The sequence below is a fragment of the Melospiza georgiana genome, chromosome 4, assembly GCF_028018845.1.
Source record: "Melospiza georgiana isolate bMelGeo1 chromosome 4, bMelGeo1.pri, whole genome shotgun sequence".
In the NCBI taxonomy this organism is placed as follows: domain Eukaryota; kingdom Metazoa; phylum Chordata; class Aves; order Passeriformes; family Passerellidae; genus Melospiza; species Melospiza georgiana.
The window spans coordinates 45,695,926-45,763,660 of NC_080433.1; the positions used below are offsets into that span (position 1 = coordinate 45,695,926).

The following is a 67,735-nucleotide window of genomic DNA, read 5'->3' on the forward strand; positions in this document are numbered from 1 at the left end:
TAAACATCCATTTGAGGTCTGAATTTGAGATCTAACAATCAGACATGCAGTAGCTGGGCTGCTTTGTAAGAACAGGACACCTTTCAAGAATAGCACTGATATGACATTGCTTAGGCTCTTCTGCAAAAATCTAACTAGTTGAGATTTTCAACCAGAACAAGATCAACTCTACTTAAACTGGTGGCTGAACAAGCAGCTGCTTGTTCTGGTACAATGAACTCCCATGAATGTACTCATTCAAATACATCCTTAATAAGTTGTTTAATTTATTGCTTACTTTTTGTTTTCTAAACTGTAACAGACTGATACTGGAATTTCTGGTGGAGAAACAAACATTCCTGCAGGAATCCTAGAGCCCTGGCTGTTATGTGTGGTTCTGTAAAACTGTGGGATTGTGATTAATGGTAACACACAGGCTGGTGTGAAGAGGGGGCAGGTTTGAGGAGCTCTAAAGGACTCCTCAGCTTCCTTCATAGATCCCATCCCCATGTGAAGTAGCACTTGGCACTGATTTAGGGACATACCAGACTATTGCACTGGTTTATCTACAGACCTTGTTTCTTGGCTTAGAGCCAAAGGTGCTGCTGCTGCTGCTGGAGTTTACCTGAGCAAGAACAGCAAAAGGGACCACAGCTCTCCACTCCTGGTGTGAGAGAGGTGGTTCTGCTCAGGAAATGTCTAACAACCAGTGCATGAATAATGTTGGCTTTGACTCCTTTTTCAGCTCTGAGTCTTTTGTTAAATGTGGCTTCAAACATCTTTCTTCTGGTGTTTCTGATTGCCAACAAATTTTCCTGCAGTAGCTTGGTACACATTAAATGTTGCAAATAGATTAGAAAACAAGGAAGAAAGGCACACAAAATTAGAATTCTTTCTACATTTGGAAGCTGAAAGAAGTAGCTACAGTTTTGAAAGTAATTTCTACAACAGCTCTGTAATTGCCCCATATATTGTGTTTAAACTATTCTTTTCTAGATGTTGCTCTTTTTTCACTAGGTCCTGTAATAATGGTAATAATAACAACAACACCAACACCAACACCACTTTTAATTAGTAAAAGCTGGGTTTTTAAAAAATTTAAATTGCCATCTAGATGCTTACAACATTGTGAATACAGAATGAATGTATTTAAAAAGCCATCCTGAAACAGTCAGAAAATATTTAATATTTTCTGTATTATATTTAATACATGCAATACATTAATTTCATAGTCAGTTTTTACTTATAACCCTCCCCCCATTCCTTATTCACACCTAATAGTAGTGATAAGCTTGACAATTAAAAAAAACCCAAGAAACAGTTGTTTACAACAAATAGATCTGAAAGCTTTTCCTCACACTTTCCCATCCAAATTCATATGTAGAATAAGAAAAACTTGAAAAGTTTGAATTTAAAAAATTGGAATTATAAGCTACCCAATATTTAGAAGAAGAGTTTCTTCTTACCTTTTACCTAAATGTATAGGATGCAAAGCACTGCCAGTGCAGTCTCTAGGAGAAAAAAAAAAAAAGAGAAAACTAAGATTTAATAAGAGGCAGGAATGTGAGATTATTAAAAGCAGTGCAACAGAAAGATAAGAAGATGTTACTGTACACAGCATGCTAATAATTCTTTTACACTCATTCTTTTCCTAGGAATTTAGTAGATTTGCCATAATACAGCATAACATTTCTAAACTTTTATGGCGATTTTAGAAGTAGATTTTGGACTTATTTTTTTGTATCTCGGAGATAGAACTTTCCAGTTGTCTTCACTGCTTAAAACATTATTCACACTTATGCTTGATAGAGTGCATTATGAATAATATAGCTTGAAAGTTAAATACTAATTTAAACATCTTTTATTCTCCTTTGTTAATCTTGTTTTCTTAATAGAACAACAACAAATAATCTTGTTTTCTCAATTGTTTCTTCTTTGATTGAAGACAAAATACTGTTCAATACATGAAATTAAAAATCTGTAAAAACTGTTAACATTGTATTAAGTATAGCTGTTCACAAGGGCCTTGAATAATATTCCCACTCTTAGAAAAGACAACATAGTAAGATTGTAAAATTTTATGCTGATAGTGTATTTAGATAGTTACAGAAAACAGAAGGGGAAAAGTTATACTGCAGATAAATATTCATCTTAAGTAGAGCATTCATAATTAGTAGCTACCTGTGAAAATACCAACCAAATTGCAAACAGTCATTTTCACACTGAAGCAGTTGCTGTACAGATGAATTCCTAACATTTTTGAGGCAGTTAAAAATGTCAGGGTTTAAGACTATAGCAAAACTATTCATACCAGGATTTGGACTGTGGACTACAAAGCGGCAAATGAAGAATAAATATCCAAATCGCTTACCAAAAAAGAACAGAACCTAAAATGAAGCTTTAAGTATTAAATTTATTAAATATGTGTGGATAGGCTTTTGCATTGCGTTAAATGAATCCAAGGACAATGACACCAATTAAAATTATTCCTAGTAGCCTAACTGTCCTTTTTCCGGTCATTTATTACAAATGACCCAGCTTTTTACTATGTGTTTATGCTGTGTTTTTCTACTTTATCGAGTAGATAAAGGAAAGAACCAACGTATTGAAAGTAGCATATTTTCAAGATTGTGATATCTCTAGTATATTTGCATTCTACAGAGAATGAAGTTAAAGAATTAAACTAGAGTGCAAAAATATGTTAATGGAAAAAAAAAGGGTTCAGCAGTGGGTAATTCAGTAATGGGGAAGGGTAACAGTAAGCAAAGCATGTAAAGATCTAAAAGAACTGTGCACAAGGAATGTCCGTCTTCAGTCATAGACTTGCCAAGATGGTAAAGAGGCTTTAAAGTTGCCAGGGGAGGAGAACCTCCTTTCATCCCAGTCCCATCACTGGTTTGATGCCAGTGCCCCCACAAGAGATGTCCAGACCCTAGAGGAGGATTATAGTGATGCCTAAAGATTTTTAGCTTCTTTATATATTTGTAGCTTTGTAGATTTTAATATGTAGCTGTATACTTTCTAGCACTTTCTTACACTTTAGAACAGTAGTTACCCTTTCTCACACATTATGTCACCTTCTGGAAATGCAGTTTGGTCTTATTTTCAAGGAAAAGGATTTCCAACAAGGACATAACAAGATGCAGGGCTAAGAACCCCTTGGAGTGACTCCAGTGGGGCAGGTCCAAGGGTGGGTTACCAGGACAACCAGTCTCCCATTGGATGTACTAGCTAGATATACTAATTAGTTAGACTTCTAAAAACCGTCTAAAAAAATTTGATGCTGCATGTGCACATAACCTTTCATTGAAAGACTGCTCTTTATGCTATCCATTCTAACATTGTTTGGAAAGTTTTTCTTCTGATTTTAGGCAGCAATAGGTAGCGGGAGAGCACCTGAAGAGCAGCACAAAGGAATTCCAGCCACTTCAGCCAGAGCTGGTTTCATTGGGGGTCCCAACTTAAATGGCTCTGTGAAAACACACACAGCATGGGGAATAAACAGCAAGGAGTTAGAGATGCACATGGCTGCAGGGCCACACTCTTACTGGAACCATGGAGACATGGTGGGATGGTGTTAGAATGAAGTCATACCAGAAGGATGCATCTCTTCAGCAACAGATAGGAGCACCCTCATATTCACAAGCCCTCACCTTCCCAAGGGACTTGGGAACCATATCAACCATAACCATATCTATTAGAAGGACAACACAGCAGGCCATAAGCAATACAGGAAGTTCCTGAAGTGTGTTGATGATAACTTCCTTCTCCAAGTGACACAGAAGCCAACAAGGAGAGGTTCTTTCTCTGTTCTCGGCCTGTTGTCTCTGCCCGGTTAGGCGTAGAATGGCCTTGGGACAGCCCGCGCTCCAAAGGACAAGTGCACTCTTCAGATTTTTTGGTGTTCAATATTGTTTATTAATTCTTATCTACAAAGTTGTCTCCCAGCCTGACAGAGGTCTGCCCAGCAAGACAGCCATGGGCACACTGACCTCCCACTGGGCGGTCATCTATTTTTATACTAAAAACTACGTATAAGATATTTACCTTTACCTTCCAATATCTTTTACCCTTATTAACAAGTGCAGATTTAATGTGAACCAATCCCAAAGTGCCAACATCACCACTAAAGATGGATGACAAGAAGAAGAGGAGAAGGACAAGACACGCCCTAATTCCTCCATCTTGTCTCCTAAAAACCCCCCTGTACCAAAATCCCAAAACCTGTGTTTTCACCCTGTGAATAATCAATTCCTTCACCACTTATCCCCAAGTGATCCTCTTGTCCTCATACAGGTGGCACATCCTGTGCAGGGTTAAAATCCAACCACCAAGCACTTCTGGCAACATTCCAGGATTTCCGAGCACCCCCCAGGGGATATCTTGGCAACTCTGGACTATTACTGTGCCTGAGTGGGCGCTGGTGGTGAGAGAGAGACGGTGAATCTTGTTTCTTGAATCAGAAGGCTGATTTATTAAGATATTATATATAATACATAACTATACTAAATAGAATATAGAGAGAGGTTTGCAGAGCAGCTAGGCTAGGCTAAGAATCGATAGAAATCTATAACAAAGTTGTGTCCAAGGACTGAGTCCCTGGCTTACACTTTGTGATTGGCCCTTAATTATAAACAAAGAAAATGAGCCAATCAAGGTGCGTCCCATTACATTCCACAGCAGCTGATAATAATTGTTTACCTTGTCTTCCGAGGCCTCTGGCCTCCAGAAGACACAGAAATCCGAAAGAAAGGATTTCTGTGAAGAAATGTCTGTGACACTGGACATCAGGAGTGATGTGCTGAGTTCCCACAGTTCTTTGCTGGGCCTCGTCTCGCCAACAAGGAGGGGCTGCTGCAGCACGTGATGCTCAAGGGCAGCTTTGGCTGTGAGTGACCGTGGAATGGTGGCTTTCAAGATACTTAGGGCCGTGATGAAGGTGCAGAACAAGCTCACTGCCCTGGTCTTCAAGAGAGCAAGCTGGTCTCCAAGGGTTGGCTTGGTAGAGTACCACTGACTGGCATCAGAGGTGCATCTCTGCTGTATGGTGTTAGTCATGTTACTGTCTGTGCAGAATTATGGCTATGCAGAGAACAGGACTGGCTGGATTTCAGATTGAGATAACTTCTTAATTATTCAGAATCATTATGTTATATACATTTTTATCCTGTGAAAACTCATGTCTTCCACATCTGTCACAGCAAGTAGGTGTAACTTGTCATACATAATGATTCAAATCAGCAGTTTAACTTGTTTAGGCAGACTGAGAAGCAGTGATGGAACTATGCACATATATATTTTTCCTACTCTGGTCATAGTTAGATTTTAGGGTCTTGTTGGGGTTTAAACCCAGTTGGCAACTAAGAACCCGACAGTCACTCACTTACCTCCTCCCCACCCTGGTGGAATGGGGAGGAGAGTCAAAAGCAAAACTTGTAAATTGAGATAAGAACAGTTGAATAATTGAAATAAAAGGAAAAAAAAAAAGAATAATAATGACAGTAAAAAAGAAAACCAAGTGATGAACAAAGCAATTGCTCACCATCTGCTGACTGATGCCAGACACCATCCCTGAACCCCTGTTAGCCCCTCTTACAGGTAACTCCATCAGTTTATGTAACAGGGCAGGATGGTCTGCAGTGTGGAATATCCCTTTTGCCAGTTCAGATGAGCTGCTCAAGCTATGCTCCCTCACAGTTGTTTTGGGTTTTCTTGTTGTCATAGATTTTTTTTTTGGGGGTTTTGTTTTTGTTTGGGTGGAGGTTTTTAGTTGTGTTTTTTGGGGTTTTTTTGTTTTGTTTTTTTTGGTCTGTTTATGGTTTTTTGTTTTGGTTTTGGGTTATTTTTTTGTTTGTGGTTTTTTTAGGCTTGTGTACCACCTCACTGTCAGAGCAAGAGACCAAGAAAGTCCTTGGATAAACACAGCTTAGCAACAACCAAAACACCAGGGTGTTATCAACATTATTCTCATACCGAATCCAAAACACAGCAATGCACCACTACCAAGAAGAAATTAACTCTATCCCAGCCTAAACCAGGACAGATCTTTGGCTCAAGAAGTCTGTCATATGTACGTTTAGGTTCTTTAGCAGACGATTCTAGTAAATACTGCTAAAGATTTAAGATTACTAACTTTCATTGTGCTTAAAATAATTTTTAAGAGATACTGGGAGGTGAGGGGGTCAACCAAAGCTACATCTACACATGGAATAAAATCTTAATAAAAAAATATTACCTCCAGATTGTTAGTAACCAGGCCTGGATTCTGACAAGCTTGCCAAATATTAAAAAAAAAAATTTGTGTCTTCTTGTTATCAAGATTGAATGTAATGAGCTCAAAAAGAGATGTCTGAATGCAGACATGATAGTTTTATCAATGACTTGGAAATCACTGAGCGTGTAGATGACCAATGCCTACTAGTCTTTGTTTGCCAGAACTAAGCAGAACAAAGATGGAAATTTGATTTACTATTTTTAACTGACTATTCCAACCAGCAGACTGATGGATTTCCTAGGGGATGTCTGTATTACAAGAGTTTTGTTTGTATTCTGTGCTGACTTTAGAAGCTCTCCAACAAAAAAACCCAAACAAACAAAAACACATAACAAACAAAAATAAGCAAACAAACAAAACAAAGCAAAAAAATCAGGTACAACTGGCATGTTTTGATACTAGCTCAGCAGCACTTAGCAAAAGGAAAAAAGTAATTGCAATATTCCTAAACATTTCCTAATAAAGAAACCACATGAACATGCTATCAAGTCCAACTATTTGTGAATTTATATTTCATTGCAGAGGTTCAAAGCGTAGACCACACTGAGCCGCTGGAAAGGAAGAGCAATGGAAATGTGTTGCTCATTTCAAAAATAATCTCCTTAATGGGATGATAAATTACCCTTTCTTTGATCAAGTACCCAGATGCTGTGTCTATGTGAATAGTTTCTGACTGAGACTTTCCAAGCAGTTGCTCAAAATATCTTTATCTGCATCTGAAATAAAAGGGCACTAAACCACACAATGGCTTCTGAAGGGCAAACTCTGGCAGTGTAATCAATAGTTGATAGTGTTTCATCTGTTGGGTCTCCAGTCAGGACATACTTTCTATCTTCCTCACTGCCTTTTCCTAGCATTGTTTTCAGTTGCTCTAGGCCATAGTGAGTCTAGCTCTCTGCCTTTTCCATGTGAAGAGAGTGGGATGCTTTTGTAACAAAACAGACTTCATGCATTCTGGAGTGGTTGTACGATGCTGCAATGCCATGCAAGTCAGGGAAGATGTGGTGATACAATGAGAAGACTGACCCAAAAACTCAAGGGAGATTATATCAACGCCATCAAATGGATGAAACCATGTAATGAATACTGATGGGAGAAATACAGTAACATCACTTCATCCACAATTGAATGTAGTCCTCATTTATATCTATTTCAGTTGATTAATACTAGAGGCGCAGCAGAGGTTACTGCGTATGTACTTAATTCAGTTCTGACTAGGGAAGTATAGAAAAATATTTGCTATACCTCTTTTCTGCAGTTATATTTCTTAGTTTACATTTATAATCCATTATATGCAATCTACTAAGGCATGTAAAATGCCTCTTAAATCACTTTCAACTTTATTTAATCTTTTTATGTTACTAAAAGCATGGAATAGTTGAAAGTGAAGTATCAAAATTAATATGAATACTAAAACTGAATAAAGGCACTATTAGTGTCTTTATTATTATAGGGTGTTATATACAGATGAGAGGCACAAGCATCAGCTATGAAGACACAGCTTAAATACTGAGGATATTGTGTCTCTCTGAATCAGCAACAAGTACTTTAAGTTTCTATAGCAGTTAATCATAAGAAGTTAAAAATCCTCACAAATGGGCAAAGTTTAAGGAAGGGAAGTAATATCAGTCAATGCCTTGTTCCAGATCACATGAAAAACTTAACAACAACATAAAACCAGATGATCTGCCATTTTTTTTATACATAGTGAAACATTTTATTGAAGATTTTATTAAAGGTTTGTAAAAATTGCCTTCAGTCCTAAGCAGAGTCTCTGGATCCTATAATAAGCTAAATTATAAAATCATTTTTCTCTTGTTACCCATTTAACAACTATAAGGAAAATTCATGAGGGAAATATTCAGCTGTGGGTTGAATGCAAATTCAAATCCACAGCATAATGGGACCTTCCTCGTTTATTACAATGTAGAAATCTTATACTGATTTGGTCTTGTGCCACAGAAGACCCTACACTTTAGTAGTAGCCTATTAAAAACTACTGTGGACAGCAGGGGTGTCTTATGTTTTTGAAGAGAATTATTTTTCTTATTTACACTGCAGCAATTATGATGAAGTTTTATATTACAGATTAAAACTCATAATTCTTATATTTACTGCAGATTGTAAATTTGTATTTGTAAGGTTGTATCTGAAAAATTATGTATTGTGTCTTACCTGGTCAATTGTTCAGTTTTTTGTAAAACCAGATAATTATTACTTCCTCAGAGAGACAAATATTGGAGGATAATGCACTTGCCAAGTGCGCTACAGATTTAGCTGTATTTTGCAGATAGACAAAAGCAGCAAGTACTCTGTGATCAATAAACTGGATTTTGGGAAATCTACTTTGTAATAAAGAATGAGCTTTTTATCATTGAATATTTATTAAAAAAATAAGTCATGTAAATAAAATATTTTGACTTTGGCAGTAGAGAATTTTGGTTCTGGTTCACGCAGGGCAAATACCCACACATCCAACTTCAAACACTGCTATGGAACTGAAGACTTTTTCAGTTTAGAAACTGGATAATTTAGTATGAAATATGAAAATATCCTGGAAAACTAAAACTACAGAATAAGGAAGGAAAGTTTTACTGAGAAGAGGTGGCTATAACAACACATGTTCAAAAGTTAAGCAGAAATATCCCTTACCGTATACTCTTCAGTCCAGATTCAGCAGACTGGTGCAGAAAAAGTATTTCAAAGCCAAGATGAGTTTAAGTCCTATGACAAAGAGTTGCAGATTCCCAATGTTTTCAGCAACTGAAGTTTCTCATCAGAAAGACTATTGCACTGCTTATTCTGCCTCTTTGCTGTGATAATTTATTCTGATTCTTTGAGTCAACAACAGTAAAGTGATGCCACAGGAAATCATTCTGTCCTGAAGCAGATTAAAAATGGAGAAGTCAAGACACTGACAAGCAGGGCGGAGCCCCATCCACTCTTCTCATGCCAAAACAGTGTCAATTAAAGATTTATTTTCTTGTTCTCCTGACTTCAGAGATCCACCCAGTGTCAGAAATTGGTATTGAAGTCCCAGAACATCCTGTCATTGTACACAACACTCAAAGGTAGCACTGGTTTTAATCTCTGAAAAAAAAGTTTTGACAAGCTGGGGGTGGGTGGGGGGGGTTTGTGGGAGGGTGTGTGCGGAAGTATCTTCTTCATCTGTGAAAGGAATCTGCATTTATGCCTTATTTATGCCTTTCTCATAACAAACATAACACTTGGTGCTCTGCTTTTCAAGATACTACATTCTTCAGTTCTGTGAACTCTAGAACATCCCTATAACAACAGTGATGTTCTAGAGTTCACAGAACTTAAGAATGTAGTATCTCCCAGCTGCCAAGTCTTGCAAGTCATTTATTTTTTCTTGATGACATGGACATTTGATAATATAGATGCAGAAATGAGAATAACTAGGATTCAAACAAAATCTTCTCAGAAGAAATCTCAATAAATAAATAAAAAGTGAACATTTTAAACATTCATTATTATTTTAGTAGAATGGCTCATGACTTTTTTAAAATATATTTTGCAGACTTTTGGCTTGAGACTTTACCAGCCTGCTTTTATGTTAATTATTTGAGACTTCCACCTGTAAATATGTCCAACTATCTGGAATTCATCTTATATGTTTAATTTCTCTTATATCAGACACTGATTTAGGTATCAGCCTTAGGTACACTGGAGCTGTTTTTTTTTCCCTTCCCCTAAAGATTCAAACCCAAAAGAACATTTGTCAAAGACTGTGAAAACAAGAAACTCGAGAACTCTTCCAGAGTCAGAACAGAGAGATTCTGAATTTGTTATTCTTTTTTCCTGAAAACTGATCTTACAGTTTTACTAGAAAAGGCTCACATGCAAATATAGCTAGTAATGAAAAATTTTCTGTACAATAATCAGGCCACTAGTAGCTGCTGGCTGACAGAAGGTTCTGAAACTTTTACAGAAATGGCTCATGACATGATGTTCAATAATCGCCTTAGGACATTTGCATATATACAGTCAATTTGAACCTATGGATGTCACTCTCCTCCTACTAATTAACAGAAGGAGATTCCTGTAATGTATCACCCCTCTGAAGTCTGTTACCTCAGGGGAACTGAAACAAACAGCAAAGAAACTTTTCTTTCTGTATTAACTAAGAGAGAAGACTTTGATTATATATTTATACTGCTAAATGAAAAATAAAAAAAAAAGTAGCTGTGTGCAGTTGAAACACTGACCTCTCAGTAATTGACACTGCTTAACTGTACAGCTACTCTCCAGATGTATTTGGACTGCTCTGAGGAGATGATTCCAGGAAGTCCCTAGAGAGTGGGCTAGTCCTAAGCACCAGCTGCTCTTGAAGGATTGAATCTGTGTTCATCTATTTAGCAAAACAGGCAAAGTCAAATATCAGCCCTCTGTGCCTTTGTGGCTACCGTCCCTTTCAACTTGTTTCCTTGCCAAGTTAAGGTTCCTGAGTTTTCCTGAAAATAGCGTAAAGAAAAGTTGTTTGGAGCTGGACAAAGCATTTAAAATTCTTTAATTTTCTTACATATTCATAGTTCAGATTACATTTAAAAATAACAGTGAAGTGCTTCAAGAAAAGCTGAGAAATTGTCCTGGTATTGAGGGTCACGTCACACCTCTTCATTTATCAGTTTAATTCTCTGGGCCTGCAGTCCCAACACTTCACAGCTACCAACTGAGAAGTAATATGCATACTCCTTTTTTGTAATATCACTTTTATTAGCCATTCATTTTTTAAAGTCTGGCTCCCTTGTTGGAATGTTTAATAGTATAAATAATCAGGCAACCTGGTGGCACAGTCCAATGGGATGTCTTTTTCAGCTGGTATGAAAAGACATCGAATGGAAAAAGCTAAATAAAATCTAAACAAAAGAAATTATGAAAAGTCATTGCAGCTGTTTTTTTAATTAAAAAAAACCCTCCCACCCTGATACTCTAGTTCTAGGATATCCCCTAACTGTTGCTGTTCCCCATCCTGTTGCAGCCCTTTTATAAAGGGAGAACTCTGCATATTTCTGACTAGTACAGACATATTTTCCAACAAAAACTTCCAACAGCAAAGACTCTTGCTGTTCTGTCCTTAACCCTGTAGCATTACATCATGGCCCTGCCTGTGGAGATTGCCATGACTGCCCTGCTGCCATAGAACTCCCTTAGCACCCTTCCATGAAATCAGAGATTTTCTCCTATAGAAGCCAGACATAATCCCTCTTATAGATGGCTCCCTGTGACTCCACAGGCCATCCATGGAGTCAATGAATGGTCTGTGTTGGAAGCGACCTTAAAGACCATCTACTTCCAACCAACCTACCATGGGCAGAGACACTTTCCACTAGATCAGGTTGCCCAGAGCCCCCTCCAACCTGGCCTTAAACACTTCTAGGGATAGGGCATCCATGAATTCCCTGGGCAACCTATTCCAGTGCCTCTCCACCCTCACACTAAAGAATCTCTTCCTAGTATTGCTTCTAAACTGACCCTCTTTTAGTTTGAAAGCCATCTCCCCCTTTCCTATCATTACACACCCTTGTAAAAAGTCCCTCTCCAGCTCTCTTGTCAGCTCCTTTAGGTACTGGAAGGTGCTAAAAGGTTTCCCTGTACCTTCTCTTCTCCAGGCTGAACTGACACAACTCTCTCAGCCTTTCTTCATAGGAGAGGTGTTCCAGCCCTCTGATGCAGCTCCAGGATGTGATGTCTGTACTTCCACCAAAGGAGTGGAAGCTTATTATTGCTCTCCTGTATAAACTGCAGGACTTGCTGTCCTGATTAGCACTTCTGTACTTGCACAAGAGCCATGGGCTTTCCTTAGCCATGTGTTACACCAATTCCTGATATACCTTTGGGGCTATGCACAGTTGTGGATAACTTTGAAAGCAACTCAGCTTCTCAACATCCCTTTGCACTCCAATGCAAGTGCCTGGCTGCTATGTTGAAGCTCTTCTGCAAGCATTAGTGCTGCCTGCTCTTAGCAATAGTAAAATACTACACTCATGTTTTTCCTTATGACGATATCAAATAAGAAATGGCCTTAATTAATCAATCAGCAAGGACAGTGGGTCCTTCTGGCTGGCACACTCCTGTAAATGCTCTCATCAGCCTTCCCACACAGCAGTCACCATCTGCTTCTCTTTCAGAACTGTTTTGCAGGACTCAGCCCTAGAAGATGAAAACATTGCCTGACTGTGCCAGGTGTGCCAGTTACACCTTGAGTCCTCATGGCTGTCCCCAGATGACCACCTTGTTGCACCTCAGCTCCTCCTCACTTTGCTGGTGTGACTCACCTGGTGTCTCACCCTGGCAAGGGGGTGTGATTGCATCAGTGCAAGCTTGGGTTGCCCCAAATTTTCTATAAGAGCACAGCAGTACTGCAGCACTTGTCCAATTTGTTTGGTCCACAACATCAGCTGAAGGGTCAAAACCAAAGATGCAGCACATTTAGACACATGGGTTTCCTTTGTAAATTTGCAAGTGGATTTTATGCAGATATCCAAACAATGTAACCACAAATACACTTGTTTAATCATAAACTTTTTCTCAGGATGGGTAGAGGTCTGTCCATATAGAAATGCTGATGCTACTACTGTCACTAAGAAACTTTTCAGACAATGCATCATTTTGGAATACTCACGGTACCACATAGTGACCAGGAGACTCATTTCACAGGACCTGTTTTCCAGAGGACCTATCAAGCCCTAGGAACCCAAGGGCATTTCCACTTTGAAGGGGCTGAAAGGAAGAAATCTGTTTAAGAATTACACTGGCCAAACTTTGTGAATAAACTAGCCTAAAAGGCACAAATGCTTTCCCTTTGGCCCTAATATAATCAAGGTCACAATGAATAAAAACACACATATGTCCATGGGAAATTGCAACAGGTAAGCCCATAAGGTTGCTGCAGAGCTCACCTAATCCATCACATAGATCCAAGCAACAGGTGAGCTCTAATAGTGGCAAGACTATTCACTCACAGGTTGAAAAAAAAATAAATACTTCCAGAACTTGCCTCTGAATGTACCACCATTGTGGACCCCAGACCTGAGTCTACACAAAAGTGACACACACAGGACTCAGTATCAACAGCATCAGATCCATACAAACGCTTTGCCCCCAAACAGTTGAAAATTTTTGTATCTTTACATAACCTATTAAAATATCTTCAGCTGGCCTACCATTATGCTAAAGACTTAAATATTTCAAAATGCTGGGTGTGTTTCAATATCCCTCTTCACTCTAGTGAAGGTGTCATCATGCTTCCCATGGCATGTAATTTGTCAGTAAAACAACCAATCTGGAAAGCCCTGAAGGCAGAAATTCCTTGTCCAAGGCCACAGATGGGAACTGATCCAAGTTGATCCAATAGAGATATGCCTGAAGCTCCAACTCCTACCCATCACCTGGGATTAGTTGCACCTGGGAACACTTGTTATTTGAAAGCAAATGCAACATGCCACATGGGAAAGAGTAATTCTCAAAATTGCAGGACATTTTAGGATATTGCTTCTATATGTTTCTACAGTGTTTTTAACAAAAATAAAGGTATCATACCTTTCATACATAGATGACAGCACTACACTATAATTTCAGAAAAAAAAAATCCCAGGAAATTATTGTGAAGTTTATTTCTTCACTTCTTTCTCCTTCTATCATTCTCTGTGGAACCAAATCCATTGCAGTATTTACCTGTCAAATAGAAAAGTTACAATTGCTTATACTATTTTGAATCATGCTAATCTGAGCTTTTATTTTCAGAGTTTATGTTTTGAGGAATATCTGAAGTATTTAAAAATCACTGAGGAAAATACCAAAATAGTTGAAGTGCTGCATGTAATCTACTATGTATGTACTTGCATATCTATCCAAGCATAAAAAATTACCACAGACACTTGATCTGTTACATATCTCTAACTTGGCTGTAGCATCTGCATTCTACAAATAACACTATAAATAACTATTATCAACCCTGTCCGTACACAATTTGAAGACTTAAGGAACAACAAACATGCCATCAAAGGGCAAAAAAAAAAAAGAGCATTACACACTCATAACAGTCTTTGGGCTTAATCATGGGCTAGGTGTCCAATACAAGTATAAACTCAACAGAAAAAGCCCATAGTCTTCTTTGCCCTAAAGAGGACATGAGTTCTGTGGTTCAGTTTCAGACCTTGCTTGCACACTTCTCTTCAACATGTTGCCCACTTCCAGGAGTCCTCGCTCAAAAGCTTGTGTAGGTCTCAAGTAGCAATGCAGGATCCTTAGTTGAAAACCTCTGAGGATGCAGGAAAGGGTGCTGAGGTTCCTGAGAGGAAATTTCCATTCTTTTAGCAACATCTAGCAGGAGGGAGTTAACTGCTACTTAAGTGTGTTTCATCTGAAGTTAGCTGCAGTGATTATTTTATGTTCCTAAAAATAAAATCTCTTGCAAAAGAAAAAAGCTTCTTGTGTGCAAGAGTTCTGTCTTTTGGGAAGACAGAACTCTTAGAATCAGCTCTTCCATCAGATTATTAATACCTGAGGTGAAAACCTAAAATTGCATTTTGACATCTTCCAGATTTTAAAATCATCTTTTTTAGTAACTGATAGGTATTGAATAATTGCAGTCATAAAAAGATTTTTCTCATCACCAAGTGCATGTCCAAGAACATAACAATGAGACTGATTTGTATTTTACCATTAATTCACTATAAATACCAAAATAAAAATTACAGACTATTTTTTTATTTAAAAAACTTTTATGAATAGTCTTCTGTAAAATATAAATATCTCATACTTTTACCTCATCCAAGGGAAGATTCCTTTAGGTATTTAATATAATTTGCTCAGATATATCTCTTGGTAAAATATTAATTAATTTTAAGCATGTCCTAAGGTGAGTATTTAATTCTATCATTATGCAGCTCTGCCTGCTATTTGAATGTGATTCTTTGTTCTTTTTTCAATCCTACAGTCTCCTCTAATTTTTACTTCTTTTTACTTTCATATATATTTTGAAGGCATTTTGTTCAAGACATTTTGAAGGCATTGTGTTCAGATTATGCTCAGTAAGAAATTACCTACCTTACTGCTTACTTTGAAGTTGGATGTTCCTAATTGGATAGCAACTTTCTTCTTTGGAAGATTTCACCCAACTTTCTGTTAAAAAAACAAAAACAAAAATAATCCAGAAGAAATGAGTTAAGAAACGGAACAACAAAATTATGTCAAATTGTGCAACAGTGTCAAATTGTGGATTAACTGGACATTGTGTCAACTGGCACAGGCAGAACACAGGAAAAACTACAAAACTGTGGAAGAAATGCTAAGAATATATTTATCTTTGTTACCTCACCAACTAGGGGATCTACCCTGAACCTATGATAGTAATTGACACTTGCAAAGCAAGAAGAGCAAAATTAATTTTAGCCTAAGCCAAATATTATAGTACCAAAAAATACTGAATGTCTTACATGTCTGAAATCTGACCAAGTTCTTGTAACTCAGACTGTGCTCCTGTAGAAACAAAAACCACTTTACTTTTTATCATTGAATTTAATTTATATGGTAAACATGTAACCAATTTCCTGCCTCAAACTTTGAAACAAGTTAAATTCTGTGCTCCTGTACTAAAATGCACTATCTTCTGTATTTTAAATGATTTTATTTGTCCTTTACTGAAAATATATTCACTATTTAATATTTTTTTTTCTCCAGCAGCAATATAGTCTGTTTTACAGGCATGAAGTCAAATGCAGCTAAAATAAAATTTATTTCTTTTTTCTCTTAAGTTCACACATTTCAATGAAACCTCACAAAAAAATCTTTATCTATTACTCATGTCATAAGCAAGGAAGTTCCTTCATATTTTCTACTTGAATGGCAGCTCCCTTGCAGTTTTCACATTTATGGCCTTTGTTCAAATGTGTAGGTAGCAAAACCATCAGAAAAACACATTCTTTTTACATATGCCTTTTTATTCCCTTTACAGAAAAGGACTTAACACTATCAATTTCTCTATTTAATAGCTGTGGTGAATCTGCTTGTTTCTGAAAATTTAAAATTACTCATGTGATAACCCTAGATGATAGCAAAAAGCTAGGAATATCAGATGACTGAAATGAAGGAAGGGACATATGATACCACAGGATATACAAAACTACTGGAAGATTCTCAGGGTATTCTTTTACAGATAGTTAAGTACAGATGGCTAAGTTTTCTCTTAGACAGAAGTCTATAATACAGATCGTATAGCATTTTTGAATAAATTCAGCACAGTTGTTGGATGAACAGTAAGCAAACATACAATAAAAATCAACAGAGTAGGAATACCCATGTCAAAGTAATTTCCCACAAAAGAGCTGATGTTTTGCCAATATTTTACAGTTCTAGAAATGTTTTCCTTTTCTGTCTAAAAGACACGGATAGTAATTTCCTACTGGTGTGTGAACAAACTTAAAAATAAAGGTAACTTCAAATGCAACTGGAATCAGATATATGCAAAGCCCTGGGATGCCCAAGTAAGGACGTGTGCTGGGAGGGAAATTTCTGCAGCTTACATGTAGTGATAGTGAAACTGCTTTGTAACTACAGTGGGTTAGATTTCAGACATGGACATAGGCACCTAGCAATGTTTAAAAACCTGCTTGACCTCCAGCCGCTACTTGAGAAAGTTTTCAGTATGTCCTAAGTAATATTTGCATGTTTTTAGTCCTGTGGGATATGTAAAATAACTCAAGCCTGATTCCTAGAGACACCAACAATTTGAGTAGAAGTACTGACACAAACAGCATACTAATGTAGAATGATGTATACATGGGCTGGGGAGGGGGAGTGAAACAGCAAGCCTTTAACTTGCTTCCCTGTAAACATCTTCAAAGAATGCATATTGTTTTAAACAAAAAAATTTGAGAAATTTAGGATATGATATACATCTTCCATTACTCTATCCAGTTTTGTATGAAGTCACTGCAATGCTATCTATTTTGACTCATATAGTTTGTCCTGTTAGATCAAAAAAAAGAGGGTGAAAAGTGTTTTGAGCTAAGAAAAGTAAGCTTGTTTGGCACAACATTTTGGACATTACAAAGCATATGCTTTATCCACTCTCTCTATTCTTGCTGGATTTAAACAAAGTCCAGAGAGGAAGGCAAGGGGAAATAAATAGCAACATGATACTGAGTTTTATTTTGGTGCTTGTGATTTCATAGCACATTACTCACTAAAAAATACCCTACAAAACATCTCAATAATTCGCTCTCAGGGAAAGCATGAAGATGCAGCCATCCTTCTCCAAGTTTGAAAACCATGGCAAATCTGCAAAGACATTTAGCGTGCATAATTCAAAGGAACCTCTCAGGTTTCTCAGTTTTTAAAGTCAGGCTATGTGAGTTTTACAGGAGACACCAACCTGACTTAGAAAAGCTTTATTTAAAATGAGTTTTTTTCTGCACAACCAAGTCATTACTGCTCTCCAGTCAGCAGTCTTGGCAGGATGTTGCATACCTCAACAACCAACCAGGTAGCAACAGAATGCTACTTAGAGGTACCAAAATAAAACAAATTATTGAAGTTGTTTATGAAGTTTTACATTCTCTGATACTCACTTGTCACTTTTATCATTGAAGGCATTAGGACATTTCACTTCTAGGCAATTACAGCTCTGGAAGGCGTTGCAGAAACCTCCTTCTTAAAGATTTTAACAGTAGTTTAACTACTAGGAGGGTTCTGAGGGTTAATGCCTGAACACTCGCTGCTTTCCCTTCTCTAGCAGCCTGTGCACTGTTGGGGAGAGCAGCAGGGCACAGGCCGCACCAACAGAGAAATGGCACCCAGCACCCGCAATCAGCACCCAGGAGGCACAAGCCCCCGCAGCCTGGACGGCGCTAAAGGAAGCTGCCACTGATCATCCTGCGCCGGAGGGCAGGGCAGGGCAGGGCAGGGCAGGGCACGGCAGCCCGCCGCCATGCCACCGCTCCATTCCCACGCAACGCCATGCCCTTCGATAAGATGGCGGCCTCCTCCTCCCCACCCGCTCCCCTACCAACATGGAGGGCCGCGCGCCCATTGGCGCTCGCCGCCCGCCGCCGCTGCGCGATTGGTTGAGGCGCCGGCGTCCCCCGGCCGTGCTTTGCACGGGCTCGCCCCGAGTGGAGAACTACATTACCCAGGATACCCCGCAATAGGGGCGTCGCCCGGAGCCGTTTCTTCTCTTACGCATCTCGGCTTTGTCTCCTCCCAGGGACGGGGCGTGGTCTCGCGAGAGTCCGCGCGGGCCAGCCGAGGGGCCGCAGGGCGCGCCGAGACCGTTGTCGTGGGCCCATGGCGGCCGCGGAGGCGGCGGCCGCGCCCGACCCCAGCGGGCTCTCCCCGAAGGAGGAAGGGGAGCTGGAGGATGGCGAGATCAGCGACGATGACAACAACGGCTTCGGGCCCTATGGCGGCGGCTCCGAGCATGCCGGCGGCCTCGGTAGCGGCGGTAGCAGCAGCAGCAGTAGCAGGCCGTACTCGAGGCGCCGGCCGCCCCCCGGGCTCCATGGGAGCGGCTCCATGTCCTCCCCCGGGCGGCCCTTCCCGCGCTCGCGGCACCAGCCTCCGCCCGACACGGGACACGTGCACGGCCACGGCGGCTACCGGCCTAAGGACTCGTTCCGCTCCCACCCGCCGGCGCCGCGGATGCCGCCGGGCTCGCACTCCGACACGGGCCCCCGGCTCTCCTTCTGGGAGCGCAGCCACAACGCCCTGGATCGGTTCCGCTTCCGAGGCCGGCCCTACCGGGGCGGTGGGCGCTGGGGCCGGAGCCGAGGCTGCAGCGATCGGCCGGGCAACCCTCCCGGGAGGCCGCCCGGAGGGGGAGGCGGCGCCGGGTTCAGCAGCAGCCAGGGCTGGAGGGAGCCCTCGCCTCGGAAATGTATCCTTGGGACGTGAGCGGGGCGGGGGGCCCGTGCTGCTGCGGTGGGCCTGGGTGGGGCCGCGCCGCGCTACGTGGCCGTGAGAAGGACGCGGTTCTCTCCGCGCTGGCAGCGGGATTCCCGCAGCGCTAACGGAGAGGGAAGCTCCAAAGCTAATCCTGGGGATTGGCCGGGGCAGCCGGCCCTGCTTAAGGAGAGGCTGCTGGGAAGTCGGATTACAGCCGTGGCCTAGCTGGCGGCTTGGCCGATCCGTCGGGTGTAGGGAAAAAGGAAAAGCATAGCCTGAAAGGAAGCTTTTGTCGGTTGGATTCGGGCGGCTGCTTTTCTAGCCCCAAGTGCGAATATTGTGAAGTGGGGTCAGTCTTTGGTGCGGCAATTTTAATACGTATAATTAATGTCACAATTGTAAAGATAGAACCCTAAGCTTGTTAATTTACTGTATTGGACAATGAAGGATCTAGTGTTTTTTTCATTTTCACTTTCATCCCTTCAGAGGCTATTACACATAGGTTTAGCTTTAGTCAGTTTTAGCTAAGCTGGAGTGGATCTGCACACACAAATTGTAGTTTGTATGGGCATTCAGATGAAAGCCATACCCACCATTTCTTGTAGGATATTCTCCACTGATTTCTCTTAAGAGTTTAGGTGATTCATTATGAGAATTCCGATATTTTGTGCTTTTCAGAGCAGGAATTGCAAAAGTGGTGGGAAAAGCTTGCCTAATTTTTCTTCTCTGCTAGAGGAAGTAAAGAACTGATGCTGAGTGTAGCTTGAGGCACCTCGGTTACTTGATGTGACTGCATTGTTGCCTTACTGAAAATGAAGATGAGTGTAAAAGCAGTGAGCAAGAGAGGTAGTGGTTAAATCCTATTCTCCAGGATTTTACAGTGTTCTGTTGTCCTTCATGTCAATAGTCAAAGGATGTGTTTTTGCTAGAACCAACTGCATGGGTTGATTTCTTGGGTCTCTTGAATCTTGTTTTAGATACAAGATTATTATTTATGTCATTAATATTTATTTATTTAAATATACATGGAATGTGTAAATTAGCAATAGAGATGATTTTATTTCATCTCAAGTTATGGCATTATTGAAGGCTTCATTGGAGCCTTTCATTGAAGGGTTTTATCCTGAGAGGCAAGTGAAGATGTGATTTGCCCAAGGTTTCACAGTAAGACAATTCTAATGCTGAAAATAGATTTCAAGTCTCTTTGTAGTGTTGCTCTGAGTACCTGGAGGTAGTTACTTTCTGTATAAGGAGTTTAGCAGGACAAATGTGGAGATTGTCCAAAACAGAACTTGTAATGTTTCTTAATGAGACTGATGCAGTCTCCTTCTCTCTTTTAATTAAAAGAGATTCCGAAACGAATAATTCCATTTTCAAACCAAAAGTAGAAAATGATGATGGAAGTGTTCTTGTTCTTGGCACTTAAGATTTAAGCATCTGTTGAAACCTGGTAGATGGAGGATGTTCTGTTACTCTTGCTCTTTAGTAATTGACCATTCAATTGTTTATGGATCATATAGTTAAGGAAGATCCATGATTTTCCCTCAATATGAGTTACTTCCTGTTTTTTTAAACTTCCTTGCCACCTAATACAGTCAACTTTAGAGAATTAATCAATACTAAGGTACCTCCATGTTGGTAACATTACTGGAGTACCACTGTAGTTCATTGGCATGTGACTTCAGAGGAGACTTTCATATCAACTGGTACAAGGAGACCTGTGGCCTGGAATGGTATCTGAAGTTCCCTCTGGAAAATAAAATGTTTTAAGTGTCTTGAGTCCTGATTTTGGCCTTCTTAGTAGCTGGTACAGTGTGGTGTTTTGGGTGTAATGTGAGAATAATGTTGATAATACACTGAGAAGTGTGTTAGGCTGAGAAGTGCCTGCACTAAGTCATGGACTTCCAGCATCCCATGCTGTGCCGGTGAGGAGCAGCACAAGAGGCTGGTAGTGTGCAAAACTGAGACTGCTGTGCCGGTGAGGAGCAGCACAAGAGGCTGGTAGTGTGCAGAACTGAGACCCAGACTTGGCCAGAGCGGTGTTGTGTCCCACAGAATGCCATGCCCAGTGTACAGACTGTGGGGAGCTAGCTGAGAGCCACTGCTTGCTGCCTGGGGCTGGGCTGGGCATCTCTCAGTGGGTAGTGAGCAGTTGTATTGTGTATCACCCTCCTGCCTTGGGCGTTATTCTTTTTGTTATCTCCATTTTCATTATTATTACTATTTTACTTGCTTTTCGTTATTAACTTGTTCTTTTATCAGTCCATGTTCCCTCAACCCACATTTCCCTTTTCCAAGTTCTTTCCCCATCCCGCCATGGAAGGGAGGGAGGAGTGAGAGTGTGTGGTAATAAGTTGCTGAGGGGGGTAAACCATGACAGTCTGGTAAGACAGGGATTGTTTACTTGATTTATCCTTGGAACTTGTGCTTTGCACCATGTTTTATAGGGATATATATGTTAGTGGAATAAGGGACATTCTTTAAGATAGAGCACTTAAAGAATTCCTGTTACTCTTTTTGGATGTTAGCTTTTTTTAGGCTTTTCCCTTTCAATTCTTGGCAACTTTAATGTTAAGCTGTTATATAGTAGTTCTTCAGGAATTCTTGCATAGAGAATTGTGGAATTTGAGTCTGAAATACAGAACCGTTATGGAACTTCCTGTTTCCATTGAATTTTGAATTCTTTGCAGTGTACATTTTTCTTCATTTCTAACTCCCAGTTTCTTCTTTTTGGTTCTTGGATGAAGTTTCTCTTGAGTTGGTTGAAGCACAGTTGTTTCAATTTGTACATGCTTGTCTGCCTTTCACAGCACTTAATGGAGTCTTGCATTCTATGTGTAGAAGCGCTAAAAAACTTTTTTCGACATATGTGAACCACAGAATTTCTGGTGGGAGCTTCTAGCAATTGTATGATCTTGAGCACAAAAAAAAAATCTCAAAACTGTCTTGTTATCCATCTCCAGATGACTTTGGAAGCTATTTAAGTATTCCAATAGCAAATAGCAGTTAGACTTATTAGCTTCAAAATTCCTTGTGACTTACGAAATTACGAACGTAGCTGGTTCTTTGGAAGTAGATATGTGTTGGAAGGGAATTCAGCAGATATTCTTATTGTATAATTTGGTGTTATACTGCATACAGCTTTTAGCATTTTAAACATTTATAGACTGTTTTGATTGCTTTTTGGATTTTATGTAGTTTATCTTTGCTGATTTCTGCTTTTTGTGCTGACAGTTGAGAAAGCACTGTAAAGCAAAACATTTCCTGGTATTACGGAAGTAGCTTTTGCAGGATACTTACAGAGATTCTTCATAGTAATGTTAGAACTTAACACAGAGAAACATCCAAGTAGTCAATTCTTGTTGAGAGCAGAAGACAAGTATGTTTTCCTTTGGATTCACTATGTCTGCATTCAGAGGACACCTATTTTAGCCTCTGGTTTTACTCTGTTTATTGTTTTAAGAGATGATGTTGTTCAAAAAGCGTTTTGTGTAACTGAGTGTGTGAGTCAGCTGTTAGCGCAGTGGGGTTGATACTGTGAGTCAAATGAGTAAAACCTGACTTGGTATCCTAAAAGATTTCCCCTTGAGCATGATTATTTTACATGATCGTTTTCGAGGGTCAGCTTAAGGTGAGAGGCGTTGATAGTGACAAAATAGTGGCAACTTTTGTTATGGATGGCGGGTGCCTAAGAATATTTCCACTGCTTGCCTTGAACATTCATTAGTAAAATTTTCTGAGTAATTAGTAATTGTCAGTTGTCTTCAGCATTTCTGAATGTTTTGGTTTCAAGTCTTTGTTACTTTTTTTTATTCCCTTTAGTTGTTCATTGATTCTTCTTTGCCTTACCTGATTTGCTGAACTGTATTTACTGCAGTGTGTAATTGTGCTATGGCCTTAGTATTGGCTAGATGCGGCATTTTATGGAAGTCTAAAATGAGTAAGAAAGAATTTAACCTGTCTTTTTCAGAATGTGAGATGGCAATTCAGTACTATGAATTCTGGAAGTTTGACTTTCCATGATAGAGAACCATGTCAACATTATACCTTGTTTCCAGGAGGGTGGTGTGAGTAAGAGATGAGACTTCTTAGCAATTCATGAGCTTCTTGTCATAAGTAGGATATTTGAAATTGTCAGTTTGAGAAAATGTTTGTCAGTATGTAATAATGGCTACAGCTTTTGCATGCTGGTTGTAATTCAGAATATTTTTCAAACTAGCCTTAAGGTAAAATATGTGAGAATGGTCATAAGTTACATTTGTCTTAATTGGTCTTCAGTGGTAATATTGGTACTGTTTTAAGATTATACAAGTCCTTGTCTTGAATTTCTTGACCCGTATTTCAGCTAAAACTTTTGGAAGGTCCCCATCTAGAAAGCAGAACCACTCTTCTAAAAATGAAAGCTCTGTGGAAGAAAGTTTTGAGGATCTGCTCTTGAAGTATAAGCAGATACAATTAGAACTTGAACACATTAATAAAGATGAAAGACTGGCTTTGAGCAACAGGGAAGAAAATGAAAAACAAGATGGTGAAAAAACAGTGGACACTGAGGACCAAAAAACTGTAGAAAATGACAGTATTAAAACGGACTCTGTAAAAGAAGGACCTCCTGAGGAGAAAAATCCGGTTATGGGCTTTCAGGCATTTGAACTGAAACCTCTCAGACAAAAACTGCCTACTCCAGCTGAGAGGAGCAGATTGAAAAAAGGCAAAGAAGGAATGAAGCAGTCCTCGCAAAAATCTGAAGCAACAGAATCTGGCCAAGGTAAAGAAATACTTGTAAAGTTATTTTAGCTGTTGATGCCTTGTGAGGCTACCTAGAACAGAGGCTAGACAGTATTAAAGGAATAAAGTAGGTATTTATTAAAAAGGCCTTCAAAGGATGCACTTTAGGCAGTACAAGAGCCAGGCTGTGGCTCCACCTAAGATGGACACTTGGTCCCAAGTGTTAACAGTTTTATTTTTGGTCCATTTATGACTTGGGGTTAATTGTCCAATTACAGCTTCAGATTTTGAAGCCCCATCCTCCCAGATTGCTCTCCTCAATTTGCCGTTGTTTACACTTTTTGGGCCTGAAGCTGCAATGGTGTCCTTGGTTCTCAGGCTGGAAAAGGATTGTTTTGTCTAACTGAACTGTGACGACAACTTGCTAACACTTTATATGAAGTTCGCAGTTGCACACTAAGGCAGTACAGAATCTGAAAAATATGAAAGCTAAAAACTTAAGGCATCAGTGTTACCTATTGTATTTATTAGTTGTTGGGGAAAACTTTTAATTAAAATGTTAGAAGTTACAAGTTAAAGATTTAATGTACTTAACTCTTTTAATTCATTGTCTTTTAATTCATTGAATTACATAAACATGTTTGGAAGCATGTTTTACTTTGGATTTGTATTTTAAACAATGAGTTTTCTTTAATTGTTTGGCAGAAAGCATGAGGACAAGACTTGAAGGTTTTAATTGCTGCTCACAGCAGAAATCATTGACTGTCTACTGAAAGTTTTACTTCTGCTTTTGCCTTGTTTCTTTTCTGCAGAAGCAAAATGTGGGTTTTTTTAGCTGAAAAGAGACCATTTAGAGACCCCTTTTTCTGCATTTCACCTTTTTGTGTTAGCTTAAGTGTAAGATGAGGATCATGGAGTATTCTGAGTTGGAAGGCAAGGATCATCAAGTCTGACTCTTAAAAGTTAATGTCCCACACGGGGATCAAACCCACAACCTTGGTGTTATTAACACTGTAAGATATTCTCACAAGAATTACTTTGATCATTGTTGGTATTCACAAGTAGTCAAGAAATCATAGGCCAGAAATGGAAAGGATTTGTAGACAAAATGAAGCCCAAGGGTAGAATATTAATGTCTTGTCTAAGATAGTTCTGGGCTGCTGACTAAAAAGGATAATTGCTGAGCTGCATTAGCCAGTTACTGAAAACAAGTGATCATGTCCACCTGGCCTGTACTAAGAGCACTTGAGCTTACTTCTAAGTCTGCAGCAAAATAAGGCAGCTGACATAAGCTTCCTACTCTAAAGGCTGCATGTCGTTCTAGTAAGTGATTGCTGTGGCTGAGGGTGGTGCTTGGGGCTATCACTTGTCATCTGGTGTTCACTAATTTGCCAGTGTGTGTAAACTGTCAGTTTGAGTGGGAAGAGACAAAGTAGTTAATGGATTGATTAAGAATGCAGGTGAGTAATTGGCAGGAATATGGAATATGAAGAAAGGTAGGACTAGGAGCACTAAAAGTCAGAATGATTTTTGTATGACTTCAGAAACAAGACAGGTCTTGTAAAGAAAACAAAAGAGAAAACTGATAATTATTAGTCAAACCACCTCATTCTGGGTAGTTTCTCCCCCTTGTGTGTTTCCCATTAATAATAGTGTTTTTTGGTGTTCTTTAAGAGGTCATACAGATTTTATTGACACACATGAATAAAACTGATTTTGGTAATAAAAGAAAAACTAATAGTCTGTGGGAAGAGTACATAGCAGGACAGGAGTAAAAAAGCTGTTTAAAAAGCAAAATAGTCTCAAAAATCCAGTTTCCAAACTTAAAAAATTGATAATGCAGTTGATATGATAGTGAAAAATAGATGCCGTAATACGCAAATTAAAAGCATTTAATTTTTGCATGATATTCAAATCTATGATATATGAATGATCTGAAAGCAGACAGATTATGTATGATTATGACAACGTAAGGCAGGCTTCCAAAGAAAAAATCAGCTAATTGGAGTTATTGCAGATTCATGTGCATTAAGTGAATATATGCTACATTAATCTCTTTACTGCCACAATACCTCCTACATGTATTGGGAAATAAGCAAAATTTGGTTTTCACATTTTATGTTTTTTTAAATACTGTACTAGGTGTTTCTGCAGGCTTGCAAAAATTGAGGAAATTGTCGTAAAACTTAGGAAAGTTTCAGTCTGTCATATTAATTTTCTGTGGTTCTCTGAACCTTGTGGTTCAGGTGCTCTGACAGGCTTGACAATATTCTCTACTTTACTTCCCGTGTTGTGCATTAGCCTGTTGTGTCCATGTTGTCCCCTTCTGGTTTGAAAGAGCATTTGTACTTGTATAGAATGTCCCTTCGTGTGCTTGCATAAAAAAACCTACTGTACTATCTGTCTTCCTACTTTCATCCTGTGAAGTGGATGGTTAGGAACTTCACATAACTATACTAACTTCTTAAAAGTTTTTCTATAGTTCATATGGGTATTAGATATTACTCTTCTTTTTTTTTTTTGTAAGTGCATTTTTAAAAAATGCATGCTTGTGCAAAGAGGAAGACCTGCATTTCTTAAGTTTCATTTTTGTTTACGTATAAGATATTGCTGTACTTTAAACAGTGCCTTTCTGAATGTAGTTTTTATGAAATGCTAGGAAAGGTTAAAGCTGTACAGAATTGGAATTTATTTTTCACCATTTTGAATAATGGGAAGGAATCTTCCTTTGAAGAAAGAAAATTTAGAGAAGCTTGGAGTTCTTTTGCTATATTGCTCTTTCTCTGAAGTTTTTCCTTTGATGCTTATAAGCATGGATGGTTATATAAAAATGCATAACTTTTTTCAGCCAGTTATATTACTGACTATTTGCTATAATAAATTATGTAATACTGCAATATGTACAGCGTTATGTATACATGTGTAAAATATAGTATATCAATATTTGTATATCAGTATGTGTTTATATGTACATTATGAAAATTGGATATATTTTGTGACGTCTAAGAAATTAATATTTTAGCACCTAAATATTTATGGAAAAACAGTGCTGTACTATTAGTTTCCACTATTCATTCCACAATATCTTTTTTCTGTTTGCCTTTGCTGTGAAATGGAGTAAGTGTGTTCTTACTGCAGCTTTGGGCCTTCATATTTAATTCTGCAAAAGAATGATCAGTTACTCAAAATAGCTGCCAGGGAAATATGAGATGCTCAGGACAGCAGCTGATATGAGATGGGGTATAAAACACATGACAAGAAGTCTTCTTTTCCCCTTGTTTGCAAATCTGTTTTTCTGTTTCTTGACAAAGTACATGTGAACCTTAAGATAGGTTTACTAAGAAATGACAAGTCTTGCCTTAGGCTTATGCAGTCATGATTTTATCAGACATGCCAAATTTATATGAATGTTTGTTCATGTGATCTTGCATGTACCACTGCTGTTGTTTTATACTGTGTATCAGTGATACTGATAAAATATGGTTGTATGTAGATTAAAATTCATGTATCATTTTAATGTAGCTCTGTCTCAGGAGAAACAGCTTGTTCAAAAGTATGGTATTTTTCTCTTGGAAGGTACAGAAGACAAAGAGCAAACATCAGTGCGAAAGCTTAGCAGTTCAGATGTTGCATCTGAAAAGGTAAGAAAATATTCCTCAATAGATGAGGCATGATTGCATTATTGTACTTGATAGCTTTTTCCAAATGGCAGTCCAGAAGCATTCCAGTAATAGGAACTGTCAATTTTTAATAACTTACACCATTTTGAGCTTTCTTTTAGTAAAAATATTGGGGAAAGATTTCAAAAGACCTTGCAAAGAAAAAAGTTGCTAAATTATGTTTCTTGACTTTTTATCTTGTCCTTTCTTCTGTTTTCTTCTCAAGAAGCTGCTTGATGATGAGGAGGAGATGTCTGAATTGCAACTTAGGCTTCTTGCACTTCAGTCTGCTAGTAAAAAATGGCAGCAAAAAGAACAACAGGTGATGAAGGAAAGCAAGGAAAAATTAACAAAAACGAAAAGTGTAACACAGAAAATCAAAACCAGTACAAAAGCACATTCAACAAAAAAACCTAGTACTACAGGTAATAAGTTTGATGTTACTGAAATGACTGTCAATGGCATGGCCTAAAAAAAAAGCAAATGTGAGCAATGAGCCTTTAGTCATTCTAAACTCTCACGTTTACTCAAAGCTCTTGAAGAATCTAGGTTTAGGTGGAACCAATTAGGTAAGATAGTGTTAATCACAAACTTCTTTATTTAAAGGCAAGCAAACTTTGAGGAAGCAGCAGACAAAGACCTCAAAGAAGATGCAGCAGCAAAAGGAGCTAGACAGGCGGCAGAAAGAGGAAGACCAGAGGAAACAAGAAGAAGAGGAGGAGAGAAGAAAGAGAGAAGAAGAAATAAGAAAAATTAGGGACCTCTCAAATCAGGAAGAGCAGTACAATCGATTTATGAAGCTAGTTGGAGGAAAGAGGAGATCAAGAAGCAGGGTAAGAAATTTCTTACATGGTGTTCTGGTGTTACATTTAGGATTCATGAATGATTTGTCTTTCTTCACCTGGTTTTATGTCACTATCCTTTCTGAATCCCCCTGTTCTTCTCCCTGCTTCCCTCACCCCTAGAATAATCAAAATATAGCAATGAAAGAAAAGTTCAATGTACTGCAGTGTTTACAGTGTTTTAATCCTATGCTAGAGAAACATTCCTCTTGGATTTGGAAAATGAGTTTTCTATGAGTTGTACCTTTGCAAGTCAATGATAAAACATTTTTCTCCTAAAGACATTTGGAACATAGTGATCAAAGAGCAGCCTGTAATTTAACAATTACCAATTAGTGAAACTTCTTTGGCTTTTTTCTTTTAGATTTCAAGGTTTTCTTCTCCACATTTTTAGACTTTTTCTGTGTATACAACTTCAGTGAGTTGCTTCTTTCAAAATGTCAATGTTGCTTTGTAGTATTTTTTCAATGTAGTATTTAATCTATTTTGTTGAGACATAAGATACACCAAGACCAAAGATAATTAGTTTTACTTTACATAGTGTCAAATTGATCAAGTGATAGAGTTAGTGCAGTGGTCATTGTGCTATTGTCGTGGCTGTTCTTGTTCTCTCATATTGAGATTAGCAAAAGGCACTTGAGTAACTAATGCCTGTCTCTAAAACATTGGTACATTACAGAAAAAAATTACTGTTTCTGTGGCATTCATTCTTACAGCCTGGAAGCAATGCAGCCACTGGAGCTGCTGCATGCTTCAAGTGCTTGGAGCCACTAATGCTGTGAGAAGAAACAGCATCTAAGGGAATTGAGGCTCCCTGTTTGAGGTCATGTTGTAGAAGAGTCATAGTTATGTTAATACTGAGTGGAAAATGGAGACTAAAGATGTTTGACTGCAAACAGTTGATATTCTAGAAGCTACCAAAATGTCTTCTGTATGCCTCTGAAAGATACAAGTTACGGAGTCTGAGAAGTCATACCTAGGTGTTCTGCATGTTTTCAGTCCTGAGCATTGATTGGCATCCATACAGTGTTAGGAGATCTTAAAACAATCTGATTTATGATTGTCTCTGGGTTTGTCTCAGTGTGGCATGTGGCTCCTTCTGGGACAATAAAAAGATTCTTCACCTGAGAGTTGTTTCTGGCAAGGGTAATTCAAGCATTCTTGCTAGTTGTCATGGCAGATTACCAGAAGTAATAAAGCATTTAATTCACTTGCAATCTTCAGAAATATATAACCATGTCCATTTACCAGAAATATAATAACCTAAAAGGTATTTAAAATTTTTTTTCTATGTATCATAACACCCCCCACCCCATCATTCTGGAAGAGATACAGTTTTAAAACTGCCTGTGGATTTGTCTAGTTGCTACCTGCAGCGGATTTGATTAAAAGTAATATTCAGTTTCTTCTTATTGTACAGATAAGTAAATTGTATTTATAAATCAATTAGAAGAAAAAATTCTAAGGGCCTTCTTTCAGAATTCATTTCTTAGTAGTTTACTCTGAAATAATGATGTAAGACCTGGTAAATAAAATACATTTTTGTGTGTTTAGTCATCAGATACAGACTTGAGATGGTCCTTGGATAAGCAATCTACAGAGAGTGCAGGAGGCATATATCAGTATGATAATTATGATGAAGTTGCTATGGATACAGACAGTGAAACTAACTCACCAGGTAAGACTTACAGTTTTCTTATATGTTGGTTGGTAAAAATAGGTAAAATGTAGGAAATAAGCTACTGTTCTAGAAAGAAAGTGTTTTGAGCTGTCTGCATTATAGAACTAACATTTTAAGGTGAGCTAATTGTCTTAACACTGACTCTTTCCATCTCGGCTGTAGTGGGATTTTTTTTCTTCAGGGTGTATTTTTCTCATGGGAGTACTGTAGGTTTATGCTTGTATCTTCCCAGTTGGCTGTGCAGGGTGTTGACTGGACAGACAGCAGCAAAAAAAGGGCCTGGGGGTCCCAGTGGACATTGAGTGACAAATGGGTCGGCAGTATGGCTTTGGGTCACAGGCAAGCTATAGCTTGGTGTGTGGCACTGTGACTGTTGTGGGTCACTGTCTGGAGGAGCCTGTTAATCACTGATGAGATTGCCAGTTTTCTGGTTTCACAGTAGGAGAGAGTGACATTCTACAATGAGCCTTGCAAAAGACCTTTATGACTAAGGAAAACTGTTTCAGGCTTGTTTTTGATGAAGTTCATCAAGACACTTGGCTTACAGAAAGAGACTGAGAAAGCTGCATTTGTGTTGAGAAGGCTAAGGAAGGATTTTGCTCCTGTCTTCAACTACTTAGTGGGTAGTTGCAGACAGGACAGAGCCAAACTCATCTGTCGAATGGCAGCAGAAGGACAGGTAGCAACACTTAAATTGTAACAAAACAAATTCTGCTTAGAGAGAAGATAGTCAAAAACACTAGCACAGGTTTAAATGTTGTGGAATCTCCATGGTCAAATATACCTGGAACTTGACAACCTGACTTTGGGGGCAGCCCTGCTTTGGTCACTTGTGCTGGATCATACACCTTCCAGAAGTCTCTGCAGGCCGAAATGCTTTATTGACTCTTGAGTCTGAGGTGCATTTAAGGTAGTTGGGTTTCTGTGTTCCATGTCAACATATGGAGAGTTGAGAAAACTTCATTAAGCATAGTACTTGATTGGATACTTTTTTCTCTTGCCTTTCATCTTCCACCCTTTTTTCTTTTTTTTACTTCTTTTTCCTCCTTTCTTGTCCGCCTTCCTTATGCATTACTTTGTTAAAATACTGCACCTGCTATTTTGTATGTACAAACTACACAAATCTCTCTTGATAAAGCATCTCAATTTCTTGTTCAATGTTTCAGAATTTATCAGTAGTGCTTTGGGTCTGCTTCTGTCCTACCTTGTGTTGTGTTATGTTTTTGGTAGCTTGTAACCAGGCTACTGAGATATCTTGTTTGAGAAGGTAAATTCTTGCAATTTAAATTCAGTTTGAGGCCTGCATTACCTTAGCAGTACTGGTTGGCTGTACTTACATTTTGTATATAAAACCGAAAAAGAAAATGTAACTATGCTTTTTAAAAAAATACACATACATGTAAAAAAAGGCACTGTGCTGTGCTTGGTGTTGCCTTTGAAATTAGTGCATTGTAAAAATGTTACTCTTTCTGCTCCATTAGATCAGTTGAAGCATAAAGCATGAGTTGTTGTTTAATAAATACCTGCCAGATATCTTACATTCAGTATTTTAATTACAGCTTCTTCCCCAGTTCAACCTCCTTTCTTTGAGTGTCCAATAGGAGGATATTATCCACCTCCAGTACCACCAATTTCCTTGCCGCTACCTCCTCCAATTCCAGTAAGTAACCTTGATAATTCTCATTTTGTATCCAATTTCTAATGCTAAAGCTAGGATGAAATTTAGATTCTGGTTTGGGTACTATACTCTGTTTAATGATTCTCTTGAACTATCTCTCAGACTTGTGGTTGCTTTTTAAAGTCTTTATTTCAGCTGCCTCTTGGCTGATGCTGTTGTTGGTTAATGGAGGTTTTCCCTATTGAATTGAAATTCACTTCATTGCTAGAGCTGTGCTTTTTCATACAAAAACAAAATTGTCTAAAGCACATAAGGAAAAAGAATGAATTGGAACTATTAGCACAAGGCAACTTTGCCCCTTATCTCTAGGCCACGTAGGTAGGTAGATAGGCTTGATCTCTGACCTGTTACCTAGAGGGTGGAAAAGCCAAGACATACAGCTCATCAGTCATTCCAGCTTTAGACTGTGTTTTCTGTTTTCTCACCTAAGAGTCCACATGAAGTTCAGTTAGTGCAGTTTTTTTCATTACCCTTTTTTTTCAGTGAATGATTGTTACTCTTGTCAGAAAAGCGATAGAAAGGTACCATTTCTTCTCATGACAGCTTCTGAACTTTCAACTAAGGGAAATTGTAATTGTGTTAGCTAAGACACTTCCATAAAACTGTTTAAAGAGTGCTGGTCAACTATATTTCTCTGGCTAAATGACCTCTGGTTCAGAGTCTCACTTACATTTAGTTTGTATTTCTCCACAGCTTCTGCTATCTAAATCTGTTTCTTCCATTAACCTCTGTGAGAAATAACTTACTGTTCAATCACAGCCTTTGACAGGGATGTAAGTGTAGTTTGAATGTTAATTAAAAGGACACAGTTTAAATTACTTCTAAATCGTGGAATTATCTCAGTCTCAACCTCTGCTAAGTAATCATAAAGGAGTAGTAATTTCCACATTTCAAACCTTTGTTTTATTTTCTTTTCTCAGCCCGTACCATCTTTGAGCCATCTTTACATGGAGGGTATTCCTTGTGTTTCTCTTGAGCCACCTCCACCTCTTCCCCCTCTTCCCCCTGAAGAGCCGGAACAGCCACCAAAACCTCCCTTTGCTGATGAGGAAGAGGAGGAGGAGATGCTCTTAAGGGAAGAGTTACTCAAGTCTCTAGCCAACAAGCGTGCTTTCAGAGCTGAGGTACTTTATTGTTTTTTGAATGTAAGCCTCTAGATGGCAGTCCTGACCAAAATTTCAGTGTGACCAGCTGTGAGTGAGGCTTATCAGGGGTATTACGCTGCATTTCTAGAGGCTTAACAATCAACAAAAACCATTGTGGAATTGTAAATTGCACCTTTTTGTTATTTCTGAAGGAATTATGAAACTTCAAGGTACTGAAAATGGAGTAAGTCAAAGGAATGGGGGTTTTCTGCCAGAAAATGTTTATTACTTTTGAACTTTTCATTTAGAAAGTAAGACTAGTAACTTTGTTTCAACATCTTAGGAGAAGATGTTGGAAGAGGTTCACTACTTTTTGTTGTTGTTTTGAGGGTTTCTCTTGGAGTGAGAAGCTAAGCTTGTGGTTTTGGAAAAAATATTAGTTTTGACCTTTCTTAAAGAATCTTTGGCAGTTGACCTGTGAATAACTGGCCTACTCTTGCGTGCCTTTTTGATATTACTGCAGAATTGCAATATTTGTCTAGTACATTTCAGTAGTCTGGCTACATCACCTTTTCATGTTCCAAGACATGTATGAAACAGTCTCATTTATACTGATGCTTTTGAAAGCAGCTATGTATAATGTGCATTTTTAAGACCATAATTTGTTCTCTTTTTTTTTAGGAAACATCAAGTAACAGTGGTCCACCTTCCCCTCCTGTTCCAGACAACTTGCAGCCTGTGCCAAGAAGTAATCTGTCTGCTGTCAGTATTAATACTGTGTCTCAGCCACGGGTGCAAAGTACAAAGTTTGTTAGAGTACCAAGGCTTCCACGAGCTGTGATCACAGTAAGGAAATACTGCTGCTTCCTACTAATAAGGCTATGAGTTGAAACTGAGCTCAGTTTAACTGAAGAGCAGACTTAGATTTTCTAGTGAGACAGCACAGAAGAGTGAAGCTTCAGTTAAGCATTTGAATTATTAGTCACCTTGACAATCCATACGCTCTTCTAGAAAGACTTTGAGGCAAGAATTTATAGCTAAAGAGAGCGTCAAGATATGCCATCATACAGTGAACTAAGATTGTAAATCTAGTTCAATTATTTTCTTATCCAGACTAGCACAGACACCACTGCCAAAACAGAAGTAGTCTTGCTTTTCCTCCTGCACTTGGCCAGTTGGTGTCTTCCTTCCTTTAAAGGGGGTCTGGAGCATCAGTCCCATTGCTGAACATACTTAATATGCTAAATTGGTGAGAAAACTAACTTCTGTGGCGAAAAAGTAATTTTCCTTCTAGGAGTTGTTGAATTTTTTCAGTGAATAGTGTGTACATCAGTTAGCATGTCTGTGAGTGTGGCTGGAAGAGAGTGTTTGTGAGGAGTGTTTATGCACCTACATAAACTGGAACTTCACCTGCCTATCCTGTTGTGGTGAGAAATTGATGCAGCTGGAGTATGTTCAGCAGTAGTAGATAAAACCCATATCTTGAGAATTGCCTAGAGTATCAAAAAGAACTGGTTGTGGAAATTTGAGTATTTTTCATTTTAAAAAATGGTGGCTTTTTAATGGGGTTAATGCTTTAAAAACACCTGGAGTTTTGACAAGGTTCTGTTCTGAGATGAAGGGTAATGTATAGCTATAGTTGTCCAGATCTACAGCGGGAGATCAGAAGAGCAGTCCTGGAAATGTGAAAAAAGTTACTTTTTTCTAAGCTGTAACTCCAGAGCATTTGAGGTTAATCTTGGTTGTCTGCTTGTTTCTGCATTTTCCTTTGTGCTGGAATTGGCAGTCACCTGATCTTCAGTGAGCTTTTTAAATTTGTGTTGGCAAAAGGTGATTAATCATGATTTCATCTATTCATTACGTTCTGATGGTGTTCTCCAATTAAACTGCCTGAGCAGCTCACTGCAAGACCAACTAAGTACAACTGTGGGACAAGAGACATCTCAGCTGTGTAGCAGAAAGATGAGGGAGTTTTGGCGTGTCTGCCACACCAATTCTAATGCAGATTTGATTGGCTGTTACCTCTCAGTTACTTAAAAATTTCCTTGCAAATGACAGATGATAATTTTAATTGCAATTAAATGAATTAATCAAGTATAGTAGTTAGATGTTTGAGATTTGTATGCTCTGACCATGAACCAATAAATATGCTGCAGATACTTGGGAGTCGGTTGAAAATGTTGGAGTAACTTTCATGTTACAATATCAAGACTATGTGTAATATTACTGTCTTGTGGAGATGTACAAATGCTTATTTTTTTCTTACAATGTGGGATTGATGTGTGTGGTAACAAAAGGAGTTAACCTTCTTTTTCTCTTATTGTAAGTATGTCTTCCATTATACCTGTGTCTCTAACTTACTGTAAAACTTTTTGCATTCTCACCACAGCTTCCAAAACACAAGTCCGTTGTCGTTACATTAAATGACTCAGATGACAGTGAGTCTGATGGAGAGCCCTCTAACTCAACTAGCAGTGTGTTTGGAGGACTAGAATCTATGATAAAAGAAGCAAGGAGAAATGTTGAGGTAAATAATGTCAAAATTTTAAAAACTTTGATTATTCTTCCTTATATATGGAATTTAAACTTTAGAATTCAGTCAAGAAATACTGAATTGCATCAGAAGAGGGTAAGAGTCCCATCTGGAGAACTACATTGTAATTTGGATTGCACAAGCTAATAAAATTTTTTTGTTGAAGATGCCGTCCTGAGGATAGAACTTGGAATATATTTTGGTTTGATTTTTTTCAATTAAAATTCAGTGCATTGTTAGGCAAAAACATAGTGGCTTAAAAGATCTTACTAGCCTTGAACAGCTGTGTTAGTGCTGAAATTCCTCTTATAAATACTATTTGATAGCTGTATCTAGCATGACTGGTACTGACTTGAGTCTAATTGTAACAGGCATCAAAAATCAAAGCCCCTCCAAAATCAGAAAAAGAGAATGATCCAATGAGAACTCCAGAGGCTCTGCCAGAAGATAAGAAAATAGAATACAGACTTCTGAAAGAAGAGATTGCCAGGTAATCTTAGTTTAATTGTTAATGTAAAATGTGTTTTATTTGTAGCCCTTTGCTAACTAGTCTACTTTTGTAACCTGAAGGAAGATCTGGGTTTAAAAACCTTGCCATCACCTTCTGGTTTTTCCCCCCATGCAGTTTTTTGGTAAGACTACATAGAGGTCTAAAGAAAATCCTGGGATTTGAACTGACTTAAGAGTACTGATTGCAGTTATGGAAAGTACTTTTTCTTTTAACTTGAAATCTTGTCCTGCTACTATTTCCAAAAATTTAAAAACTCATGGGTGTACACATGAAAATGATTGTTGAGGCTACTGAACAGCTTTGTTTTTGACGTTTCAGTCGTGAGAAACAGCGCTTAATTAAGTCTGATCCAGTGAAGAACAATTCGTCCCCTGCAAATTCAGATGGTGAAGTTGATGGAATTGGGAGAATAGCAGTAGTGACCAAACAAGTCACAGAAGCAGAAGCAAAGCTGAAGAAAAACAGGTATGCATTTTACTGTCCTAAGTCCTACCTTTTGCTTAACAGGATCAAGAGAAAATATTTTCAAATGTGTAGCATTTAAAGAGCAAGGAATGATTTTTCCTGTTGTCTTGGAACTATCAGCCTTTAATTGTATTGCTGTGCAAAAGGAATTGTGTTGTATTGCCAGAGAGGTGTTTGATAACTTTTATGTATGATTTGTCATGCTAAGTGTTTTCAGCTGTATTTATGTTCAGTGACAAGATTATGATTTGTGCCACCTAATATGGCTTTTCTCTTCTGGCATGCCTCTTCCATGTTTCTCACCTTAATTTCAAATTACAAAGTAATTGGAAGTAGAAGTGCTTTGCATCCTCTTCTCAGCTTCTTTTTCCACTTGATTATTTCTGTATGGTCTTGTGAACAAACTAGGTTGCGATCAGTCATCAACTGAAAAATAATCTTCCATCCTCTCTTTATCCACACCCATCTAAGTGTTTATCTTCCCTTGATGCATAGCTTTTTGTAATTTGTCTACTCTGTTGCTGTGCCATAACATTATGGCTTGTAATCTGGAAGTGTGTGTATGTGCCCAAGATGGAAGTAGGTTGTTACTTAACAGAAAGCAAGAATGTGTGTTTTGGTTGTCATTCTATTAAAAACAGTCTTAAAGACAGAGCATTTGCTTACCTTCCCCTGTCCTTGTAACTAGAATGTTTTTTTCTGCATTATACTTAGATGCTGAACTTGGGATGCTGAAATGTGCTGTATATATTGACAGTATTTACTGTCTTCTGAATATTAGGACTGTTTGGAGAGGCTTAATTTGTAGTCTTCTTGTGACTTAGGAGAGCTATCTTCTTAAATAACTGGGGTTTTGGAGGAGCAGCAATTGCCCTAAGTAGTTTGCCTTTGGAAAAAAATGTGTTCATTCCTTTTTTATTTCAGAATGCTGTTGATAAAGGATGAGTCTGTCTTGAAAAATTTATTGCAACAACAGGCCAAGAAGAGAGAGAATGTTCGAATTGCTGAGAATAAAATTAGCAAACTGGCTGAACAGCTACAAGCAACAGAGAAGATCTTGAATGCTAACAAGGCATTTCTCAAGAGGCTTCAGGAACATGTAATTGGCACTCTGAAATGCTTGTTTCCTAGAGTTGGAAATCTTAAAATGGGATGCCTGATTTTTGGTGCCAGTAGACTTTTCTTGGAATTACTTACTAATTCCCACCTAGTTATATTATATCTCATTAATTCCATGTAATTATATTTTATTATGTGATCATATCTGTAAATTTGCATCTTGCTGTAGTATTTAGTTTTTATTTTTATTTTTTCAGATACATAAAGTTCAGCAGCGAGTCACAGTGAAAAAAGCTCTGGCATTAAAATACGGAGAAGAACTTGCTCGAGCAAAAGCAGTAGCAAGTAAGGAAATTGGGAAACGAAAGCTAGAGCACGATCATCTTGGTGTAAGTCAGCATGCTTTTAAACCAAACTACTTGGAAAAGATTATAAATCTTGGTTAACAAAGTTCAAGTGGAATTTCAGGAAAACGTTTCAGAAACAATGTAGGGAATATTCTTATTGGTTTTGTTCATTTTTGAGAATTCAAAAAAAAGGCAGTAATGATTTAAGGAAGAAAACTCTTCAAAGCTTACATTTCAATGTTAGGGGAGTGGCATTCATAGATAAGTAATAAGAGGAGCTGCGTGGCTGTGAAAAAAGAAAATTCTGTTAGTAGGCATCAACGATTGTGTTAAACTATCAAGCTAACTTGCTGCAGAGTGGATCTGATACTGTTTTGAAAAACAAAATATACAAAAACAAGACTAAAATATTTTTCTAAATTTTAGTCCTTCTACTCCCAACATCACTGTATGTACTTGTTTTATAGCTCAACTTTTAATTTGGGCCAGAACTTCTGTTGAAGCCTTCCCTCCCTGTACATGATAAAGGGTAATTTTTATCGCAAAACATGCAGATCTGCCACTTGATTTGTGGCAAACCTTTGTTGTTTTTCTGCTGTTTGTTGAAATCTTCAGGCAAGAGTTTAAAATACATTTTTATAAACGCTGAGTTAAGTATTTTGGCTATGTTTTTCCTTCCTGTCAATAGATCAGTAGATGAGAAAATTGAAATAAAGAGATTTTTTTTTTTTCTTTTTAGCCAAGCAAAATGTTGAAATTGGATACCTCCCCTGCATCAAGTCCAAAAAAGCCTTCAGCAGAATTGATTGCACTAGAGAAAAAACGACTGCAGCAACTAGAATATGAATATGCTCTAAAGATTCAGAAGTTGAAGGAGGCCCGTGCACTTCAAACCAAGGAACAATCAAATACCACACCTCAAGTAGAAGAGGAATCTGAATTTGCATTACCTCAGCCATCACTTCATGATCTTACACAGGACAAATTGACTTTGGACAGTGAAGAAAATTACTTTGATGATGAAGTTTTGTCTAATTCAAACAGAGAACGAAGGAGATCTTTCAGAGAATCGAATTCTTTTACAAAGCCAAATCTAAAACACATGGACACTCCAAAACAAGAAACTATAAACAAACTTTCTAAAAAGGCTTCCGAGGAGCCCGAGCTGTTCCTTGGATTGAATATTGATGAACTGAAAAAACTTTATGCTAAAGCTGACAGCTTGAAAGAGCTGCTAATGAAAAGTACTGCCTGTATTGTGCCTAAGGAAGATCTCTTGTGTGGTCAGGTAAATGTTGTACAATTAAACATGAAGCTTGTTGTTATTAGGTGCTCCAGCAGCTGCTGTATATCTGTTTATCTGTTTCCTAGGAAATTTCAGTGGACGTGGATATTTTTACGTCACAAAGTAAACAAGCTGAAGTGAAACCATTTCCGTTTGGACCATACCGTAGTCCTCTTCTGCTATTTAAATCCTACAGGTATGAAGACTGTAGCAGCTTTTTGACTTGTGTGTTCTTGTTCATATGGTCTTCAGTGCTCTTCCTTGATACCCAGATGTGTACAGGAAGACGAGTCCTAGTGAGAAACTTGACTATCCCTAAACAATATTGCCTGGTTTAGAAAATAGAATTATTTTATTCAGGTTTGTTTTTCTGCTATGCACATGTCCCTTGGTTTTGTGCAATGTGCTGCTTTTACATTGTATTGTGCATTGTTTGATACAACTAAACTAAAAACATGGCTAAGTGTTTGAAAACAGGATTTTTATATCTAGTATGAAACAGTGTAAATCCAAGAAGCATATTTCAGTTATGCAGTCTTTGAACTTGGCTAGAATTTACATAATCTGAGTCAAAATTGGCTCAGTCATCTATTTTTGGATTCCTCCTCACTGGAAAGAGGCATAATCACAGTGATTCATCTTGACTTGACAGTAATAGCTGCAAGTGTAATCAATTTGGCACATCTGTCTTTGGACTAAAGAGAACTTTGTTCCTACATGTCAAATTGTAGACAACAAAAGTTGAATTTAAACTGGAGAAGTTGTATCCTACCATGTGCTTCAGCTTTTTTATTGCTGTGGAATTAAGCAGTAGAAGATGGAGAAAACCATCTTTACAGGAGTATTCATTTTAACTTGTAGGTTATGATGTCAATTCCTGAAGGAGCTAGAAATCCCAAAATGGATGTAGTCAAACTTCAGCTAAAGATTTAAAAGAAGTGTTAGTCTGCTAGACTAAGACTGGTTTTGTTTGTTTATGTGTTCTAAGGCTGAAATGTTTTCTTTCCTACTATTTCTTCAAGTTAGTCTTTAACAGTTATCTTTACACTTCTATTTGATGTTGGTCTTAATGCTGATTAGAGCCTGAGATTTTCTATAAACTACTGAAATACACTTTCAGTAGTTTGCTTTCCATACTGGGTTTTTACTCCACTCCTGTTCTCATATTAATGAAGTTCTGCACCTAAACTAGATGAGAATGCTAGAGGAAAACTTAATTAGGTTGAGAAGTATTCCATTGTTCCCTTCCTCTTGCCCTTGTTTTTGCCTTGTTTGTAGCCTGTAGGTTAATGATGCTTTTGGTTAGTAGCAGGGATTTGGAAATAATGAGATTTAGTACTGCGAGTGATTTTAATTACTTTTAGAAAACTGATGTCTTGCCTTGTGTACTTTTTGACCATAATTTGCTGTTTCATTTTAGGTTTAGTCCTTATTTCCGTACCAAGGAGAAGCTGTACCTCAGTTCAATAACGTATAGCAATATGATTGAGCCAAAACAGTGTTTCTGCCGCTTTGATTTAACAGGCACGTGTAATGATGATGACTGTCAGTGGTAAGTTCTTCTTTATTTTCCTGGCTTAAATGAAACCTCTCTTCTAGATGTCTGCCTTTGAGTCTGAAATAAGTACTGTTTTCTTTTCTTTGAAAGATTTGGATATGTGATCCTATGCACAGGTTCTAGACAAGGTTATTTTTAATAGTCTATTACAGATACTTAGTTGGAAGAAAAACCCCTTTCAACTAAGCCATGAAGAAGGAGGAGGCTCTTTAAATGTGAATTTAGAAAAATAGTACAGCCTGATAGAGAATATTTTAACATTTTTCTAGTAATTCCAATGGATCTGGTTATATACAGCTTCAACATAACTTCAACTCATAGAACCTTACATAGTGGTTGAAACTGTTAAGCACCCTTGATTTGAAAAGTGTATACCAAATCAATGATTAAGTGAAAAACCAATAATATTGTAGTGTAATTCTAGTTTCCTGGAAAAGTACTAGCTAAGTTTGTTTCTTTAAAGGCTGGTGTTAAATTGTATTAAAAAATAACTTGTTTACTAATCTTGTGCAGTATATTTAAAAGGGGATATGAATTGGCTTGGAATGTACTCAATATGGAAACCTAACTACTGGTAAAACTGGACTGAACTTTATTCTGGATCAGCTTTTAGCTGCTGTCATCAGACCATTGTTAGACTCTTTAAGATATAAAGTGATGTCTAATTCTTATAGTTATTTTGTTTGAACTGGAAAGTTCTAAATACTGTGCTGTAGGCTTAAGTTTAGAAAAAGCCTAGAAAGAAAAGTTTAGAAAAAGCCTAGAAAGAAAAGTTTAGAAAAAGCCTAGAAAGAAAAGTTTAGAAAAGTTTCATGTAGAAACACATTTAACCAACTTTGATTAAACCAACTTTCAAAGCAAACGGTACTTTTTCTGTGGGTATTGTTTTCTTTATGCCTCACCCAAGTGTGTACTAAAACTTTATTATTTTGTTGCTATGATAAATGTATTAATTGCTTATTTATTTGTTTTAGGCAGCACATGAAAGATTGCACTCTTAGCCGTAAGCAGCTCTTTCAGGATATTCTGTCTTACAATTTAGAACTGATTGGCTGTTCAGAAAAAAGCACTGATGAGGAAATCAGCACTGCCACAGGTTATTGAGTCTTTTGTTCTCTTTTGTATCTAAAAATTATTTTCTGAAGGGAATGAGTTTCGTTAAAAGCTCTATGTGCAAGGACTTTGATGTGAAGCAATATCTAAGATACAGCTATATGAAGTTTCTTTAGTTGTCCGTTTCAGTCCTTTGTAGTGGGTAGTTACATTGGTGTCTTACAGAAAGAAAAGAATCACTGGTCTGAGGAACATTTCATTAAAAACAAGTATTCCTGGGATTCAGGGTGTTGGGGAGCAGTGAGCATGGAATCTTTACCTCTCTCCTTCCTCAATGTTTTGTGTAACTACTGGACGGACCTGTTTCAGTGGAGCTGGAATTTAATAACAATGCCTTTGCCATATAGGCAAGTGGCCAAACAGAACTTGGTTATTTTTCATTTTTTTGTGCTAGGATGTTAAATTACCATGCCTCTTACAGCAGTCATATTTCATAAATTTATCATAGATTGTGTTAAGTTACTGTTAAGTTACTTATTTGTTTAATCTATATGCTTATCTAAGCTGCACATATTCTTGTTTCAGAAAAATATGTTGAAAAACTTTTTGGTATAAACCGAGATCGTATGTCAGTGGATCAGATGGCTGTTCTTCTGGCCAGCAACGTCAATGAGAGTAAAAGTCACAGTAAGTAGCTTGCTAGATTAAATACAATGTATATAAATGAGTAAAAACTATATGAGTATACCTTGATGGTTTTGTAAACCAAAAATATATTTTAATATAATTTATTTATCTCAGTATTATAAATTCTGATTATGGTAACAAAGTGTACAGAGTTTAAGGCAATAATACAATAGTTTTGGAGTTCCATTTGTAGAATTTGTTTATGCACTTAAGCACAATAAATTTCAAGTAAGTAGTATTGAAATTTATGCACTTTTTTCTATTGAACTCACAGCATCTTTTTATCTAAAATCCTTATTAGGAAAAATATTTTACTCTTGAATACAGAAACTGAAAGAATTTTTACTACTTTGTTTACAGCCCCTCCACATACAACTTGGAAAGAGAAAAGGAAATGGAGACCTAAGTACTGGAGAAAACCTCTGTTAGATAGTAGCAGCAGTGAAGAGGAACAGTTTGTTGGACCTATTAAATATGGTAATCTGGATATGTGGCACCCTTTAAATGAATACTAGAGGAAAAAACCCACCCACCTCTTTCTAACACTTGATTTTTAAAGGGTTTTTTGAGAAAGCCAGGGCTTTATTTAATAGCTTTCTTTACTTTCCACTTCCTGTATGCAGACTTTATTTTGCATAAATTTTTTGGGTAAAGTTTTGACCTACACTTGTAATTCTATTAGATTTTTTCTTTAATGTGACTGGAACTTAGGGTGGAATGTCTAATTATCTGTTCTTAAAAGGAGCATAAGGAACTGTTTCTCTAGAATGTTTCAGCCTTGCCCATATACCATTAGGATTTTAAGAAAGTTTTATTTTGCTTCAACAGCCCTGCTTTCTCCTTCTTCCTCCCCCTGAACTTTAAATGATAAAACATCAGTTTTCAGTTACCTTACATTTGTGCAGATTTTGTATTTGGTGTGAGGTCAGGAGTTAAAAAAGGCGCCAGTTAAGCAGCATTTGAGACTTGGAAGCTGCTAGAGCATCAGTAACCTGATAGCATTTCACATGTGACTGTTGGAGGTAGGAGCTTTAGGATTTGTTAGCAAATCTCTAAAAAGGATTTTTTGAGACTCAGAGTTGAGATAAATTTTTCTTTGTCAAATATGTCTAGTTTGTAATGCTGCCTGATGAACTGCCTTAGTTGGTGTCTGTTGATCAAGGCAAACTTTACAGCTAATTCTTTCATTCTTTCACATTTGGAATATAACCAGTTCTCTACAAGCAATACAGTTTGAAGAATGCTGAGATAATGCTATTTACTTGTGATTGATGGGAGTACTTGAAATATGTAAATGCCACGTCTTGTGAGAGTTACTGGTCACTACTGTTTTAAAAAGGAAATTTTCTTTTTAAAAAATTTGTCTATTATTTACAGCCCATCCCTCAGAACATAAAAAAAGAGTTCCAGTGCTTGATACTGTGGTGACTCCAGATGATGTCCGGTATTTTACAAGTGAGACTGATGACATTTCCAACTTGGAAGCAAGTGTCCAAGAAAACCCCTGTGATGTACAGCTTTGGATTAAACTTGCATATAAATACTTGAATCAAAATGAAGGGTATGTCTGTTACATATGAGACCTTGCTACATTTGCCCTTGCTGCTATGATCAAGTTTCCTATTTGATATTAAAGAACTTTTCTTCGACAATGCCACAAATAATGCATTACTTTAAGCAGGTTAAAAAATAGATTATATTTAGTGCAGTATATGAGTAATAAATTACACTGATGGTTTATCTTTGCGTAGGTTCTTTTTCAGAATGGAAGTTGATGGTAAGTAGTGTGGGAGAAGTAATTGTTCATGTTTGAAAAGTGCTCTGTGTAAGATGACAATGGAATGTTGTACTTCCAGCAGTAAAAATGGGCCAATGAACTCAAATCATTCTCCCCTAGAGTGAATGGGTGCAATAATTTTTGAAATTCCTTTCATCAGCCATCTTTCTTAAAAGGACAGTTTTGATAGTTGGTTTTATCCCTGTAGAAATCATCCACTTGAGCACTTGGTTTCTTATTTTGTGATTTTTTTTTAAATTTCAGTTTCCTGAGTTTCATTGCTTCTCTTCCTTAAAATTATGCTGCAGAGTACCAAGTTTCTGTTGGCAGTCAGATCACTTGAATAGGAAGTCTGTCATGATGGTTTCATCTATTATGATGATTGACTTCAGTTTTAATAGTGAGGTACAGCTGAGCAACTGTAGCAGGAAGCAAGGGGAATGGAGAGGAGCAGCTCTACTTTAAAAGCCTTGTTTAAACTGTGAATAGTGGGAAATTAGGAAACAAATCAGTTTAACTGTATCAGTAGGTGCCTGATCAATAGAAGGGGTAGAACTGGGAAGGCCAGTAATCCCAAGTATTGCTGGCAAGTAGCAGCATGAGAAGAGCATGCCTTCTGAATATAAGTGTAGTTGGGAAACAATCAAGAGAAGGGAGAAATCCTAGTGGAAGATATGTACATCCTTTTCTTAAAACAGCCACCTCTCCCATTCCTGCTTCTTCAGTACTCTGAAGAAATTTGACTGCTCTAGTAAGTGAAAGTAGTGGGATTGGAAATCTTCAGATTTATGCATGATTAACTGTGTTAGGTTTTTTTTGAGACTTGTGTATTTCTTCTCATACATGTCCATGCAAAATAATTTCGAAAGATGTTTTCAGAATAAGTGGGACCTCAGAAACAATCTGTGGTTTTATGGAAGATGTATTTATGCATTATAGCTTGGCTCTGTGGCTTGCAGTATAATCAGTTATTTCAGCTAATTTTATATTACTTGGTGGGTATTGTCTCATTTTTTTATTTAAAAAATAAAATTTCAGGTTTTTTAATGTCTTAGAGGCAGAACCTTTATGATATGCTGAAATAAAGACTTTATATAATGACTGTAGAAGGTAAATTAAATATTTAACGAAAATCTAACTTACTTTAATACACCTCTGAAGTATGTACTTAAGTTCTTAAGCCTCTATGGTGTAAATGCCTTTATATCCTGATTGCTTAGAGACCAATCTTACCAATTTTCAGTTAATTTGGACTCTTTTATTTGAATTGGCAGTCTTCATAGAATACTTATTTCTGTGCACTATAACAATTGTACCTCCTAACCTCTGAAACTTGAAAACTTGCTGAAGCTTTGATATAGTAAAGGACAATGTTTGAGAAAAGATATTGTGTGTGACTTCCATTCTAAATAAAAACATCCATTTTCATATTTGATACAGTGGAAGTAATAATACCAGCACAGCTGATGTGAGTCCTTTTTTCAATATTTAATTTTTACAGCTCCTCATCCGAGTGTTTAGATTCTACTTTAAATGTTTTGGCTCGAGCCCTGGAGAGCAACAAAGAAAATCCTGAAATTTGGTGTCATTACCTCAGACTTTTCTCAAAAAGAGGAACCAAGGAGGAGATACAGGAAATGTGTGAAACAGCAGTGGAATATGCTCCCTCTTATCAAATTTGGTGGACAGTAAGTAAAAATTCCAAATGATGTATTAAATGGTCCTGTAAGTGTGTGTTTTCTACTCTGTAAAGTCAGCGTGCGTGACAGGAAAGTGTCAAATGAAAAGTACTATTTTTGAAACATCAAAAGTTGAAAATGAAACTATTCAGGTTCTTGCAGGTTATTTCTAGAAATCATCAGTTTTCCTCAGGTAGTAAAAATTATTTAAAATCAATGTGTTAAATTGATTGCAAAACGTGGGTTTTCTTGTACTATTAAAAGCGGTATCTTTAGAGGTTTAATATGAAAATTTGGCGTGATAAGATAGCAAAAGGCATTATTTGAAGTTTGTGATCTGTGTGATTTTTAAACCTTAACGTAGAAGCTTTACTTGCATTTTGATTGTTGTTACTATTATTTCTCTCTAGTTTTTGAATTTGGAGAATTCCTTCGATGGAAAAGACTATGTATGTGGGAGGATGCTGCAGTTCTTAATGGAAGTGACAAGAGGAGGAGAAAACCCAAATCTTGTGTCCTTTCAGTTGCTGGAGACACTCCTCTACAGGGTTCATTTAAGCCTCTTTACAGGAAGACATCAGAATGCTCTTGTTCTGCTGCAGGTAACTTTTAAGTTACCACCCCAGGAGTGTTTTCATAGCTTCACCTTTTTAATTTGTGTGACTGTGGTAGTTTGAACTTTAGTGGAACTGTGCCTTCCTTTAGGAGAATTTCTTCAGCAAGTAGAGGCTTCTGCTTTGAGCTATGATGCCATTGTAAAAGCTGCATGTAGCTTTGAGGGTTTTGTTGCCTACTTTTTTTTTTGTTTGTGTAGCTAATAGCCTAGACTACTAGGTCTCAAAATAATTCCCAGGGAGATACTTTATTTTTTGGTTTCTTGTAAACCATAGATCAGGTTTTTGCAGTGAAAGGTCTGAGAGTATTGCCTCAGGTATTCAAAATTGCTACAGAAATTATCAAACCAGTAGTTCTTGGGAAAGAGCATAGTAGCTTTCTAATAGTATTGCCCCAGACTGTTAAATTAGATTTTATTGCTCCTGTCACCCCTGAAGTCATTGAGTTATCTCAGGCCAGAACTACGACTGTAGAAGTAATTTAGGTGACTGTTAACTCTTGTGTTGATGATAAAAGTGGTGGCTGAAGGTGAGAAATGGATATCACCCTCTCCCAGAGTGGGAGCTCTGTCCTTTCAGTTACAGGTTGTTTCATTCCTGCCAGTAGGTGCCACTTGCTGCTTGCTGCAGCCTGTCACTGCCCTCAGAGTTTGAGAACCTCAGGCTTTTGTCTGGCTCCAGTTGGAATGAGAGAGCACAGTGCTGTGCTGGCTTTCTCCAAATGTACTGAGAAATGTAACTCTGAATGCATAAAAAGAGCAGGGCTCTGGAGAAAAAACTCTTTGTGTCAAATCAACATGGAAATCCAGGGAGAATTACACTGGTTGGTTACCCTCACCTTTCTTCAAAGCATCATCACAAAGTCAAACTTTTTTTTTCCAAATGAATCTGAAATGTGTAGTTGAAAAGAATGGCTTGGCATGAGATTATTTAATTGTATTTCAGAGAAAATAATTTTGGAGTAACTGCTACTTCAGAGTAAATAGCAGTGTGTATTGGAAAACTTGAAAGCAATTTTTTTCAAGTATTTTGTGGACTTAGTTTTCAAGTATTAAGTGAAATGCTTTTGAAACACCAGTTTTCGCCAACTTCAGGACGTGTTCTGCTGAATTTTGCATAAATTTGCAAGTATATTCATTCTCTTGAAAAATGCATTCTTTGATCTTACTGTGTTTGTCCAAAATGTTGGCACATTGGTAGTCATGAGGTTCTGTTGTGTTTTAGAAAGAAATTGTGTTTAGACTTTATTTAATTGCATGCCCTAATTATTTTATTTAGTATCTGCTAGATTAACTGGACTCTTCTATCTTTGCATATGACCAGTAGAAAAATTTCAAGTAATATCCTTGTTCTCAGGTTTCCAAAACGTTTTTTAAAACATGTCTAGAGATGGTGGACTTTTAATAGGTGTAACTTAGTAATTTTATAACAAGAATTTAATAAATAAAAACCCCAAGCCAAACAGACAACCCCAAATGCACAAGACCTAGTAGGATATAGCAAATTGAATCCAAATTGTAGATGGGTTGTATCTAGAGCTACTGTATTACTTCTTATGGAACTGGAAGTAATAGGAGAATAAAGCAGGAAAATAGAACACGTGTTGGGAAATGTGTGTTTTCAAAGTGTCTCTTCACTTTTTGCAATAGCAGTCTTCTGTGGTTTTTCTTGAACCTTTTACTACAAACTGTGCATAAGGTGAATAACCACACATTCACATAAGCTGAATATGGTTCTGATTTACATAACAAATTAGTTCCAGTCTACTCTCTGGAAAAGTTCTGAGAATATTAAAACCTATTCTTCCTGTTTTCTTTTCCTGTTCTTAAATCTTAGACTCTTTGACTGAAATGTGATGTATTTCTTTCACCCTTTACAGAATGCTTTAAAATCAGCAAATGAAAAGATGATATCAGAACACCTTACTGCAAGTGACCGTTGCTTGGCTTGGCTGGCTTATATACATCTAATTGAATTTGGTGTTCTCCCAGTCAAGTTCTATGATCCAGCTAATGTTAGTCCTTCAAGGATTGTGCACAAAGAGCCATTTTTAATACCATGGCAGACAGTTCAAGATGTGAAGACTGATCCTGATACACTTTTAGCTATGTTTGAAGGTAAGATTAAGGTGATAAATACTTAATATTTTCTTCACATGTTGTAATTCAAGAAGTATTATTCAACTTCAGAATTTCAAGTCACTGTTGATGACTATGTTAAGTCAGTGAATTAATCCAGTGAATATTGCATTTTGATTTAACCAGAATAGTGAGGAAAATCCATGTTCTTGGATGCTTAACCAACACTCTTGAGTTTTTCTTCTGATGTTTCAGTTCAGCTTTATCTTGGTAGAATATGATAGTTCAGAGAAAAAGACCAGTCAGTGGCATGTGATTGTATGACATTGCTAGTTTTCTTGGGCTTATGCAAGCATAAAACCAAACTTCAGCTGTCGTTTTTTCTTACCCTTTTTCCCCTCAGGTAGGATATGTGTATTGGGAAGTTACTTTCCTGGAATATTAGTGTATTTCCTTGAAAGAGACAGAACAATGCATTTGTTTATCTTAATTCACAGTTCAGGTAAATTGAATAATTTTTTAAAAATGGAAAATGAAGATAGAAGAAATTGAATTCTTAGCTTATGGTAGTGCTGCCAGAGGTAGACTTCATAGTAGCAGACAAATACTGTTATTCAGTATTTCTGAATGTCAATATTAAGTGGTTAGCCAGCAGCAGTATGGAGTTGCCACTGAGAAAATACCTATGCTGCTGTTGGTAATGCAGTGTTGAAATTCTCAAGAATTAATGTAGTAGCCCAGCTGTGTGAGTGAAGGCAGTCTAGCTGTGGTAATGGGGTTTTATTATGCTGAGGAGAAAAAGAATATCCTTGCATTAGCTTTTGCCTCAATAGCTTTCAGCAGCTATGCTGCAAATCCTGAAATGTGGTTTTAAATCCAGGGATATACTTCTGTCTGTAACATTGCTTTAGTGTTTCATTGGTAGGATGGTTCCTATTTTTAAAAGGAGTAAGAGATGAAACTGAAAGCTTTGTCTTGGCACTGTGGTGATAAGTAATGAGAGCTTTTCCAAAGGTGATCATCTATTTCTAAGAATTTGCAAAGAAAGCACTTTCAGAAATATCTTTTCACACTTATGTATTTTCCTTATGTCCAAGGAGACATTTTATTATGTTAAGGCTTCACATAACTTTGACACTGTTTCAGGTGTAAAGGCTTTGTTTTTTACTTTTGTTTTGTAGATGCAGTCAAAACATGTACTGATGAAAGCCTTGAGGCTGACAAAAGAATAGCTACCTGCTTTCCTCTCTATAGGAACATGATAGCTTTGCTGAAACTTCTTGAAAGGTAAGCTGTTTCAAGACATTCTTAACTGGAGTACTTGACTCTTGCTTTTTTTTTTTTTTTTTTATTAAACTTAACCTTTACTTTTCTTTAAGGTGGGAGTCTGCTGCAGAACTTTGTAGGTCTTTATTGGAGCTCTGCCCTAACAACTGTCAGCTCTTGGAGAGTTTGGCCACCTTGTATTTGCAGATGAAGCAGAGCGAAAATGCCCACAGGGTGTGGATTGGAGCTTTTGAGAAGAATCCTCAGAATGCAGAAATTTTTTATCGGTTGTGTAAATTTCTTGTTTCACAGGTAATACTCCACTTCAAAACTTACTTGCTGGTCTGCTAGCTCTGCAAAGTTTGGGCTCAGTGTGTTGTTTAAAAATCTTACAAAATTGAATCAACTTAGTGATATTTTTGTAATGTCTACTACACCTTCCTATAAATAGGAAAAGTATAATTAGCAAGACAATTGACATGATAAAATATAATCTCAGCAATTACATAAAACCATAGATTTATAGTTGGTGTTGTTCTAATTCAGTGTTAGTAATATCCTTAAGAAAGAAAACAGAAAGTAAAAGCACAATATAATACTTTTTCATCTTCTTTCTACTGCTGACTGCCTCATTTAAACTTCATTTGTGAGAAAATGATGACAATGGAGCATTGCAGAGATAGACACACCACTTGTAATTTATTTTGCTTATATTAGTCTCACCATATTCAGGTTGATATTTGATTTTTTTTTCATTAAAAAAAAAACCCAACAACAAAACAGGAAAGGTCAAGCAGTATTCTTCCACTGTTGCAAGATTTCGTGGCAGCTTTCTTTGAGAATACATGCCAAGAGCATGGTCCCATGGATCTCTTAAGGTATGTTTAGAATAATATTTTAATTTAAAGTTTGGAAATATTGGCATTTTCTTGAATTGCATGGTTATCTAGAACTTTTAAACTCGTGTTTTTTAGCATGGCATGTTTTGCCAAAACTTCAGCTCATAGTGACTTGGGCATAAGGTTTACACTTGTTATTGCACAGACACTAATTTGTAGAGCCATGAATATCTAAAAATTAAACAGTAAAAATGTTGAGTGTCTGGATTTGGGTAATGAAAATCAATCATATATATACCAAAGTTGGTTTTGTTTTTTTTTCCCCCCCTAAAGCTAGGTGCCTAAAATTACGTATCTAAAATAACACTGTTTAGGCACTTGAAAAAGACCTTCATCAAGAGGTCCAGCGTGTTATTAATTAGATTATTGTTGAGAAGATACAGATTTCATATGTAGCCTGATGACTTCCCCCTGGAAATTTAGCACCTAGTTACAAGACAGAAGTTTTGGAATCTGCCAAGTTCCCTGTGATGCTTGTGAAGGTCTTCAAAGCAAAAGCTTTCCATGATAAAGCTTATTCAGATGAGCTTTTGAAATGTTTTTATCTCTAAGTTAGATGTTAGATTTTATTCTTGCTTGCATTTGTTTATGTACTTGATGCATTTTATGAAGGAAGAGGAGAGTCTGTCATATAGGGCAACATTTAACTTCATATATAGTGAAAGAGTGAATGTCTTCTGTATTAATTACTTCTATATTTCTGTGAAATGCTTTCTGTACAGATTTTATCTGGGTAGAATTAAACTGAAATCTAGGAGAAGTGCATTTTTTTAGTATTTTTCATGAACTGGACTTTGTAACTGAGTGTTACATATACATAGGATTCTTCCATGTAGAAGGCTATTCTTGTTTACTACTACTTTTTTCTCTTGTAGATATCTCTTGAATTTTCCAATGCCAATTGAATTTACATCACCTCTCTATAAAGAACATCTCACAGATGATGTTGTTAACCAGCAAATCCCGTATCTGTGGCAGATCTACTGGTGAGATTTTCCCAGGGATTTCTGAGAAAGAGCTATTGTGTCTGAGTAAAATTGCATTTTCAAAAGCAGAGCATTCATTACTTGCCTGAGGGTGTATCACTTTGGTTTCTCTGAATAAATGATTGGCCAGTCCTTAGAGAACATACTGGCCTGCTGCACAATGGAGATAATTTTATGAAACTGAGTTACATGTCAGCTTAAATTTTCCACTTGAGTAATCTTTCAGAAATTCTGACCTACAGGAATGGTAATAGGTGTGTTCATCTCAAAATGTTTTTTTGTTTTACTTTTGGTTTAGGTTGCTGCTACTAGTATACTGGGTTTTTCGTTCTCTTGGCTTTCAGTTGTCTCCCTTTTATTTTACAATAGTTTTACTGTAAGTTTCCATTCAGTTTAGTCCTGATCTCCCCAGCTCCTTGACTCATTGTTTTAGCTGTTCATGAAGGAGCTCCACAGCAAAGTAATACAGGAGGGTGACTTATTCCTCCACAAGAGGTTGTAAAGGTTATAATGGAACATGTCTTTGTCATGTATACACAATATTTTTTCTTTTGGTTTTTTTTCTATTTCTTCCATCATTCCTTTTGATAGCAGCAGTATACAGGATTGCCAGAGACCACATTATTAGCTGTCTGTAACTTACACCAGTTACTTAAGTGTGGTTACTGAGGTGCTGGCTTACACTGTTTAAGAAGTTTACCATTTCATGGTCTAGGTTGGTCAGCCTTCACAAGTAGCTATTTGGCTTTTCAGAAAAGTAAAAGGGCAAGGATGGTACTGTTTCACATAATGAGTGAAAATCCACAGTACTTCTTCAACACTATTGCTTATTGTTTTTAATTGGTGGACAGCTTTGAGGTAAAGTGTATGGTTTTCAAGAAAATTTGATCAAAACCTTATTTAAAGTTTATGGGATTTTTTTGCACTGTCTATTACTGTCAACTTAAATACTTCTTAATTTTGATTTTTAGCAAAATATCTCTTGACAAGCTCAGTTTTGGGTTCACCACTTGTGCAATAGAAGCATTGTTACTAAGACACTTTAGGTCACTATTTAGTCATAAGATATGCTGACTTAAGCTCAGATTCTCCTGTATTTTAGCACCCTCTTCTAGGAGGGAGTACCTAAATTTCTTTCAGAGCTAATAATTGAGTATTTCTCATTTTGAGTTTTGCTGCAGTAAGTATCTAGGTACCTGGGCCTGTGTTACCTATATTACCTTTCTTTAGGTATGGAGGACCAAAAACATAAAAGTTGACTTTTACCAAGTGAAAATAGATTGAAATCTGCAAAGCCTTAAAGGTCTTATAACAGTGTTTTACTTGGAAAGACCATTTGTGTGCATGCATGTTTGCACACTAATGCATACACACACTATTTTAGAAAGGGTAGCAAATAGGTGATTTAGTTAATAATTCCTGGGGAAAGCAGGAGTAGAATCACCCACAGATTCTGTAACTTTAGTCAAGAGGGCTTGGTAGCAAGGTCAGCACTATTTACACTTAATGTACTTCTGTGTACTCCTTTATGAGGTTGTTAGATTTTCCCCCTCATTACTTATTGCAAGCCTTAATTTTTTTTTTTTTCATTCTTATGTTGCACTTTGGAATATGAAGTTTTTACTGTGTCTTGATCTAAGAATGTGTCAGCTCCTGTCTTTGATTAGGTCTTGTGTGTTGGTCTAACTGTATGTTTTTTTGAGAAACTGTTGAAGAAAATTTTGGGAGGGTTTTTTGACCTTTCTTGTCAGTTTTATTTTTTTTCCCCTCTGAAGCAATCAGTATATTTCTACCCCAGATCCTGGTAATGTTTGTTTCAAAATACTAACTTTGTTGCCAGACTGATGCTGTTTCTCAAGTGGCTTTAATTGGACTTCAAAATGTATTGTTCTGGAGCTGTCAAAATGGAAACTCAAGACTTGTCTCCGTATTCTGCAGCAATCACAGCATTCTAATTAGTATTAGTAAAGGGTACTTTACAGGAGTAGAAGACAGTTTGTAATACTTACTTTTAAGGGTTGTATTTCAAACTTCATGATATTCCTTGTTACCTGCTTTTGAGACTTAACCATTCTAATAAATTGACTGATAAATTAGTCCATGATACATTTAAGCTGAAAACACTGGTTTTTTTCTTGCATCTGAGAATGCGAAATTCTTAATTGTGTCATTGTTACACACAATGGTTTTTATCTTTTATTATAAACAGTTTGTGCCAGTCTCTTCATGCAAGTGTTGGTGAAGCACTGGATGCTTATGAAGCAGCTCTGGGGGCAGTGATGCAGCAGGAAACGGTTCAGAACATTTGGTTGGAGTAAGTTCTTAAGGGAAGAAAGTTAATTAATCTCAACCATTAAATGAACACTACCAGAACCATTTTTTTTCTTTTTTTTTCTTCCAGTTACCTTGTTTTTCTCAATAGCAAAGTTGTTGAATCCAGCAACAAAGTTCAAGAATTCAAGCTTTTTACTGATCTAGTGAACAGATGTCTGGTGACAGTCCCCACACAATATCCAATTCCATTTAGTACTGCTGATTATTGGACCAATTATGAGTTTCATAATAAGGTAAAAATGTGTCTGTGGGCAGTTTTAGTTAAACAAAGTGGCTGATGACCTGTTTGCAGGTACCTGTAATCTATTTGTTCAAGTCCAGCACCAGTATATGAAGACTAAGAGCTGGCAAAAGAAGAAAGTGTCTGAGTGTAGTAGTGTTTTGAGCAGAAGAGTATCTAGCAGTCACCTTTTCAAATAAAGGTCCTGTAATGCTAAGAGAAACTTCATGACATGGTAATGAAAAATTATCTTTTTCTGGAGAAAAGAGAAAATTGGTGAGGGAAGGAAGATATGGTTACACAAGAGGGGTCTGCAGATGAAAAGAGTTTTGATCATAGAAGTTATAATGGTTGAGAAATAGAAGAAATTAAGTAGGAGGGAGAAGTTGAGCACTTATACAGACAGAATAAAGCTTACAGAAATCTTGGATCCCTTTTTGCTAGCAAGCAGTGCATTTATCTTTATGTATTAAATGCAGGCTAGAAAGACTAAAATAGGTGGCGCTAGCAACTTGACACTGAAGTAATATTATTCGAATTGATTTATGTATTCTTGAGGGATAAGGTTTGAAGGTGGCAACTCATTTTAGTCATAGTGTTCATAGTTTGTCATACCATTATTCTTAGGAGAACAAGACTATAAAGTGGATTAATATTTATAATTCAAATTCTACAGGTAATTCTTTTTTATTTGAGCTGCATTCCAAAATCTCAGCATTCCAAAACCTTGGAACGGTTTTGTTCTACCATGCCTACTAATCCTGGACTTGCACTGAGGTATGTAAAAATACTTTCAATTAAGGCAGGTGATTAACAACTATTGTTTTTTGTGCAAGATATGCATGATTTGCTGTCTACTACAGAAGTAAAACTATTCCTCTATCATTGCATGTTGCTTGAGGCATATTGTGCCTTCTGACATCACCTCCATCTTAGACTTGACAATGTTCTGTTCTGTCTACAGACAGGTTATAATTATACAGAAATTAACTCTGTATTGTACATGATGACTTCAAATGGTCAAAATTTCAAGTGGGTAGAGAAACATCAGATATATATAAAAATATTTTTGTTACTTGATGATCTATTACAAATGTAGTTCCAGAACAGATAAAAATGGATATACCAGTCTACAACAGTGCTTGCTTAAGCATAATTTGACATTTATTTAGCAATGATAAATCATAATTTAAAGGAAATCGGATGGGAAACAACCAGTTAATGTAAGCATTGCACTGGCTCTTGAACTGTTTCAAAGTGTGCTCTGCCAGGATGAGAGTCCATATTTTACTGTGTTCAGGTGCACCGCACACATGAATATTTTAGTAATATTGAGAAGTCCCAAAACACTGTTCATCATCAAGAGTGACCCCTAAAGAACTCAGAGCAAGGCTCACGTGTGGTTGTGGGCAGGGGGAGAGTGTGACACACCTGCCTTTGGCACATCAAGTTGAATGGCTTCATTTTAAACCCAAGTTGCGATTCTGTCTAGATGGAACTTGCAGCTCCCTTAGACAGTGTTGATACTGCATGAAATGGGTGAGCAGAACTGACTGAATATTATCCCTAGCCCCATTACTATAAAGCTAATTTGTCTTTTTTCAAATGTGTAGTTACCCTGTGCATGCTAAAAGTGAATCCACTTGTAATATGCCAAGATCATGTTTTCTTTCTGATTTTGCACTTTTTAGTTATTCTCTGAAAGTGTATCTTTGCTTGTTTTGTTCTGAGGAAAATATCAAATTTGTATATGGTGGCTTGGGCTTTTTCCTACTTGCAACTCTTGACTCAGATTAGGTGTAATGTATTTTGTGTAATGTGTTTCTATCTTTGGATAGCTTTTCTATTCCAAGTGATTAGAGCACTGGTCCTTTCTCATGAATGCCTTTTACAGACTGCTTCTGCGATACTGGGAGGAGAGCAATGTTCAGATTCTGAAACTACAAGCCAAGATGTTTACATATAATATCCCAACTTGCCTGGCCATCTGGAAAATGTAATGCAACAGTCATACATCTGTTTTCATAGCTATTGCTTTTGTTTGTAAGGTTTACTTCACAAAGGTAAATCTGAAATGTCCTTCTAATTTGGCTTGTACTCGAAGCTTCTCTTCATAAGCTTATTTTGAGAGTAACTTCGTTACAGCAGACAGAGGTACTGTCACTTCTTTAAAATGAGAAATGAAATTTCCCTCTTGGGGAAACTTAACTGAATGGATATTATGCAGATAAATATGAATTATGTATTTAAAAGTTGCCTTTTAAAATTCAACTATTGACTTCTGTCTCCCCCTCTCTACCCCTCCCCTTTATATATCACAATAGCAGTATTCTCCATTATCCAGTGATGCTGAACTGATCTTTTTCTTCAGTGTTTGTTCATAATGGGGAACCACTGAAATGTCTTGCTCATGTAAGGTTGTTTTTAAAAAATGGTTATTTTTCTATTTTCACAATAGATTAATCTCATTGGAAGTTAGTTTCTTCTCAAGGAATTAGTCATTCCATTCCACAGTCAGTATTCTGCCATTAATGGCATTTAAAATAATTCAAGAATAAATGTTTTTATATATTTCTTTTCCTCAGAGCCATTGCTGCCGAATGCTTTCTAATGGGACAAAGAGAAGTAAGTCAACACAGTGTACTAAAATGAGTAATTATGAAATTCTGTAAAACTTCTCACTCCTTGGCTTTATCCAAAACAATGATAATCTTGTAAATCCAAGATTTCTAGTTAGTTGAAATACTCTTGTTTATAGACACCAAAACATGTGCCTCAGGTGTGAGAAATGTTTTTGACAGTTGAGGTAGAATGGATTATATAGTGAGTGCATGCTCTTTCTGTGTATCTTTCCCATACTGGGAAGGCTATATTCTTCTCCCATTTTTTTTTTTTTTTTTGCTATTTACCTGGAGGAGATTGTTATATTTTAAGTTCTAGCAGAGGGGGAAGCAAGACTCATGCTGGAAGATGATGATAGTGACTATTTTTACAAGTGGACAAGAGAGCTGGAGAGAAACTTTTTGCAAGGGCATGTCATACTAGGGTGAGAGGGAATAGCTTCAAGCAGAGAGATAGATTGAGTAGATTAGAAAAACCAGCTTTATTTTGAAGTGGTGAGATACAAACAGGTTGCCCAGAGAAGTTGTAGATTGCTTCCAGGGATGAGCTTTCTAGGCCAGACTGGGTGGGGTTTTGAGCAACCTGGTCTAGTTCAGTGGAAGATGTCTCTACCCATGGCAGGGGGTTTGTTATCTAGATGATCTGTAAGATCCCTTCCAACCTAAACCATTCTTTTATTCTGTGAAGTAGTTGGAAGGGTGGGGTCTGCCAAACTAGTGTATGAAAAGAGTTTCCATAATTCCTGACCACACACAAGAGTCCAGTTCCTTTTTTCCAAAATAATAGGTTTACTTACTAGTACTTAGAGTAGGGAAATATCTCTCTGTGTAGAAACACCAAAGCGGTTTTTTGGCACAGCAACTGCATCACTTTTCAAATAGAATTATCTTCCTGGTATTGTTGCTGTCACCTTCAAAATACTCTTCCATCTGTGTATTTGGGGGTGGGGGCTGTCATGAGGCCCTTGATTTGTGATTCATCTCTTGTTTGTGGTATTTGAGCTACTTCTCTGCTGTATTTGGCTTTGTGTCATCTTAATAGTGGCTGACTCTTAGCATCCTTCTTTTTTGTCAGTGGTCTTCTGAATCAATATTAAAGCTTTAACTGATCCATAAAGGGTAGCATGGCTGTTGTCAGACTCACATATGAAATGTTTTCTTTCCTTTTCTATGATCTCCTAGAATGTTTAAGAAGAACATCCCCTAAGCAGAATTACTTTATTTGTTAGATCAAATAGCTCAAAGTCAGGAGATATCAAAGGCTGAATTGCCTATTCAACCTTAATTCTGTCTCTGTTGATGGTTTGGTGTAATCTGTAATTAATCACAGATCCCTGCTTCAGTCATTGTATTAGATGGACTACATCTTAGAACACTGCCTGTAGTAAGGCTGGTGACTGAAAAGAGCTCTGATTTGTTTGGTTAGAAAAATATATGTCAAATGCATAACAAGAGGGCCCTTAAAGAAAATGAACCAATTAAAATGAAGGCATATGTGAAACACTGTAGCTGGATTACACCCAGAAGAAATCTTGTGGTTTTCTTCTGCAACCACCTCACTAATTATACTGTATGTGGTAAAATCACTTAAGTAGTCACACACAGTGCAGTTGGGTTTTTGTGGGGGTCTTTGGTCTGGGATAATAGTGAGCACTTAAAACTGTTTACACAAATCAGTGATTGTTCCAGATAACTGGATATTCTAGTAAGCAAGTAGGATATTGGTTTAAAATTGAATTGTCATTCAGATTCTGGATTTCCTGTTCCTGGAGAACCTGTCATTTATTTCCTTCAGAGGTCATGTAAAGGTTTGTTAAAAGAATATGAAAATGGGTACAAGTATTTAAAATGCCAACAAATACCTCCCCTAGTGACTCTGATTGAAGTTGGGACTTAAGATACCAGTAGTTGAAGGACACTTGAGTAAGTACTAGTATTAAATATTTTGGTCCTCTGTTTTGAACCGTAAAATGGTAAAACCATTTTTTTTTTTGAGAGTTGCAAAGACTTATACTGATTGTTGAAGCATAGATAGATGCTGAAGGAAAAAAGCCCATGAAACAGTAATTTTCATTGCAGGATTGTGATGATATGCAATAAACAAGACTTGAGACTACATATTGAGTGGTGAAAGAAATACTCAGTAAGCTGCTTCCTTCCCTGAATGTGTTCCATCCTGTGCAATGAATGAGGCAAGAATCTTGTGAAGAAAAATAGCAAGTCCTCATGTAACTAATCATATTCATACAAGGGTCAGAATTAAGGTCAGACATAAACTTGCCTTTGCTTTTAGTACCAGTTTAATGCTTCACTTCAAAACTATAAAAAAATTATTGCAAGAGATTTTTGTGCTTCAAATAATTCATTTTGCGTGCATGAAATTGTGCTGACTTTTAATACTTGCCTTTGTTTTACAGGTCCATCATTTATATCAGAGAGCCCTTCAGAAGTTACCTCTATGTGCAACACTGTGGAAAGATGTAATGTTTTCTCCTTATGATTAAGTTTGAGGTTTCATATAAATTCTCTGCATATCCCATATCCATAGATGTGGTGATGCTCAGGCTCTGGCTAAATCTTATATCTGCTTCCCCATCTCTTTCAGCAACTCTTGTTTGAAGCATCAGGAGGAGGTAAAACTGATAACCTGAGAAAACTAGTTTCCAAGTGCCAAGAGGTTGGAGTCAGCCTAGATGAGCTTTTAAATTTAAACACTTACAGAACAGAAAACAAGAATCTCTGAACACTGGGTATGGTCAGCCATAAGTCCTATAAAATGCCAAAATCAGTTGAATGATTCTTCAGGCTGATGCATGCCCTAGCATCTGTGTAAGGCAGATGAGTATTGCTGAGCATATCAAGTCTCCAGTCTGCTTTCCTTGAACCTGGAAACAATTAACATGACCTTCCTCTGGAAACATGAACTCCCTGTCTGGCCTTGCTTCTGGGCCCTGCCAGATTCTCATAACATCATCTACGTAAGTATAGTTAATCAAAATGACAGACTTTATTTTTTTATGTTTTCTTTTTATTTACTATTTTCTTTGTTTTGCTGTTCCTGATTCACTTGACACTCTCGCTGATGCCTGAGAGATCTGTGTTTGGGATTAATTTACTGGGCTGTGTTTACAGTAAAAAGCAACTAGTCCATTTTGGGTTTTTTTCCTTTTTTAAACCTTTTTTGAGACTTTTTCATTACAGGATTTAAAACAAAAGCAGCCGCTCTTAAGGAAAGTGTAACTGCCGTGGCCACAAGTATGCTTCTTGCACTTGAAGGCTCTAAGAGGGTTGCTTACTGCCCTTTTCTGCATTGGACTCATGGCAGAGACTATTAAACTTGAAGATTAAAGAAACTTTTGCAAATGCCAGTGCATCAGAACCTAAGAGTGGTCAATTATGTGCAATTTTTTGTAAAGAAATTTTAATTTATAATAAAGTTTAACAGTTTAAAGAAAAAGAATATTTATCTGTTTTGTTTTGGTACTACCTTACACTATTACAGGTGTTTTTACAGAGGTTTTCAATACAAGCTGACCTTGAAAAAGAAAAAAATCTTTTGTCTTTTGTCATTTTGATCAAGCCATAAGCAAATGTGGTTGAGCTGTCTATTGTGGATATAGAATAACTGTCCCCTTGGGGGTTTTTCATCCCCTTGCCTCAGGTACACAACTGTTTGTCCCATAACAGCTATTCTTATCAATAATACCACTTTAGTAAAGGAAAATGCATTTTATACTTTTTTGCCCTTAATGAAAGGAGGCCCACTTTCTGAAGTTGATACATGTACACTGTAGAGAGAGATGAAATATGTGTCAAGTTATATCAAAAGGTGGCATAGGTGTTTCATTAGGATGCCAGTAAACGAGTGGTCTTCATGGTAGAGAATGGGGCAAAGTAGTTAGACGTATCATTTCCAGTGGCTTTCAAAACCCTTACTTTATCTGAAGCCGAACATGAAGCAGCTCTCTTAAAGGAGGAAAAAGTGGAAAATACTGGTTTTCGTCCAGGGGAATGGAGTGTTTCTGCACCTTAAGTCCTTTTAAACAATTCATATTTAATTTTATAATTCTTGCTTAAGTATAAGACTTCAAGTACTCAGTTTATGGCCAAGTTTTCTTGCAGACTATACAATCAGTATTCAAAAACTGACTCAAACCTGTTCTTTACTGAGGTAGGGCGGTGTCCTGATTTTTTTCACACTTACATAGTGTGGCACACTCCACGCAAGTGCAGTATTCAATCGTTCTACTGAAAACCCCCTTAAGTTTGATAAATGCTATTTTACATAGATTAGCCAAATATTTTCTCATAGTTTGTCCTTAAAATTTTCCAGATAAGTAGTTGATATTTTTCTGCAGCAGTGTTTTTTTTACTGGGATACAATTTTACCTATTCCACTGTTAAAAATGGAAAAGCTGTCAAGGGCTAGAGTGCTTGCAATGCTGCCCTGTGTGATCCTTACCTTAGTCTCATATTGCACTTAGGGCTGTTACTTTGTGACCTTTCTTCCTTTACTGTGTAGCAACTTTATAGCAGAAGACCTTTATAAAGGAGACATTAAACTTTACATTTTCATCAGGGATTAATCATGTATACTCTGCCTTAATGGCTTCTCAACATACTTGGAGGTAGGGAAGTGGAAACCAAAAGCCCACAATGTTCTGATTTCCATTGGCCTTGATCCATGTTGTTCTGATTAAAGTACTCATGATTGATTGATGCATGTGGCCTTTGACCCAATCCCAGTCTTACTTGATGTATATATAAAAGTGACCAATTGTAATAGGAATTGTTAATTTAGAAACTAAAATGAAAGAGTATGAAGAAACTGTATGGTCTTCAGAGCAGCACCAACATTCATTTTTTTTTACCAAGAAAGCAGAAAAATGCACTGCTGGGTAATGTAGAAGTTCCAGGAAAGAGCCAGTGCTTCCACAGATCTGGACTTAGGATGGAATTGTCTCCAGGCTCTGATAGTCTAGTACGAGGACTTTGTTCCAGAAACTAGGGGATTTCTAGCTATCATTTCCAAAACTTAATTAATTATTTAGCAAGGATATTAGTTTAATCTACATACTAGTCTTTCAATTTAGTGGTCTTTCCTAAGTTCTACAAGCAACTTTTGATTACAGGCGATGGTGGTGAAGAATTGTGAATAAAGGATAGTTCTAGTTAATCAAGCAAACTGCTTGTTGCTCAAGAGGAAAAATAAAGGGAAAGCACAGTAACTTGTTCCATAAAAAGTTATGCTGCTATTTGTTCTGTGCTCAGAATGGCTACTTTATGAGGGGTAGTTTGATTATTTGGTATTTAGTTTAAGTCTCTGTGGACATAGAGTGTAGATCTTTAACAGCACTGGACCAAACTACTCCCACTACAGTATTTTTCATTTCCTGGCTCTTGCAAAGGCACATTAGTATGAGCAAAACTTTTAGATGCATTTATTAGGAAGAATAAATGGAAATTAGTGCTTCATTTGTTTATCTTCATGTAGGTCTACATTGAATCTAGTAATCTCATTTGGAGTTGGTTATTTTAGTGCTTGCTAGTTCCCATGGAACAGGTGGTGCTCTTACACTAGCTGTGGCAAGGGCCATTAACCCCTCTGTACTCCATTGGGTAAAACATGGCCAGCAGGCCCAGGCAGCTGATCCTTCTCATCTGCACTGGCAAAGCCATTCCTGCAGCCACACATCCTAGTCTGGCTTCCTGGTTCAAAAGAGGTATGGAGTTACTGGAGAGAGCTACTGAGTGGCTCTCAGATGTGCATGCACAGATGAGCATCCCACATATACGGAAAGGCTGTAAGAGGTGGGACTTTTCAGTCTGAAGAAACCTCGGGAAGAGCTTCTCAATGTGTACAAAAGGAGGATGTAAAGAGCCAAGCTCTTAAGCTCTTCTTAGTGGTGCCCAGTGGCAGAGCTGGAACCATTTGGCATAAACTGAAATGTGGGAGGTTTTGGGTAAATGTCAGGCAACACTTCTAACTGTGAAAGTGACTGAGCACTGGTGCAGGGCCAGAGAGGTAGTGGAAACTTCAAAAGCTGGCTGGATGTGGTTCTGGACAATCAATGGGCTCTAGAGGTCCCTAGGGGGTTGAGTAGGGGTTTGGAGCAGGTGATTTCCAGAGAGCCCTGCCAGCTGCAGTGATTTTGTGGTGCTGTCACGTTCTTGGTGTCCATTAACCCGTGTGCTTTCACCACCTTTGTCTTATCAACCTCACCTTCCACCCTGGTTATCTCCATGCTCCTTTAGTCAAGGGCAGAAAGCCCAGGGCCAGGCCAGCAGTGTTGGTCCTTTCTGTGCATCTCTGGCTGAGGCAGAGCTGTGAGTGTGTGATCTTTTGCATTGTCTAACTTCGTAAATACTTCTTGCCTTAGTACATACAGGAGCTGAAGAAGTAGCTATGGACTTCATAGTGTCTTTAATGTTTTTATTGAGGTGTGCTCCCACTGCACCTTTTGTTTCATATAGTCAGTGCACTCATTGCAGTTACTGATGGAGGCTTCACTCCTGGCTTTATTCAGGATGAAAGTTATATTTTAGGGTTTTTAAAAATTTATTTTATGTAGGTTTTTGTTAAGATGATTGTCAGAAATTGAAGAATGGATGGTAAAAATTGAGACAACTAAGGGCGTTGTGTTGATTTTGTGCAGCGGGTGACACCTTGCCTCATCTCTGGTAGGGGAAGGTGTAGGACAGGCTTGCTTTCAAAATCCTTCAGGCATATTCCTTGTGCACCTGTACTGCTACTGCTGTGCTCAGTAACTACAACTCAAAGGGGTAGCTAGTTTTGCAAAGTGGCAATATCCCACCAAACATTAGAAATTCACATAATCTTCAGACTGGCCCTGTGAAAAGTGCCTGTGAAAACCTCCACATCCTGCAGCTTCCCTGAAGAGCCCAATACAGCCCAAACTCCCATACATTCACTGGTCTCTATGCTGCTGTTCTGCATGTATGCTGTGTCCACCCGCATGCTTGGATTCAATTTCACAATATACCCAAGGTCAAGATTGTGTTGATCACGAAAGATAGGATGTTTTTCCTTGCCTCCCTTTCTCTTGGATTTTGCTATAAATATTCTGTGAGATTAGTTTTTTTCTACGAGGCTCCAGAGAGCTCACATTGAATTGTTAAGGTTGGAAAAGATTTGCAAAATCAAGTTCAACCTTTGCCCTGATACCTCATGCCCATTAAACCGTATCACCAACTGCCAGGTCCACTCATTTTTTTGAACACTTCCAGGGATGGTGACTTCCAGGAATGGTGACTCCACCACTTCCCTCGGGAGCTTGAATCTCTCGTTATGCTGATCAGACCTTGACTAAGCCCTTTCCTCCTCACAGGTAATTTCAGTTCACATCCCATTAAATGTCATTCAGAATTACAGGGCAGTGAGCTGCATCTTACCTGGGAAGTCTAGACTATGTCCTTACATGACCTGCCATTTCACCTGAGACTGGGAAGCATCCTAGCATTTTAAGGAGCAGTCAAAAAGGAGGTTTGTTTTCCAGAACAGAGCAGGAGTGTCAGCTTATCCTTATCTGTAAAGTAGCTTTAGGTTTGCAAGGAGCCCAAGATCAAAATTTAGCTTAAAAGAGGATATAAACGTTAACTGCTGCTTTTTTATTGCATGCAACTATTTGTTATTGTCCTACCAGAGTAGCAGATAATAAAGCAGAGTATGGCCTGTAACTGAAACTCAAACCTTGTAAAGCTGTTAGCAGTGAATTACCAATGTGTCTGTTTGTTCTCTGTTAATGGGAGCATAAAATGCCACCATAAAGTTTGCACTGCTGCACCTGGGGTACTGGCGGCAGTGACTGTATGATGGCTCTGTAAAATGTTGACAAAGATTAAATGGGAAGAAGCCTTTCAGTGCAGTCAGGAAGGCTTGATCTAGCAGAAAATAACAGAAAATACAGTGATGCTGTTATATAAGTGACTTGCTTCAGAGTGAGCTGGGGAAAACTCTATCTGTGGAAAAGGTAATGATTTAAGTGATTTCTCAGTGCTGCCACAGCATGTGATGGCTACAGGTGATCTGAGGAACTCTTCCATGAGATATTAATCCTTACTGATTTCTATCTCTGTTTATTTTCATGAGTCTCAATCTAGCTTCCATTTGTAACCCTTGGAGTTAGGTTTTCTGGTCAGTTTGAGAAAACTGTGTGGCTGAGGAATAGTGGTTGAGGAATGGCAGTGCCGTCCTCATATAAGAATGGCAGTGCCATCAGGGCAGTGATATTTTCTCTTGTATTCACCAGGGTTATTACAGCATGAGTAGGAAGACAGAAGAACTGCTTCTACTAGCTTCCAGTAGGAAGTTTTAGTTGTGATTTTATGTGATGTGGAAATAGCCCATATATTTTCAGCACCTATCTGTAATCACATTAGCTCTCACCTTTCCCTCCTGAGGCTTTCTTTGCCCTCTGTGTTGTGGTTTAACCCCAGTCAGCAACCAAGTACCACACAGCCACTTGCTAATACTGCTCCCTTTTCCATTGAGTTGGGGAGAAAAATGGGAAAGAAGGTAAAATCCATGGGTTGAGATAAGAAATGTTTAATAATAAATAATAGCTTTTAGTATTTTCCTTCATTTCTCAAAAGATTCTGCTGTTTGGTGCCTCACATGATGACATTATCAATATATTGCAGGTGTTCCAGAGCTTAGAAGGTGATCCCAGCTGCTTGTTTTCCTATCCTCTAATTGCAGAGGAATTCTAATTTCCCTATCCTTCTAATTGTAACTCCTAGCCTATTCCCCAGCATCCCAGCAGTCAGGTGATCGCCTGGGTGATGGCTGAAATCTCTTTGCATATCCCACAGCTCTCTCAGGGACAGGGACTGAGTGGTTCCCTCTTGTTCCACCTCTTCCTCCTGCTCTGTTCTCCTTTGCTAAACAAACTCTCTTGTGTCCATTTCTCCTGGTGGGAAGGGGTGACCGATACCAGCAGGGCTGGTGCTCTGGGGCAGCTGCAGGGCCTGGGGCCAGGGTTGGAGCAGCTGCAGTGCCTGTCACTGCCATCAAATCCAGGCAGATTCTTTTCCCTTGGGGACCCTGAATTAGTGTTGAACTGGGCTCATGGGCCAGGGCCCAGCACACTGCAGTGATTTGTGTCTCTCTGGAACTGCCAGGCTGGTGGCATCCTCTTCCAAGTGTTTTCCTAGTTTTTCTGGATCCTGCGCTTGTTCAGGGGGACGTTCCAAAATGCTGAAGGTACCCATTGTCTTAGGCACAGCCGCTGCCCACGCTATCCCACAGCCCATCCACTCAGAGCTGTCCAATCTCAGGGCAGATCTCTGGGTGGTTTTCTTAAGTAGGTGTTTAACAATACCTGGAGCACAGTCAGAAGACACAGCAATGAAACTGTGCTGGTTTGAACATCCCAAGCATATTTGACATTTGCAAGAGCTGTAGTAACTAGCCTGGAGGAGAAGAGGAAGACAGGTAGAGATGTTTCTCCCATGGATTGGCTCTCTGAGGTGAAAAGGTAAAAGATATTATTATTAATAGTTTCCAGTAGACGGCTCACAAAGTACACAGATGACAGCAGTGCTGAGTACAAGTAACGGATTTGTTTCATAACCAGCAATTCTGTCCTATCGTACACCAGCATTAAAGTACAACGTGATTTGCAACTCAGATAACAAGCACAACTGCTCTGAGAGCAAGTAAATCAACACTGTGATCAGTGACTTAATAATGAATGTTTATAACTGGTTTGTTCTAACATGCTATAATCGTACTTGTTGTTATCCCAACCCTTCATTGCCCCATGCTGGGCACCAAAAAAAAAGGACTGTTGTGGTTTAACACCGGCCAGCAGCTCAGTACCACACAACTGCTCACTCACACCCCCTCTCTCCCTGATGTGAGGAGGAGGAGAGTCAGGAAGAAGGTAAAATGCATGGGTTGGTGCAAGAACAGTTGAAGTTTAGGAACATATTAATAATTAAAATGTAAGAGGCTAACAATTACAATGACATTTTTAATGAAAAGGGAGAAAACAAAAATAACCCACTTGCTCCAAAACCCCCCACCCACACTGCCAGTGATGTAGAGTGCAGTTATCAGCCACTGACTGATGCCTAGCCCATGCTTGAGCAGGGATCCCCTTATCCTGACCAGTTACAGTTTTATTGTTCAGCATGATACCATAAGGTCTGGAATATCCATTTGGCCAGTTTGGGTCAGCTGTCCTGGCTGACCAGGAGAGGCTGAAAAGTATTTGACTTATAGGCATTACATGGCAATAACCAAAAAAACCCCAGTGTTATCAACATTATTCTCATACTATGTCCAAAACACACCACCGTGCCAGCTACTAGGAAGAAAATTAACTCTACCCCAGCTGAAATCAGAACTTTGAAACATTCTGTGATCTTCTGTTGTCTTCTAGAAGAGACCTTAAGGCACCTTTCTCTGCCAGGATAGATTGGATAGATTTCAGTAGGGAGATTAACACTATGAATTGCACTGTTCAAAACTGTACAGTCAAGAGAAGTCAAACTTTGAAAACCCATGTTGGGACAGCAGGAAAGAGTGGCAGTACATTCTTTACATCACCTGACATAGACCAAAAAGACTGAAAAGTGCTTTCAAAAGGACAGTGGTTCCAAACTGTGCAATTACAGGTATGATGCCATCATTTCTAAACAGATTGAGAGAGGATCAACTAAGAATCTCTCTACTCAGAGGACAAACTCCATGGTTAAAAAAAAATTATCACAAAAGTCGTAAGATGGCTGAGGCTATGTGTAAAGACTGCCATGCAATGTGTGCAGAGGGTTTGATGATGGATGCAGAAGATGGTGCATAGCTAGACCAAGTCCTGTAGCAGGTGCCTACTATGGTGCTGTGTTGTCAGAAGCCAAATGTAGTGGACTTGGATAAAGCCCAAGACTGAATTATGGGTAACAATCTTGTT

At 37.8% G+C, this 67,735-nt stretch overlaps 1 protein-coding gene across 3 annotated transcripts; it reads left to right on the top strand.

Annotated features, from left to right (window-relative positions):
• Positions 1–18,526: 18,526 nt before the first annotated feature.
• Positions 18,527–60,272, top strand: ZFC3H1 (zinc finger C3H1-type containing). 3 transcript variants are annotated; one of them, XM_058022312.1, is made up of 35 exons: positions 18,527–19,151; positions 23,505–23,924; positions 27,461–27,525; positions 27,770–27,968; positions 28,150–28,376; positions 29,940–30,063; positions 31,626–31,726; positions 32,665–32,868; positions 33,511–33,675; positions 35,219–35,356; positions 35,734–35,852; positions 36,192–36,338; positions 37,263–37,437; positions 37,655–37,786; positions 38,484–39,032; positions 39,116–39,225; positions 40,450–40,581; positions 41,562–41,683; positions 42,226–42,327; positions 42,688–42,804; positions 43,705–43,888; positions 45,606–45,792; positions 46,194–46,385; positions 48,277–48,514; positions 49,657–49,762; positions 49,855–50,053; positions 50,525–50,619; positions 51,516–51,626; positions 53,836–53,940; positions 54,028–54,193; positions 54,857–54,957; positions 56,075–56,176; positions 56,766–56,805; positions 59,219–59,281; positions 59,407–60,272. In XM_058022312.1, the coding sequence occupies exons 1-35, from the start codon at positions 18,563–18,565 to the stop codon at positions 59,542–59,544; spliced, it is 5,964 nt and encodes a 1,987-aa protein (XP_057878295.1). In that variant the 5' UTR covers positions 18,527–18,562; the 3' UTR covers positions 59,545–60,272. The 3 variants fall into 3 exon arrangements, with proteins under 3 accessions (XP_057878295.1, XP_057878296.1, XP_057878297.1); XM_058022313.1 differs by having other exon boundaries at positions 27,773–27,968; XM_058022314.1 differs by having other exon boundaries at positions 27,467–27,525.
• The last annotated feature ends 7,463 nt before the right edge of the window (positions 60,273–67,735 follow it).

What these genes read in the sequence shown, in the direction of transcription:
- ZFC3H1 (XM_058022312.1), top strand. Translation starts at nt 18,563, where the DNA reads ATGGCGGCCGCGGAGGCGGCGGCCGCGCCCGACCCCAGCGGGCTCTCC. An exon ending in CTGCTATTTAAATCCTACAG is followed by an intron (nt 39,226 to 40,449) that starts GTATGAAGACTG and finishes GTTTCATTTTAG; the next exon opens with GTTTAGTCCTTATTTCCGTA. An exon ending in TACTTGAATCAAAATGAAGG is followed by an intron (nt 43,889 to 45,605) that starts GTATGTCTGTTA and finishes TAATTTTTACAG; the next exon opens with CTCCTCATCCGAGTGTTTAG.